The sequence below is a fragment of the Dromiciops gliroides genome, chromosome 3 (genome assembly GCF_019393635.1).
Source record: "Dromiciops gliroides isolate mDroGli1 chromosome 3, mDroGli1.pri, whole genome shotgun sequence".
Lineage (NCBI taxonomy): Eukaryota > Metazoa > Chordata > Mammalia > Microbiotheria > Microbiotheriidae > Dromiciops > Dromiciops gliroides.
Genome location: NC_057863.1, coordinates 240,861,458 through 240,922,405, shown reverse-complemented (window position 1 = coordinate 240,922,405; position 60,948 = coordinate 240,861,458). Strand labels below are relative to the sequence as shown.

Genomic DNA, 60,948 nt, shown 5'->3' with positions numbered 1-60,948 from the left:
CAATAGTGGCCTCATACAAAGGTTTTGCAATTAGGCCAAAACTTGGAATCCAAATTCTACAAAAACCAGCCATGCCTAAAAAAGTTCTAAGTTGTTTTTTTTGTAGCTGGGACAGGAATGGATAAAATACCCTGCTTTCGCTCCTGTGTGAGCAGCGAGAACCTTTTGAAGGGATATCTGAGCCTTTTTAAAAGAAGTTTTGTACCCCCTTTTCCCAAGAAAATTAAAAGTCTCAGCTGTATCCTTGTAAGAGGAGGCCAAGTTAGGACTGCAGATGAGAATAACATCTACATACTGTATGACCACACTCCTCTTCAAATGCAAATCTCTCAAATCCTTACTAAGAGGGGCAGAGCCAAGATGGCAGAGGAAAGGCAGTGAGCTCCTGAACTCATGACACGATCGCTCCAAAAAACAAATAACGCCATAGGAAAATGCCCAGAGCAGCAGAACTAACAGAAGAATGTGCTGAAATCATCTTCTAACCAAGAATGGCTTGGAAGGTCAGAAGGAGGGAGCTGCTGTGCTAATACAGGAGTCGAGCCCAACCCCACAGTCACCCTGACACAGATCCAGTCCCAGGAAGGCCACACCAGAGAAGGAGACCCCCCAGAGCCTCTGAATCAGCTGAAGTGCCAGTGTTGTCTGGAACTAAGCTCATAGTCTGGTGAGTGGGCTGAGCCCTGGGCAGGGGGGAGACTACAGGGGTCTATGCTGGTGCTGAGGCAGAACTTGGGTTTTACACCCCTGCTGAGAACAAGGAGGTAGGCTTGAGTAGCAGTGGCCCAGGTGGGGGAGGGGCACAGGCTCATCAGAGCCTGTTGATTAGCAGGTTGGTCTGGGGTCATCTAAGGACCAGGGAACAGGCCAGGCAAGTGAAGAACCTGATTCTCCTTAAATCATACCACCTGGGACTTCTTTTTATTATTATTATTTTTTTTTTAGTGAGGGAATTGGGGTTAAGTGACTTGCCCAGGGTCACACAGCTAGTAAGTGTTAAATGTCTGAGGCCGGATTTGAACTCAGGTACTCCTGACTCCAGGGCCGGTACTCTATCCACTGCACCACCTAGCTGCCTCGCACCTGGGACTTCTGAAGCTTGGGATACTGCAGCCTGGAAACAGTGCCCCACTTTAAGGAGCTAAAAGTCAAGTAAAAGAAAGGCAAGATGAGAAGACAGAGAAAGGTGAGGACCATAGAAAGTTTCTTCAGTAACAAGGAAGACCGAGGGGCACCCTCAGAGGAAGATGTCAACATCAGGGCTCCTATATCTAAAGCTTCCAAGAAAAATATGAATTGGTCTCAGGCCATAGAGGTGCTCAAAAAGGACTTTGAAGATAAAGTTAGAGAGGTAGAGGAAAAATGCTTACTAAGAGCATTTCCAAATAAATGAGGGCTGTCCCAAAATCCCTGAGGCAGAACAGTCCAGTGATATTGTCTAGGTAATGGGTCTGATGGTGAAGCCCATTCAAAAGCAAAAATGTATTGGGAATTGTTATCCAAAGGAATGCAAAAGAAAGCATCTTTAAGATCCAAAGCAGAAAACCAAAGTGTATCTGGAGGGACCTGAGCTAGGATTGTATATGGATTTGGGACAATAGGATGGATGGGAATCACTGCCTCATTTACAGCCCGGAGGCCCTGAACCATCCTCCATTCACCATTTGGCTTCCTAACCAGCAAAATAGGAGTGTTGCAAGGTGACTGACACCGGGTAAGTAAGCCATATTTCCTTTTTTTTTTTTTTTTTTAACAAATATTTATTTTATTTTCCATTTACATGTAAGGGTAGTTTTCAACATTCATTTTTATAAGATTTAGCGTTCCAAATTTTTCTCCCTCCCTCTCTCCCTTTCCTCCCCCCTCCACAAGATCGCAATCAGGTTATTTATGTACAATCCACAAGTGTTCTTTTTATCAGTTCTTTCTATAGGGGTGCATAGTAAGCTTCCTCATTAGTTCCTTGGGATTGTCTTGGATCATTGCACTGCTGAGAGTAGTTAAGCCATTCACAATTACTCATTGAACAATACTGCTGTCACTATGTACAATGTCCTCCCAGCTCTGCTCACTTCACTATACATCAATGTTCATTAGTCTTTCAAGGTTTTTCGGGGATAATCCTGTTTGTCATTTCCTGTAGCACAAGTCCATTCCACTATGATCATATAACACAGCTTTTCCCATCATTCCTCAGTTGATGGACATTCCCTTGATTCTCAATTCTTAGCCTCCACCAAGAGTTGCTATAAATATTTTTTGTACAACGTTTCCCACTTTTCTCTTTTTCATGATTACTATTGTTAACTGTTTCCCTTCCATCCTATTCCCTTCCCCATGATATTTATTCTATTATCCATCTTCTTTCATCCTATCACTCTTCAAAAAGGATTTGCTTCTGTCTGTCCCCTCCCCCACTCTGCTCTTCCTTCTTTTGCCCCTCTCTCTTTATCCCTTTTCCCTCCTGTTTTCCTGCAGGGTTAGAGAGATTACTCCACCCACTTGAGTGTGTACATTATTCCCTCCTTGAGCCAATTCTAATGAGATTGAGGTCTTTGAGCCAATTCTGCTGAGTGTTAGGCTCATTTACTGCCCAGATTAAATAGATTACTCCATCCAGGTGGGTGTGTCTATTAGTCCCTCCTTGAGGCAGCTCTGATGAGTTTAAGATCTTTGAGCCTTTTCTGATGAGTATAAAATTCATTTACTGCCCTGCTCCTCTTCCATCTCTTCCCCCACTCCATAAGCCTTTTCCTATTACTTTCATGTAGGATTCCACTTCTGCCCTTCCCCCTCCCCCAATGAATTCCCTTCACCCTTCAATTTAACCCTAAAGATGTTATCATCTAGGGAAATGACACAGTCCCTGGACCCAGGGGCCTCCCAGCCAAAACCTGGCCTCAGACACAAGACAGTCATCTACTGTACGACCCCAGGTATGTCCCCCAGCTCTAATGTTTTTTTTTTATGGTTCTCTAGGGTCCTGTATTTGAAAGTCAAATTTGCCATTCAGTTCAGGTCTTTTCATCACAAATATCTGAAAGTCTTCTTTTTCATTAAAGTCCCATTTTTTTCTGCTGAAAGATAATGCTGAGTTTTGCTGGGTAGGTGATTCTTGGTTGTAATCCCATTTCCTTTGCCCTTTGGAATATCATATTCCATGCTCTCTGGTCCTTTAATGTAGAAGCTGCTAGATCTTGTGCTATCCTGACTGGGGCTCCACAGTACTTGAATTCTTTCTTTTTGGCAGCTTGCAATATTTTCTCCTTGACCTGAGAGCTCTGGAATTTGGCTATAATATTCCTGGGAGTTTTCCTTTTGGGATCTCTTTCTGGAGGTGATTGGTGGATTCTTTCAATTTCTATTTTAGCTTCTTCTTCTAGAATTTCAGGGCAATTTTCCCTGAGAATATCTTGGAAGATGGTGTCTAAGCTCTTTCCTTGATCATGGTTTTCATGTAGACCAATAATTTTCAAATGATCTCTCCTGGACCTATTTTCCAGGTCAGCAGTTTTTCCCAGAAGATATTTCACATTGCCCTCTATTTTTTTATTCATTTGGATTTGCTTTATTGTGTCTTGGTTTCTCATAAAGTCACTGGCTTCCACTTGTTCAATCCTAATTCTTAGGCAATTATTTTCATCAGAGAGCTTTTGTACCTCCTTTTCCATTTGACTTTTCAAGCTGTTGACTTTTTTCTCATGTCTTTCCTGCATCACCCTCATTTCTCTTTCCATTTTTTCCTCTACCTCTCTAAATTTTTCTTCAAAGTCCTTTTTGAGCACCTCTATGGCCTGAGACCAATTCATATTTTTCTTGGAAGCTTTAGATATAGGGGCCCTGATGTTGACATCTTCCTCTGAGGGTGCCCCTTGGTCTTCCTTGTTACTGAAGAAACTTTCTATGGTCCTCACCTTTCTCTGTCTGCTCATCTTGCCTTTGTTTTACTAGACTTTTAGCTCCTTAAAGTGGGGCACTGTTTCCAGGCTGCAGTATCCCAAGCTTAAGATGTCCCAGGTAGTATGATTTAAGGAGAATCAGGTTCTTCCCTCTCCCAGCCTGTTTCGTGGTCCTAGATGACCCCAGACCAACTTGCCAATCAACCAGCTTTGTGTGTTGTGGTTGTTAGCTCTGATGAGTTTGTGCCCCTCCCCCACCTGGGCCACTTCTATTTGAGCCTTCTACCTGGTTCTCAGTAGGGGTATAAAATCCAAGTTCTGCCTTAGCACCAGTATAGACCCCTGTAGTCTCCCCCCTGCCCAGGGCTCAGCCCACTCACCAGACTGTGAGCTTAGTTCCAGACAACACTGGCGCTTCAGCTGATTCAGAGGCTCTGGGCGTCTGCTTCTCTGGTGAGGACTTCCTGAGACTGGATCTGTGTCAGGGTGACTGTGGGGTTGGGCCTGACTCCTGTATCAGCACAGCAGCTCCTTCCTTCTGATCTTCCAAGCCGTTCTTCGCTTGTCGTTTCTTATAGCACAATAATATTTTATCACCATCACATACCACAGCTTGTTTAGCCATTCCCCAATTGATGGGCATTCCTTTGACTTCCAATTCTTAGCCACCACAAAAAAGCTGCTGTAAATATTTTTGTACAAATAGGTCTTTTTCCCTTTTTGGGATGTCTTTGGGATATAAACCTTGCAGTGGTACTGCTGGATCAAAGGGTATGCACAGTTCTATAGACCTTTGAGCAAAGAGGAATACCATCTTGTAAATGACATGGGGGCATCCATGGAGTTGAAGTCAGGCAAGGCAGCAGATTCAAAGCTGAGTGAAAAAAAAGTGGAAACACAAAGAAACCCTTGGGAAAATGTTGAACAGAGTTAAATCCTTAGTAGGATCGCTTTATTTAGGATTCCATTCCATAATACTTAATGACCACATGACAGATGAATAAAAACCATTTCCCCACATATTTGCATCTATTTTGTTTGTTTGTAAATAATGGACTTGATTATCTCATAGATGTACCCTTTATAAGCTCTGGAGATTCTTATGCCAACTTTAGCTTGCACTATACCTGAAAGGGAGGCTGACTATTAATCCCCTTAGGGTTCTAGAGGCAAGTCTAAGGAATTATCTGGTGACCATTGTCATATCTCTGATATCATCCATACCCTCCAGTGATTAGCATCTAAGTTTCATGAAACCATTTAATATCAATTAGCTTTTGGAAAGGAATATTCACTGGTAATATATAGTAATAATTTGTCTACAAACCATTTTCCCCAACACCTGGGGACAGATTCACCCCATACCACACCTTATTGTCTAGGGAGAGTAGTCTCCTCCTTTTTATTTTTTTTGGTGAGGCAATTGGGGTTAAGTGACTTGCCCAGGATCACACAGCTAGTAAGTGTCAAGTGTCTGAGGCCAGATTTGAACTCAGGTTCTTCTTCTTCTTTTTTTTTTTGGGTGAGGCAGTTGGGGTTAAGTGACTTGCCCAAGGTCACACAGTTAGTAAGTGTTAAGTGTCTGATGTCTGATTTGAATTCAGGTCCTCCTGACTCCAGGGTTTGTGCTCTATCCACTGTGCCACCTAGCTGCCCTCTCAGGTTCTTCTGAATCCAGGCCTTGTGCTCTATCCACTGCACCACCTAGCTGCCCCAGGAGAGTAGTCTCAAACTTAAAAATAGTTGCTACAGACATTTGCCCCACCAAATTTCATTTCCTTTTTTTTTTTTTAAAGGCAATCTGGGTTAAGTGATTTGCTCAGGGTCACACAGCAAGTAAGTGTCTGGATTTGAACTCAGGTTCTCCTGACTTCAGGGCTGGTGCTCTAACCACAGCATCACCTAGCTGCCCCCAAATTTGCTTCCAAATGAGGTTTAGTGGATGGACAAAGTTGCTCCAGAAAATGGAATCTTGTCTATTCGTTTAATTTGCTGCTTGAGTTGATTCCTTCAGGGCCTCATTAACACTGTCACCAGACCTCTGATTCTCTGGTCTTTTGAACCTTACAAAGGTTTCCTTTGGTTTGTTTTGTCTCCAATGCTCTTCACTTAAGAGTAGGAAAGAATAGACACAAAACAGACAAAGAAATTGCAAGGTCATGTATTTTTGTTTTTGTTTTTGTTTTTTGTGGGGCAATGGGGGTTACAGGGTCACACAGCTAGTAAGTGTCACGTGTCAAGTGTCTGAGACTGGATTTGAACTCAGGTATTCCTGAATCCAGGGCCGGTGCTTCATCCACTGCACCACCTAGCTGCCCCCAAGGTCATGTTTTAACTGTGATGTCTGGGCAAATTGGGGAGATAGTTGAAGGCTCTCTCTCCACCTAGAGGCTTACAGCATTCCTTGTTTGTGGACTAGAAGGCAGTCAGGAAACAGAAGGACTGAGTCATCCAGTTAGTGCAGCACAGAAACAATATCCATATATGCTCTGAAGTATATATGGGGATTACTGGGTTTATTAGCCCATAGTCTTCTCTTTTTCCCCTTACATAATTAAATACATGTGAGATTAAGTACATTAGGATTTTGTTTCTTTGTTTTTTGTTAAGGGGAAGCATTTGTTAGATGGACTTGGATATTTCTGGCACTTTTCATCCTCCAAAAACACCCCAGGAGGTAAAGGTAGGTCTCCTGAGGATTTTGTCATATTATTTGAGGTCTTATTTTATTTTATTTTTTTTAGTGAGGCAATTGGGGTTAAGTGCCTTGCCCAGGGTCACGCAGCTAGTAAGTGTTAAGTGTCTGAGGCCGGATTTGAACTCAGGTAGTCCTGAATCCAGGGCCGGTGCTCTATCCACTGTGCCATCTAGCTTCCACGAGGTCTTATTTTATTAACTGTGTTATGCTTTGATGAATAGTAGAATTAGGTGTCATGATTGTGTTTTCTCTGTAGTTGGATTTACTATCCTTCTCTCTCTCCCCTCCTTTGTTTCCCTCCAATTCAAGACATAAAAGCTGGAGAATCTGGTGGAGGGCACACTATTCTTGACTGTGTTGCAGACTTTAGGACAGAAAACCAGATGCCTTTTTGATCTCTAATTTGGATTTTCTGTCCAGGAGTTTGGAAGGAAGGGGAAAGGGCACTCTGAGATTGCGAGAGCTATATATCTTCTCTTCCTTTTCTCTCCCTCCATCCTCCTTCCAAGAGATGGGAAGTTATGAATCTAGAGTAAGTAGGAAGAGGCCAAGTAGAGGCAGAGCCGGAATTGGGGGAGGGTGGACACACTGTACCATGAAACAGCCACAGATGAGATAGAGCCCAATTGACCTCAGTACTCTCCCTTCCCTTATCCTCCAAGTGCTTAGGGAGGAAATCTCTAACAATTCTAAAAGCTTGTCATGGCTTCTTTTTCGTCTTCCTCTTTAGTCACTGGGAGGAAAGTCAGAGGGAAAAGGTAGTCAATCCAGGCTATGATGATTCCTGCAGTTTTGCAGTTTGGTAAATGAAAGGCTGTTACAATTGGTGTTCTCTGCTACCTAATTATTTCAGTAAATCAAATCACACAGCCATTACAAGAGACATATTAAATCTTATGAATAGGGATTCTGGAAGAAGGAATGAAACCTCAGGATGAGGACTTGAACAACAATTAGAAGATTTCATAACATTTTTGGAATTTGGGGGGCCTATTCAAAATCCCATGTCTAAACCCCTCTAAAGCCTGGGTCTCAGCTATGGCTTCATGAAATTACATTGTCAGCTAAGGAAAGAGATCCATAGCCAGAGATGGTTATCATAGGTTGTCTGAGCACCATCTGGTGGCCAAATATTATACTACACTCTTAGCTGGTTAATGAATTCCTCACAGGACCACACTGCTCTCAATAGCAAGAAGCTGGGGAAGGAGCCAGGTGTGGGTGGATATAACTTTGGCAGCATGGATACTTGCATTTCAAGCACCTACCATCTACACTAGCTAATCATTTCTTCCTTCCTTCCTTCCTTCCTTCCTTCCTTCCTTCCTTCCTTCCTTCCTTCCTTCCTTCCTTCCTTCCTTCCTTCCTTCCTTCCTTCCTTCCTTCCTTCCTTCCTTCCTTCCTTCCTTCCTTCCTTCCTTCCTTCCTTCCTGTACCCTGGGATACATCAAAGAACCTTCTCCTTGAGAAACTAAACCAAAGGACAGACACACCTAAAGAGATAAGTGGCACTGGGATGGGGACTGAGCTAGCCCTAGGACCACCACCCTTCATTCCAGTCTTTTCCACGCCTTGGGAGATAAGATCAGGTGTGGCTGCTGCCTTTGTGGAGGGAGGAGGAGAGAGATGACTTGAGAGATCTGCAGCCACCCCTCACCCAACTCCCCCAGCCACCACCAGTCGGAAATGGTCCTCCCTCAATAAGGGAACTTCCTACAGTCAGATGATCACCCCCATCAGTCCTCTATAAAAGTACCTGCCTGTCTCCTGTTTGAGGAGTTAGGTACCTCAGAGCCACACCTCTGTACTATGCCTTCTCCCCATGAGAAGTCCAAGGATTTCTCTCTTGGTTTACTTTCCCCAGCCTCTAAATAAACTATTATTTTATTCTATTGGATTTGTGTGCAAGAGGGTGTAATTCTTTAAAGAAGAATTACTAAGAACCCCTATCCCAAACCTGCCCAACGTGGGGCGCCAATTATGTTATGGGGAAATAGGTGGGGGGCAAGGGTGGACACACTGGACCATGAAACAGTCACAAATGAGATAGAACTTTTAATTTGGGGGGGCATCTAGATAGCACAGTGGATAAAGCACTGACCCTGGATTCAGGAGGACCTGAGTTCAAATTCGGCTTCAGACACTTGACACTTACAAGCTGTGTGACCCAGGACAAGTCACTTAACCCTCATTGCTTTGCCCCCAAAACAAACAAACAAAAAAGGCTTTTGGGGCGGCTAGGTGGCGCAGTGGATAAAGCACTGGCCCTGGATTCAGGAGTTCCTGAGTTCAAATCCGGCCTCAGACACTTGACACTTACTAGCTGTGTGACCCTGGGCAAGTCACTTAACCCCATTGCCCCGTTTAAAAAAAAAAAGGCTTTTAAGTTGTATAGATAAATTTAACCCAGAGTAATTCACCCTGCCCCCCCATAAAATGTCAAAATTTTGCATAATATTGAAATGAGAAAGATCTAACCCACTGTAGAGCTTTGAAAACTCTGAAGGTAAGTGAAAATACCATTCTTGGTTCTCTACAAATTTTTTTGGGCAAAATCTCTTCCAATTTTTTTAAAATTAAATTTTAAACAATCTTTTCCAAATTTAATAGAGTTTTATCAGGATAGAATTTCTACAGCCTAGAGTATCCTCTGAGCCTGAAAATGTGTATTCAAACATTTAAGGACTAATAGATAAGGAGCAGGATGGTAATACCCATTCTGAGATTCAGATCTTACCCTTGATGACACATACTGGCTATGTTACCCTGGGCAAGTCACTTCTTTGGTGCCCCAGTTAAATCTTTAAGTTCATATGTATATATGAACATATATACATATACGCATACCTGTATATATATATACACACACAATAGTACATACAAACATCAAAATGATATATGCATACATGTATATGTGTACACACACAAATTATACACACACACACACATATATATACACATACATATGTATACACAAATATATAGATTCAGATAATATGCTGTTCAGTATTGGTAGAGGGTATATCTTCACCTGAAAGTTTCCTATACCCTTGAAATCACAGGTCCTATCCCTATCTTCTTTCTTATCCTAATCTCTTATGACTGGCATGTATGTAGTAGCATAAAACTAGACTTTTTCATTATGTTGGTTAATTTTACTAAACTATTTTGTAGCCTCTTTTATTTCTGTGTTACAAAGGATCATTTTATGGGAGATGAAGGGTAGAGAGATACATTAGGATATGTAGGTAATGTAAAAAAAGATAATGATTTATTGAAAAATTTAAAAAGAAAGAGAATTTTTAGAGATGATGAAGCAGGCAGAAGGGAAAGAGAAACTTGTGTCTACCGCTGAAGCTAAGCATATTTTTACATTATATCTAGAAAAGGAAATAGAATGCACACATTTTCATAAAGGTAACATTTAACCATTTAGAGACAAAAGTTGCTACTATTTGTTATGTTTGGGCTACAGAAAGTCCAAAGGGCAGAACCATAACATACAGGAGTGTGTGTGTATATGTGTGTGTGTGTGTGTGTGTGTGTGTGTGTGTTTGTTTATAGCACGTTGCTTCTGGACCCATCATTCCCACACCTTAGGGACTGCACCACCTGACTTATTTACCTAGATCCAGCCTCAGGGTCCCCTGGCCATGGCACCCCTCTCCTGGAGCCTGCCTTATCTCTTATTTCTTGCAGAGGCACAGGAAAGATTCTCTGGGTGGCAGGCTACACCCTCTCCCAGGTGAATGAACCAACACTTGATAGTCCCATGCACTTGTTCTAGCAACCTCATCCTCTACTGTTTTTGTTCTAGGTTAAAGGATTCCTAATTATAGTTTGGCCAAAGGGTTGCAAAAATCTCCAGTATATCATATTTCCTGGTTCTTTCTATTTTTTTCCTATTTTTAATTTTTTTTTTTTGCAGGGCAATGAGGGTTAAGTGACTTGCCCAAGGTCACACAGCTAGTAAGTGTCAAGCATCTGAGGCTGGATTTGAACTCAGATGCTCCAGGAATCCAGGGCCTTATCCACTTTATCCAGTGCTTTATCCACTGTGCCACCTAGCTGCCCCTGTCCTGGTTCTTTCTAAGTCTATTCACAAGGAAGTCTCAAAACAGTTATATACCTTATGTATATGGGCTAATGATCTCCATCTCCCTCACTTCCCCCATCCTCCATCCCCCAGGGTGGGGCAGTTAGGTGGTGCAGTGGATAGAGCACTGGCCCTGAAGTTTGGAGAGTCTGAATTCAAATTTCACCTCAGACACCTACTAGCTATGTGACCCTGAGCAAGTCACTTAACTCCAATTGCCATCTCCAGTTGTTCTGATATATATCTTGCTACTGGACCCAGATGGTTCTGGAGGAGAGAGTGAGGTTGGTGACCTTGCACAGTTCTCCCTCACTTAAATCCAATGTCAGTGTAAGTCATGATATCACCCTGATGTTATCGTCCTCTTCAGGAATGAAGGACAAAAACCAACCCTCTCCCCCGGGATTTAGAACAATTCCTACAAAGCTAAAAAAAACCCCAAATTTGCAATGTTGGACCATTCTAAAGATTAATATTTTCTCACCATTTCTGTCCCTGAATAATGGAGTATTTGATCTTATTTTCTGAGGTTAATTTTTGAGGGTAAATGAAATATGATTATAGCAGTGTAGGAACTTGGAAGCTTAGTCATAGAGTCAGAACTGGATGGAACCTAAGATATCATATCGCTCAACCCCCTCATTTTAAACCTAGGGAACTGATACTCAGAGAAGGGACTTGCCCAAGATCACATAGGTGTTAAACAACAGATGTGGAATTCCAGCCTATGTCTTCTGACTCTAAATTTAGTGCCATTCAGCAGCTAAGTGACTCAGTGCACAGAGCACAGGACCTGAAATCAGGAAAGCCTGAGTTCAAATGTGACCTCAGACACTTACTAGCTGTGTGATCCTGGTTAAGTCACTTCACCTTTGTCTGCCTTCATTTCCTCAACTGTAAAATGGGGATAATAATAGCATCTACCTCCCAAGATTGTTTTGAGGATCAAACAAGATAATCTTGGCAAAGTGCCTGGCACACAGTAAGTGCTTAATAAATACATTTTTGTTTTCTTTCTCTTTCCCTGCTATCACACTGAATGTCTAATTTCACATATTTCTTCTTAGTCTCATTTATTCATTGGAAAATTGAATAATGTAATCTTATTTATTTTAATAATCTTGAAGATTAACTAATGAAAATGGCAGCAAACACCTTGGAAATACATAGAAAGCCTGATTTTTTCTGTGGTCAAGATCTTTCCGTGGATAGTAACTTATCACAAGGGATTGAAATAATGTAATTTTAGAATTGGGAAGAGAATTTAAAGAGGATGTTGTGTAATCTCTTTATCATGTGAGGGACATGAGGCTCAGGGAGGTTAAATAATTTGTCCAAGGCCACAGAGCAAATTAACACTTTAATAGACTATTGGGTTACCATCAAATAGATTCCTGTAGCACTTCAGCACTAGTGATTTTCTAAAACTCTTTAATAATAAACGTAACAATATACAAATATTCCAATATACAAAGTACAAAAATATGTTTGCATATGAAATCAGGAACATGTTACATAGTTTATTTTTTTAAGTATGTTAAATTGAGTAAGATAACCATGGTGAGAGGAAAGGATGACAGGTGAATGGTCAGATTGCTCTACTGATACTCTAGCTCTGTCAAAAGAAAGCAAACAGGGGTCAGCTAGGTGGTGCAGTGGATAAAGCACCGGCCCTGGATTCAGGAGGACCTGAGTTCAAATCCAGACTTAGTCACTTAATACTAATACATCCCTGGGGATGTCACTTAACCCCAACTGCCTTACCCCTCCCCCCAAAATACTAGTTTTTATTTATAAAATAATACTTGTAAATTTGTAAATTTTCAGTTGACAGCATTGCTGTTATTGTGGGAAGGCAGATTAAAAATGGGAAAATATTTTGAATATAGGATAAGGGCTTGCAAAATAATAATAAAAAAAAAACTTCTGTGAATTCTAGAATCAACATAGAACCCATGGTGCCTTTGGAGGTCTAGAAATGCAGGTTTGTAGCTTATGAAGCTAGCCATCCACCACACAAATTTATATAGAGATTCTGTTTTTTAACTGAGAAATAAGAGCTTTCAGGGTCTTCCAGTTCTTGTCATAGTACCACCACACAAACGGTCATGATTTGCTCTTTCATACAGGCTGAGATTTAGACTGGGCACAGTGTTGCAAAGTGATAAAGAAAAGGCAGAATATTTTCCTCTGGCAAAGGTTTCTATAACTTCACCATGGAAGCATATTGTTGACAGAAATTTTCAAAAGTTCTATATTCTTATGGGGCAGCTAGGTGGCGCAGTGTATAAAGCACCGGCCCTGGATTCAGGAGGACCTGAGTTCCAATGCAGCCTCAGACACTTGACACTTTCTAGCTGTGTGACCCTCATTTCTCTACCCCCCAAAAATAAAAATAAAAATAAAAAATTCTAAATTCTAATGATTAAACAAATATGATATTATTTGAAGAAAAGAAAGTAAGTAAGTAAAAAAGAAGCTGGACTCTGTGAGGGCAGAAACTGTTCAGTTTTGGTCATTGTTTTCTTGGTTCTTTAGAGCACCTTCAACCACAGAGTAGAGGCTTAATAAATTTCTATTAAATGAATTGCCTTGAATTTATATAGAGCATCCTGTCTTATAAAGTACTTCATCTCATTCAACCCCCACAGCTCTGTGAGGTAGGCAGAGCAGGCATCATCTCCATTTTCCAGATGAGGATGCCATAATCATCTAAAGTCACAAGGGTAGAAGGCAAGTCTCATTTCATCCTGGTTCTTTTTCTACTACATCAAAGGAAAAGGCTACAGTTATTTTTCAGTTGATTCTGCACTGGCTTCTTTAAAGTGAGATATAGAATGTGTATATTCCATATACAGAGAATATCTATATATGCATAGAGATCTACATATCTACATCTATACAGATGTCTACATATCTATACATGTCCACATGTCTATATACATCAAATAGACCAATATAGTCAGATTTATATCTATACAGATTTAGATATATCAATATCAAATAGAGATCTGTACCCGATATATGTGTCTACATAGATCTATCTTTTTATTTATTTATCTATCTCCTGCATTGGGGTGGTAGATATACTGTACATTGTTAAAAGTAGAGCATGCAGAACACCAGTATTTCTCAACCACCTAGGTCCCTTTTAATATCAATGAACTCTGGACTCTTTTAAGGAATAGGACTCCCATTCAACCAAATGACCTGATGCAAGTATTTTCCTCACGGGTCAATTCTGGCCAAACAAACAAACCTTCCACAGCTGGCTAACCATGAGAGTGCGTCTGGACATACCCAATCTCTCCGCAGCAATTCCCTCCCTCCACCCCTTCCCCCCCTCCCCTTTTACCACTCTCCCTCCCCTCGGTGGTTCTAAAGTTATTTAAACTTGTCTTTTTGTTCCCTACACTAGACTTTCAGCATGAACACCCAAAGCAAACAGAAAGAATGCCAGCTATAGACAATAACATCCAGTCAACATTAGCATTTCAAATAAAGGAACAGGATGCAAAGTGGAAGGCCTCTTGTCTGGCCCCAGAGCCACCCTACAGCATCTGATTGTAGCAAGTTCTGTCCTATTGTATTTTCCGCATTGCAGAACAGGTGATATCTATTTTACACATTTTTCTGTTGGTTGAGTGGATAGGCTTCTCTTTCCCCCTCACCAATCTCTCCCCCAAGCACATACACACACCTGGCATGCTTTTTATTAGCAGGGTCCACCACAGCATCATGCTATTTCTCTTGTGTGACTTGCAAATTAGGTGAAGGATTCTTTTGTTTAGACATTCCGTAAGATTCTATCTTGCTAAGCAAAACCATCTATATTGTATCTTGGATAACAAAACGATATTGCATTTTGCTCTCCTCTCATCCTCAAAGGTATAAACTGGGAATTTCAGCAGCAGGGACAGGTTCATCGTTCCTGATCTTGATTGCCTTGCTGATCTTAGACAACCCACTGATATTTGGCAGTGTGACACAGGGTGATTCACTCTGGTCAGTCCCAACTTCAGCCCATTCTCTCCGGCTATTTCATGGTGGCTAATCAGAGAGATGCCTAGCTCTATTTTCACTTTTCTCTCTCTTCTACTCTTACTGCAGAACAATCCCTGGATTAGGGGAAGGTCTGTGAGTTTGCTCACTAAGAATTCTATATGCAAATGAAATCACAGGTTTAATCCCTCCCCCTCTCCATCATTTTTCCTTTCCTCTTTATGCCCTTTAGTTTGTGACACCATTTAGTAGAGCTGGTTCTTGTACCTAGTATATCCCTAACTCTAGGGCTTTGCAAGTAGAGAGTGGAGAGATCCCTTTGCCTCACTTAGCTATAGGCTATCATCCTTTTTTCCCCCCTTTTCATTGCCCACATTAACTTTCGGTGAGGTCAGCTTGGCTCATCTCTGTATTATTATTTAGCTAAATGTCATAGGTTGGCAACTCTCAGAAAGAGGAAGACTTGGGTATAGAAAGACATGTGTCAGGAAACATAAACCACATCAAAGGGCCTAGTAGCACACAAAGGATCTGATTTTAACATTGGGTGTATGAGGCTAAAAATTGTCAGGTCTAGTGATAGGAGACTGTTCTAAGTTAATGCTGATCCAATGTAGTCAGAATGATGCCTGCCCCTGATACCGGTACCTGGTACTCGGAGATACTACTTGGCATGTATATTTCTCTGTTTTTCTCATAAAGGATGTGTCATACACAAAACAAGGAACTCTCAAACCACGGTCAAACCATGGCCGCTGAAATTAACCATGGCACAATCTATTCCTGTGGGTCATCTTGTCAGCTGTTGGTGAACGGCTGATGTTGAATGCTCCTGACTTGGAACACAGGACTGCTTGTACGGTGGTTTGGTCTTTAGAGAAGACCAGGCCTGGCTAATGCCTTTGCCACTCAGAAAAATCCCCACTCACCCATATCCCCTATGCCATGGTGTCCTGGTTAGTCATTTTTATCAGAAAACAGTTCCAAGTGACAAATGGCAAGAAAAGAACTAGTTACATGAACATATAAAGTCATATGATCATAGCTTTGGAGGTCATCTAGTCCATTCCCCTCGTGCCTGGGCCAGGGCCAGCAGGGGAGGGTCTGTCTGGAGTGCCAAGGGCTGTGAGCAGTTCTGCCAAAGGAGAGAATCTGTAGTTGAGACAGTGGTCGGAGAGTAGCCGAGTCTATGTGAATGGCTGTCGGGAAGGAAGAAGAATTCTTCCCTCCCTCCCCAGGTTAAGAAGCATCAGATCTCTGACTTCCTACCCAGCCAGACTGATTCTTTCACACTGTTTTGCTTTTACTCTTTTTCCTTTCGGGAAGCCATCCCTTTGAAGCCCACAGGGCTTTCTGTGCCTGATGTAACTAGGAACATTCCCACTTTAGCTCGAGTTTTAGCAGCCTTCTCAAGGAAGAAGCACTATGGCCTCCCACATGATAGGCGGCCTCAAACCTTTTTCAGACCTGAAAAAGATGAGTTTTTGACCTTAATTCCTTTGCACTCACCTCTCATGGGCACCAGCGTTGCCTTTTTGGCTCACATGGCTCCCTTAAAACAAGCTTTCCTGCCTTTTCAAACAGGCCCGGCTGCCTGCAGATGACCCTTCCCCCTGTCCGCTTGACATTGATCTGCCTGACAGTGTCCGGGCAGAGAACAGACTTTCCCTTCTGGCCTCTGAGCTATCGCTGAAGAGTGAATTTTTTCCTAGGAACTTCCTTAATTTCTGATGAAACTCTTTGGAGGCAAAGTAGTAAATGAAGGGGTCCAAGCAGTTGTTGAGACAGCTGAGACAGAGGGTGAGTTTATAGATGTGGTAGTAGCTCTTGTTGAAATACAAGCGGCTGACCATGTGCACTAAGAGTATGAAGTTGTTAGGAGCAAAACAGGTGACAAAGGCAAGGAGGACAATGCCAGCGAGACAGATGGATCGACTCTTCTGCCCATTCCCATACCTTCCAGAAGTCCGGATCAGCTTCAGGATGGTGGCGATGTAGCAGGCTACAGTTACGATGAAGGGAATAAGGAAGAGAAAAATGAACAGTGTGAAGAGGAAGATGGCCCAGACCGCAAGGCTAGGCAGCATATTCCACTTGAGGACGTCGAAGCAGGTGATGATCCCCAGGGCTTTCACTTCATAGGTCAGGTCTGTGATAGCCATTGGAGACAGGGCGAGTAGCAAAAGGAACCATATGCCTACACAAGCCAACACCGCATATCTCTTCCTTCTCCACCTGGTAGAAGTCAAGGGGTACACAACCCCCAGGAACCGCTCTACACTGATGCAGGTCATGGTCAGTATGGAGGAGTACATGTTGGTATAGAAGACAACTGTCACCAGGTTACAGAGGAACTTCCCAAAGGGCCAGTTGTTACTGTTCAGGTGATAGAAGATCTGAAAAGGGAGGGCTACAGCCAGCATGAGGTCGGTAATGCAAAGGTTGATCATAAAGATGACCGAAGGTGATTTGGGTTTGGTGTGGCAGGACAGCACCCAGAGGGAAAAGAGATTCCCAGGGATGCTGATTAAGGCTACCAGCGAGTACACGATTGGGAGGGCCACAGCAATGATTGGGTTCTCAAGCATCAGTATTGTTTCATTATCCAGCTGGGATACGTTGCTATTCATAATTCACAAGATTGTTGGTCTCTCAACACCAGAGGGACCATATCCTGAGTGTTCAGTTGAAAGTCTGAAAAGAAAAAAAAACCCCAGAAATAAACAGAAACACATCAAAAAGGCATAGTGAATCTGATGCTGAATTATTATTATTATTTTTTTATTAGCATTGGATGTAGCACTTTAAAGTTTGCAGAGATCTTTAGGGGTATTATCTCATTTATCTGTGGTACAGTGGGTAGAGCACCAGGCCTGGAGTAACGAAGACTCATCTTTGTGAGTTCAAATCTGGCCTCAGACACTTACTGGCCGTGTGACTGTGGGCAAGTCCTTTAACTCTGTCTCATTGCCCCATCTGTAAAATGGGCTGGAGAAGGAAATGACAAACCACTCCAGTATTTTTGCCGAGAAAATTCCAAATGGGGTCATGAAGAGTCGAACATGACTGAAAAAATGCCAGCACTGTCCAATTCCCCCATCCTCACAGCAATCCTAGGAAGCAGGTTCTATTATTATCTTCATTTTACAGATGAAGAAACTGAGGTAGACAGAGGTTGGATTTGAATTCAAGTTTTTCTAGCTTCAGTTACAGATCTCTATCCATTATTTTCCTAGCTATGGATTCAGGATTATCTTTGTTAATGTTTTTGTGTGGATAAAATAAAATAGATAAAGATTACTATGGAAAATAATTATATTGAAATGTTTTCAAAATATTAAAAAAACATGGACTCTTATACGGGGTAAGTACCTCTGCTCTAAAATTATATACTGTAGAATGGGTGCTGATCTACATCGATAAAGGGAGTTTCTTATACCAGTAATATAATATCTCTTATTTTGTGGGAGAAAAAAAGTAATCAGCACCATTACGAGGCCTGTAATTGGCCTAAGCCTTTCACAAAACTGTGAAGTACTCTCTTACTGTCCTGTATCTATTTCCCATTTATATGTAATTCCTGTTGCCCAACCCACAAGTTCCCAGACAATCCCACTGCTGTCCTCAGGGATGACCACCCTCCTTGGTAATACCCCATGCACCAGATATGATTCATGTTCCTAAGGAGCTTGCAATCTGTTTAGAGAGAACTATACACATGAAAAGCTTAACTGACAATATTAGACAATATTCAGAAACAGACAGAAACTTGAGCTAGTCCTTGAAGTAAGGTTTAGTTAAATGGAGAAGAGAGAGACATTCCATATAGGAGGGTGGAGAATACATTGGGATGGAAGACAGAAAAAGGTGAGGCGTGACAAGGGTACCAATCTGGTTAGAGCAGAAGTTTCATACAGACAAAGAGAGGGAAGTTACTCTTGAAAAGTCTGAGTTGGAGCCCAAACAGATGAGATATTGGCCGGCCTGATCAACAGGCAGCCAAGAGATTCTTCTTCCCAGGAGTTGAGTCCCTGTTCTCACTGACCTCTGATGGAAAGCCAGGACACAGGAAACCGGGAATACATCACCTCCTATCTGTGGGCCTTTCAGACTGGTATAAAGGAGAGTTAGTGAAAATAGATAGTTTAATTGTATCAGAATTACCTATAGAAAAAAAAATCTCAACAATATTTATAGCTAGAACCTATAAATAATTCCCATCTCTTAACTGAGGCCTTTCCTGTTTCCCTGTTAGTTCTCCTCCACTCCCCCACTACTTAATATTCATTTTTTCTGATATTTCTCCTGATAGAACATAAACTCCATGAAAGTAGGTAATATTTAATTTTGGTCTTCATATCCCCAGTGTCAAGTATAGTTTCCAACACTTGTTGTTCAGTCATTTCAGTTGTGTCCATAAGACTGATTTGGGGTTTTCTTGGCGTGATTTGCTAGATTTGCTAGATTTACTGGAGTGATTTGCCATTTCCTTTTCCAGCTCATCTTATAGATCAGGAAACTGAGGCAAACCGAGTGAAGTTGATTTGCCCAGGTTCATATAGCTAGCAAGTGTTGGAGGCTGGATTTAAACTCGGGTCTCCTTGACTTCAGGTCTAGTGCTCTATCCACTGAGCCACTTACCACTCAGTACGTACTTAATAAATATTTCTCGATTGGTTGAAGTGATCAAAATAGACTGCATTTAAAGTTAAAAGCCAGAATGAAAAAATTTTCTATATTGATGTTAATGGGTTAGGCTCAATCTTGCTACTTAGAAGGGGGGAAATTACTTCTAGAAGGAGTGAGAACTCTCAGAATACACAGATCCGTTTAAGAAATTCTCTTTTCTTAAAAATTTTAAGCTGATGCAAGTACAAACATATGCACACAAATGCATGCAAAAATATATGCACTGGGCAGATAAGTCAAGGTTGGAAGAACAGAGTTCAGAAATGATAGGATATTTAGGATAAGTTAGCTCCAGCTCCAGGGTCGTAATAAATTGTTCAGATGATTAAACCACATCAGTGAAGTGGAACGTCTAGACACAAGAGGACAGTGCAAAAGACCACAATTTGAATGCTGGTTTTGAGCACAAACCATTTGCAAAAGTGAAGAACTGTACTACAGGTTATAGTCAAGGGTGGTAAGTGGTTAACAACCAGCACTATGGGGAAATAAATGTATGCATGACACACTTTTAAGTTTAATTAAAAAAATTTTTTTTGACACTTTTAAGTTTAATCTGTATGATTAATATTTCTCTATCATTTAACTCTGGACAATCAACAAAACAATAAATCGAGTCCTGATGTGTAGCAATTGCTCATTTCTGAGGTATAAATGCTCACAGTAAAAAATTTAATAATTGGCTCCTGGTCTGAGCACACTCCAGCACACCCCTGAGTAATAGATCATATTTGGAGGTAGAAGGGACATTAGGGACCAGGTAGTCTTACCCTCCCATTTGCCAGATAAGTAAACTGAGGCCCTGAAAAGCTAAGTTTATAGCCCATGATCACAGTTGACTACCAAGGCAGGGTTTGAATCTAAATGTATTCCTACTCCAAACCCAAGGCTACATCCATCACATACTAGTCTACATCTCTTTTACTATATACTTCTTATTTTCAAATACTTACTAACTCCATGACCCTGGACAAGTCATTTAACTCCTCTTTGCTTCAGTTTCCTCGGCTGTAAAATGGGGGTAATATTAGCACCTACCAAACAAGGTTGTTGTGAGGATCAAATACAATAATCTATGAAGTGCTTTACAGACCTTAAATATAAAAGACAGCTTCTTGCTGCTATTATTATCACTTTTCTCTCTTTTCCTTTGTGGCCCTGCTTCCAAGTCAGACTTTTCTCCACAGATTAATTCACTTCCTGACTTCAATAAATCCTTGTTGATTTTACTGGACTTGGCTCTTCTAAAATCCATACAAAACCCAATCATGGTTATCCCTTGAATTAAGGATTGTCCAGCGTCCCTCTACTCTTCCCCACCCTCCCAACATATTTATCCAAGTGACATGTCACACAGAATCATTGCTCTCAGGACTTGGAGGGGAAAGGAATTTCAAAGATCATCAAAGTGAACCTTGACCAACAGAAATTTCCTTTATAATATACCTAAGAGGTGATCTAGCCTCCACTTGAAACCTTCTAGTGATTTGGAACTCATAAAGTAGTCCATTTCACTTTTTTTTTTTCAGGACAATGAGGGTTAAGTGACTTGCCCAGGGTCACACAGCTAGTAAGTATCAAGTGTCTGAGGCCAGCTTTGAACTCAGGTCCTCCTGAATCCAGGGCCAGTGCTTTATTCACTGCGCCACCTAGCTGCCCCCTCCATTTAACTTTTATGTAGTTCAGGTTGTTATGAAGTTCTTTCTTATATAAAATTTGCCTCTTTACAAACTTTCACCCATTGTACCTAGTTCTGCCCTCTGGGGCCAAACAGAGCAGGCCTAATGGTTCATCTATGAGATTGGCCTTCAAATAATTTCGTATGATCTACACTTAGAAGACTTCAGAAGTCATCCAGTACAACCTTTTTTATTTTACAGATGAGTAAATTGAGGCCCAGAGAGGTGGTGTGATTCCCTTGAGGCCACATAAGTCATTAGAGACTGAGTCACAATTCAAATCAGGTCTTCTGACTCTAAATATAATGTTTTTCTCCCTACATGTAACAGCTATCATGTCTCCTAAATATTCTCTTCTCCAGCCTAATTATCCCTAATTACTTCAACTGATCCTTGTACATCATGGTTTTCAGTCCTTTGGTTAGCCTTAAGGAGGGAACAAGACCCCAGAAGACTATCATATACTCGTAATAGCTTTTATCCATAATTTCCTTAGTGTAATGGTGGGCCTGAGGAGTTTACAGATTGGTTGTATGAGTAAGAAACTCAGGTCTTTCTCATTTTCTTTCTCTTTCTTCCTTTCTTCCTTTCTTCCTTTCTTCCTTTCTTTCTTTCTTTCTTTCTTTCTTTCTTTCTTTCTTTCTTTCTTTCTTTCTTTCTTTCTTTCTTTCTTTCTTTCTTTCTTTCTTTCTTTCTTTCTTTCTTTCTCTTTCTTTCTTTCTTTCTTTCTTTCTTTCTTTCTTTCTTTCTTTCTTTCTTTCTTTCTTTCTTCCTTCCTTCCTTCCTTCCTTCCTTCCTTCCTTCCTTCCTTCCTTCCTTCCTTCCTTCCTTCCTTCCTTCCTTCCTTCCTTCCTTCCTTCCTTCCTTCCTTCCTTCCTTCCTTTCTTTCTTTCTTTCTTTCTTTCTTTCTTTCTTTCTTTCTTTCTTTCTTTCTTTCTTTCTTTCTTTCTCTTTCTTTCTTTCATTGCATTCACTGGCAGTGTTGAGGTGTTTCTTTGCTACCCCATGGCCAGTCACTGTAATAGCTCAAGACCTAGGGCCATAACCTCAGTTTGCCATGCCCAAGGGAAAGTTCTGGCCACCAAAACACTCATTTGTTCAAACATGAGAATATGACACCCTTCTCTTAGACCGCCACTTGACACAGTAATGGTTACATTTCATGTAATCAAATTTGGCAGGTCACTAGCTTTTTACATACCTATAAACATTTAAAAGTTTTTTAGCAGGCACAGGGAAACATTTAATTAATATTGTCCTTCCTTAAAACCTTTGGACACTTGTATAGAAATTCAAGAAATAACAATAGATGTTAATAGGATATCAGAAGAATAGAATACAATAGTAAAAATAGCTAACATTTATATGTTGTTGTTGCTATATAATATTTATATAGTACTTACTAAGTGCCGGGCTCAGGGCTAAGTACTTTACAATATGATATCATTTGACAAGAAATAGAAAGACTAAGAGGTGGCAAAATGAGATAGAGAATTGACCTCAGAGCCAGAAAGAGCAGGGTTCAAATCTTGCCCCTGTCACACACTAGTTGTTTGACTCCAACACTTAAAATTTCAGGGACCCAGGAAACATACTCTAAGTTGCAGAACGGGCTGATTGGCATTGGCAGAAGGAGTTTCCTAATTAGGAATCTCCAATTAAATCACAGGTATGAATTAAAGAAAGAGAGAAAGAAATCAGAAAAAGTATAGGTAGGCCAAACAATTCTTGATAAATACTGATAGATTGATACACTAATTTTGATTTGAAAACCTTAGTGGCATATTTTCACATTTCTCCCCTTAATCTTCTTAACTAGTCATGGAGTTTGTCCCAAACATATTTCCAGTAGTTCCCAGATCTCATACAATACAAATACAAATTTTTTTAACCCTCTTGCTATTGTGGTTATGGAATTCATTCATTCATTCATTCAACAAACACTTATTAAGGACTGAAATTATTTCATGCACTCTGCCAGAGAGTGGAGATAAAAATGCAAAATTCCTACTGTCCCTATCCTCAAGGTGCTTACATTCTCCTGTTTGAGAATTAATACATCTAGAGAATAAATCCTAAGTAATTTCAGTGCACTAACAGCTTGGAGAGGCCTTGTGTAAAAAAAGGTGGCATCTGATCTGAGCCTTTAAAGGAACTAGACTGGGTAAAAGCACAAAAAGAGGGGATGAGATGCCAGGTTTAGGGAAGAGCAAGGCATTTTAAGGCTTATGAAAGCTTGCTCTGAATATTTTCCTTGCTACTACATGACATACAAGCTCTTAGCTGGTCACATAGCATTTTTAGCTAAAGAAAAGTCAAGTCTTACCTTTTTTCAGTCTTTCTTTTGAGCCAGTGGTATGTGTTAGAGACACCTGTCTGTTATTTGGTTTGGCAAAGCATGACTTTTCATGCAAGAATGCAAATGCAAAAGAGACAGCTCGCAAATCTTCTGAACCAATGGGCAGAGAAAGGATGAATTTGTGGTTTACTGTCCTGAATTCACATCTTCAGCAAATGAGTGAAAAGATAGTTTTGTTCCAACAAGCTTACGGGTTGTTGTTTTTTTTTTTTCTTCTGATTAATTTAAGACTGACAGAGAGACCCCAGGAGAGGCAGATAAGAACATTATTTGCACCAGATTAGCATTCACAACATAAAGAAAACTAAACTGGTTGTTCCCTAGGGACCTAGTATTTCACAGGGTGGTGTTCCAAGTCTGACCTTTAGGACTTTGACAAACTTTAATCAAAATGTAATTCAAAGCCAGGGGGGCTGGAAATTGACATGATGTGCATTATTAGAGCATGGGAACATTTATGATACTTTAAAAAAATTAATGATAATTTTTCCCCCTCTCATATTCCTCAACCTGAAAAAAAAGAAAGATGAAATCCTTGTGACATTTATGAGCAAACTAAACAAACACTATGATAACATTTTGAAGTGTTGTATGACACTGATAATATTAACATTTATAAAAGGACAACATCACTTTACTTTTGCATATTTTGCTCTTTTTTGGGGGGGGGCAGGGCAATGAGGGTTAAGTGACTTACCCAAGGCCACACAGCTAGTAAGTGTCAAGTGTCTGAGGCTAGATTTGAACTCAGGTCCTCCTGAATCCAGGGTCAGTTCTTTATCCACTGTGCCACCTAGCTGCCCCTACTTTTGAATATTTTGTAAATTTTTTTTTTTGCAATTATTGTGACTTGGCCAATATTTTTCATAGACTCTGCTCTCTAGTTTTGATCTTTGAATGTAGAGTTAACTGCACAGCTGTAAGAAAAGACAACTGGAGCTTTGTCCTGAGGCAGGAAATGTAGAGGGTGTCAATTTCACCACTGGACTTAAAGTGAAAGAGGTGATAGTCATTCCAGAAGGTCTTTTCTCATCTGCTTTTCCCTTCCCCAGTGGTGGCAGATTTGTCCTGGGCTATCCTTCCTTCCTCCATCACCAACAGTATAGAAACCTCCTGGAGGTTTCCTGGGAGAAGGAAGTGCAGCTCAGATGAGCCTCTCTTCCCTAGACTTGTCTTAAGCACAAAAAATTACCAGGTTACTATTCTATTTAGTTGTATTAACAATTAAGTTGATTTTGATGGGTTGGTGGGGGGAGAGTCTGGACCCTTGAGTTCATCAGTGAGCTCTACAAGTTGAAAATTCCTTCCACCAGTGCAGATCACAACTCCCCTGTAACAGATATTCATTTATTATTTATTTATTCACCCCCCCCATTTTAATTATTCATTTATTCATTTATTCATTTATTTATTTATTTTTTAGACTTTTTTTTTTTTTTAGTGAGGCAATTGGGGTTAAGTGACTTGCCCAGGGTCACACAGCTAGTGTTAAGTGTCTGAGGCTGGATTTGAACTCAGGCACTCCTGACTCCAGGGCCGGTGCTTTATCCACTGCGCCACCTAGCTGCCCCTATTATTTATTTTTAAACATTTATTTTATTTTTTATAATTTTTTATTTTTAATTTTTCTCAATTACATGTAAAGATATTTTTTGAGTTCCAATTTTTTCTCCCACCCTCCCTTCCCTTCCCTCTCTGAGGACAGCAAGCAATTTGATATAAGTTATACATTACTATCATGTTAAACATATTTCCACATTAATCAGCACAAAAGGAAAAAAACACAAGAAAGAATAAAGAAGAACAATAACAAAAAAGCAACAACAAAAGTGAAAATAGTATGCTTCATTCTGCATTCAGATTCTGTAGTTCTTTTTCTGAATGTGGAGAGCATTTTCTATCATAAGTCTTTTGGCATTGTGTAACAGACATTCTTAGAAGATTGGGTGAGACCCCAAGTGGTTAAGCAATTTTCCCATGGTCACATGACTAGAATGTGTCCAAACAGGACTTGAATCCATGTGTTCTTGATTCCAAAGCCAGTTCTCTGTCCACCATGTCCTGTTACCTCTCAATTAGCCTTGAATAAGCTATGTGAAACAATTAGGTTGTATCTACAATTACTCATCATTTCTTTCCCCATACTTTCTTTTGCTCACCCTATTTCTCAGAACATTGGCAACCATTCCTCCCAGATTTTCAAGGACACCATATTCAGTAAAGAAAGTATACATATCTTTTTTCTTTTTAAAAATCAAATTAACCTATTTTATTGTGTTTTTTTCATAAAACCAGCTCTTAGTTTTATTGATTAATTCTATAATTTTCTTGCTTTCAGTTTTATTAATTTCTCCTTTGATTTTCAGGATTTCTAATTTAGTATTTAATTGGGGATTTTTAATTTGTTCTTTTTCTAGCTTTTTTAGTTGTGTGCCCAATTAATTGATTTCTTCTTTCTCTTTTTTATTCATGTAAGCATTTAGAGATATAAAATTTCCCCTAAGCACTGCTTTGGCTGCATCCCATAGGTTTTGGTATGTTGTCTCATTATTGTCATTCTCTTGGATGAAGTTATTGATTTTTTCTATGATTTGTTGTTTGATCCACTCATTCTTTAGGATAAGATTATTTAGTTTCCAATTAATTTTCCGTCTAACTTTCCATGGCTCTTTATTACATGTAATTTTTATTGCATCATGATCTAAGAAGGATGCATTTACTATTTCTGCCTAAGAAAGTATACTTTTAATGAGACACTGGGTGTATCAGGCACTTCATATATCATTGTTTATAGGATCATAGAAACATAGATTTAGATCTGGAAGGGATCTTAGAAGCCATTTAGTCCACCCTCCATATTTTATAGATGAAGAAACTGAGGTTCAATTTGAATGCAGCTCCTTTGAGTCTAAATCCAGTTCTCAGATTTCTGCTGTTTCAAGAATGCTGAATAAATTTATGACTAGAGCCTTCAGAAATCTGCCACCCAGCACCTTTGATTAACAATCTAAGGACACATAGAAGGCAAGCACCAATGAAGGTCCAGTATAAAGGGTTATTTGCTCCTCTTTCTGTCCTCTTTTAGAAATATTAAGAAAGTATCTAAAATATCCTAAATCTAAAGCCTTCATACTAATCTTAAAGAAAAAGCATGCCTGTCTCTTTAACTATCCTTTCCAAAACAATATCCTGATCTCCTCTCTCTGATAAACCCAAGAAAGATTCTTCTCTCGAAATAATTAGGGCAGAGATTAGACAAGGACAAGGGGCATTTTATTTAATCCACCTAAGAACAGTAGCCTCTTTCTTCATGCCCTGAAGGATTAAAGTAATCTCCAACTAAAACAGGGGTTCTTTACCTAGTATCCACGGATCTCCAATAGGTCCACATGTAGATTTCAGGGGATCTGTGACCTTGGAGGAGAACAATTTATTTTCACTAACCTCCAACTGAAAATTGGTATTTCCTCCAATAAGGAATTTTTTAAAAAAGAAAATGGTGTCCTTGGCTTCATCAGCCTGCCAAAGAAGTCCATGAAACACACACACACACACACACACACACACACACACACACGCACGCACGCGCTCTCTCTCTCTTTTTTTGGGGGGTAGCAATGAGGGTTAAGTGCCTTGCCCAGGGTCACACAGCTAGTAAGTGTCACGTGTCTGAGGCTGGATTTGAACTCAGGTCCTCCTGAATCCAGAATCAGTGCTTTATCCACTGCACCACCTAGCTGCCCCACTCTCTCTCTTTCTTAAGAACTTCCAACCTAAGAGAAGGAAGAAGTCTTTTTAATTACTTTGGTTAATGGTGGTATTGACCAGTTGGAGAGTGAAATTTTTGAAGGGAGGAATCAAAGAGGGATATTTAATGGTTTTAGGAAAAATAAAATGGGAAATAAAACAAATGAAGAAAATAATTCTTCAAGGGTGACTATTTGATGGAAAAAAATAGCTGAACTTTTACCCTGAACTCTGTTAAGATGTTTTATAGTATTGTCAAAATTTGTCTGTTGTCCAGGAATGCTATAATTGGAACTCTGAATTTGTATGGGAAAAAGAGAAATTTTAGAGTTATGTGGTAGCTCTGCCCATCTTTGGTTCTGTGTCTAAGCAGAAACAAATGCTTATATTAGAATAACCTAAAATTAATTTAGAAAACGTTTCTGGCAGGTACGTGTCTATGGAATGTCTTATTATATATAGGACACCTTATACCTATTAGGCTTGATTATTATTATTATTTTGAGAGGATTATAGGATGTAAGAGCTATAGATATCTTCCAGGTTATCTACTGACCAATCCCTTCATTTTGCACATACTTTGATAATGTCAGTGGATCTTAAGGAAAAAATAGGTTGGGTTTTGGCCTGAATTTTTTTTTTTTGCTTCCATTTTTAACTTTGCAGTGATAGTATAGATGTTACTGAAATTATACGTTTTCATCTTTATTTTGATGTTAGAAATAGGGACCTTGAAATCTCATATGCCCAAAATAGGGTAAATATTTTTCATAACACTCAGAGAAGTTATACAAATTTGGCTCAGTCACGTGGTCCTAAAAATGGAAGGGAAAAACCGAGTACAAAGAAAACTTTTATTCACTTAAGAAATAGGCTCTGTATCTTCAAAGTGATTTGAAAAGTTCCATTCAGCTTGGTATCTATCAACTATGGCATATTAGTTCATCAGATGTTTTTCATCTTCAGGCATAATATGAGAAAACATATAAAGCTTGATTTTCCTTTCCTAACTGAGAATTAGGGGTGGAAAGAGGAATTATGAAAGTAGCAATCTTATAGTAAATGTTTGCTACAATGAGTGAATAGCATCAGTCAACTATTAATCAATGGGCATTTATTAAATACCTCCTATGTTTTGGGCAAAGTAATAGACTGCCCTTGTTTTCAAGGATCCTACAAAAGTGATGGAACTAGGAATTGTTTAATAATGTTTGTCCTTTATTCTCAAAGAGTATCATGACATCAGGGAGATGTCATGACTTGCACTAAATTGGATGTAAGTGAGGGAGGGTTGTGCAAACTCACCAACCTCACTCTCCTCTCCAGAGCCATCTGGGTACAGTGACAAGATAGATATCAGGACAATTGGAGATGGCCCTGGATGTTTAAGGCAATTGGGGTTAAATGACTTGCCCAAGGTCACACAGCTAGCAAGTGTCTGAGGTGAGATATGAGCTAGACATTTTAAAAGAGAACCATGAAAATCTGATTTCAGATCTCACTCCTGCCACTTACAAGTTTGTGTAACTATGAGGAAGACACTTAAATTTTCATTTCCTCATCTATAAAATAAAACCAACTAATTACTAATATGACATATATGGTATATAATAGATTATTAATATTAATAATTATAATAACTTTAGCATTTCCCTCATAAGGTTGTTGTGAGTGTTAGGTAAGAAAACATACATAAGCATATATCTCCTGGAATACCAAGTTAATGTCATTTCTTACGGTTGAAATAAAAATTAGCTTTTCTGAGAATTGAATTATAGTAGGTGTTGATATTACATTGGTAGAGGGCATTTCTTTGCTGGGAGTTCCTGGTGCCAATAAATTCTCAAATCAGGTGTAAAAAAATCATTAGAAATAGCAAAGGGGGGTCAGCTGGGTGGCGCAGTGGATAGAGCCCCGGCCCTGGAGTCAGGAGGACCTGAGTTCAAATCTGACCTCAGACACTGGACACTTACTAGTTGTGTGACCATGGGCAAGTCACTTAACCCCAATTGCCTCACCAAAAAACCCAACAAACAAACAAACAAAAAAACCCCACAAAGAAATAGCAAAGGGTTATCTACAAGTTGGAAAGGATCTAAGGTAAAATCTAGTTCCATTACAGCCAGGAAAAGGATCCCCATTACAGCACAACCAGTGGTGTGCTGGTCAGTGCTTAATAACCAGTTCTCTAAAAATTCAACACACTTTTAAGTTTAATCTTCATCACTGACATTTTTTCCCCCATCATTTTAAATTTAGACAATGAACAAAGCAACACACTGAGCCCTAATTTGTAGTGTATGCTAATTTCCCAGGTATAAATGCTTACACTGAAATTTTAACAGTTGGTTCTGCTATGAGCTTGCTCTAGTACACATGTGTCTATTAGTATTAAACTTTCAGGTCAGGTTTAAAAAGATATTACAGAATTATAATAAGACCATGGGGAAGGAGTCAATAGAGAAAGCTAAAGGTTATTGTAAGCTTGGAAAGGGCCTAAAATGACACCTAGAAAGATGGGGAAAAGAATCCTGGCTACCATGTACTTGGGCTAGTGGTTATCTAGCCTCTGCTTGAAGACCTCACCTCCAATGAAGAGGAACCCATTACCTTCCTGAGAGAACCTATTCTACTTATGAAGAGCTCTAGCCAGTAGGAGGGGCAGCTGCCCCTTGTTAGTCTTCTTGAGTTTTTTTTTTTTAAGTGAGGCAATTGGGGTTAAGTGACTTGCCCAGGGTCACACAGCTAGTAAGTGTGTGTTAAGTGTCTGAGGCCGGATTTGAACTCAGGTACTCCTGACTCCAGGGCTGGTGCTCTATCCACTGCAACACCTAACTGCCCCTCTTCTTGAGTTTCTAAATCTGCTTTGTATGATTTTTTGGTTTTTTCCTTTGCAGGCTGTCAGCTGCCATTGAAAAAACACATTTTGTCTCCCTATAAATTGTTTTCCTTATTAGAATCATAAAATCTCAGAGTTCAAAGGGACTTAGAAGCTATCTAGTGTAGCTCTTATCCAAGCAATCATCTTTTCTCTAACATTCCCCAAACTGGTTACCTGGCCTCCACTTGAAGCTCTAGTTGGTGGGAACTAATTACCTGTAAAGGCAGCCAATTCTACTTTTTGGATAGCTGAACATTGTTAAGATAGTTTTCCTGGTATCAAACCTTTCTCTAAAACTTCCATACACTGCTCCTGGCTTTGTCTTCTGAGATGGAAAAACAAGCAAACAAATGAACAAAAAACCTAAATCATGTCTAATTTATCTTTCATTTGACAGTCTTTCAGGTACTTGTGACAGGAGTAGGAACGAATAGAAGAAACCTCTAGGGTCTGTGGCCATTCCACGCTTCTCAAGGGGATGCCTTCCTATTAGGCTGTATTATCCCCTTCCCCACCCTCCCCCCTACTGCATTGATTGTTCTAGGGACAGAGTCAGATTGTGGTGGGGCTGGCATTGGCGACAAAGTTTAGTCACCCCACTTCCCTAATTAAAGGGACTATGCCTCACAGTTTCCCTTGGTCTCTCATAATAAAATAGAGCTCCTTGAACTCAGTGAGCATTCAGTAATAAGCTTTTATTAATGATTGTGATTATTTTTCTTTTTTTCTTTTGGTGGGGCAATGAGGGTTAAGTGACTTGCCCATGGTCACACAGCTAGTAAGTGTCAAATGTCTGAGGTCGGATTTGAACTCAGGTCCTCCTGACTCCAGGGCCGATGCTTTATCCACTGTGCCACCTAGCTGCCCCAATGATTGTGATTATAATAGAAATGTTTCCTATCAAATAAACCTTTTCCCAACTATAATCAACTGAGGTGGCGGCATCTCAGAGTTAGAATGTGTGGGGCCTATTGGCTATCATCTCAGTCGGAACTTTGAAGTCAATTTAGTTTATGAATGCTTTGTAACTATTTTCCCCCCTCCCCATCTTTTTTTTTTTTTTTTTTTTTTGGTGAGGCAATTGGAGTTAAGTGACTTGCCCAGTTTCACACAGCTAGTAAGTGTCAAGTGTCTGAGGCTGGATTTGAACTCAGGTCCTCCTGAATCCAGGGCCGGTGCTCTTTATCCACTATGCCACCTAGCTGCGCCCCCTCCCCATCTTAATTGTATTTTATTTTTTTCCAATTACACGTTATAGTTTCCAACATCCATATTTGTAAGCTTTTGAGTTCCAAATTTTTTCTCCCTCTTTCCCTTCTCTAAGACAGCAAGTATTGGTTGATCAATGATCTGATTTGCTTTGCCTCTTCAACTCTACCTACTAACTTCCCTGGCTTCCTGTCTCAACTGAAATCTCATCTTTTACAGGAAGCCTTCCCCAACCCTTCTTCATTATAGCCCCTTCCCTCTGTTAATTATTTCCCATTTATCCTGAACTTAGCTTGCTTTGTATATATTTGTTTGCATGTTGTCTCCCCTATTAGATTGTGATCTGCTCGAGGACAGAGACTGTCTTTAGTCTCTCTTTCCCCAGAGCTTACTTAGTATGGTGCCAGACACATAGTAGGTGCTTAATAAATGTTTATTGATTGGTTTCAATTCCCCACTCACTATAGCCAGCAGATTTTGACTTCCTGCTCCTCTAATCTCTGAGATTTTAGGGCTACTTTCTCCCTAATTGAAAACCCCTTTTCCTTGTTACCTCTCCCCATATTCTTACCTCTATTCAACTAATCACTAATGCTTCCCAGTCCTTATTCTCTTCTTCCTCCCTTTCCACTCTGCCTTCTTCTGTTAAAACAAACAACGCTCCCTCATCTTCCATCTATTTCTCTCACATTCCTTCTAATATATTTTTTTTGCTCCCCCCCTTTTTTTTTGGGGGGGGGCGGGGGGATTCCTTCTGATTTCTGACACCTACTAAGATCTGGCTTTTTCTAGGAATCACTTCTCTCTCCAAAGGTGGCTTCTACCCTCGCACACTCCCTTACACAGAGCCAGGAGGCTTATTTGGCACATCCTTTACAATCCTTACTTCCAGACCCTCCTTCTGCCACTATCTCTCAGCAACTACCTCTCCACCTTTAAAGTTCATTCCTGGATCTTTGCTGCTGCCATTGATGGACCTTCGAACCATTCTCCCTCTGCCACAATAAGTTTAGTACTGGCTTACTCCTGGTTTAACTCCTCCTCCTTTGAATACCCCGACCTCCCTATTTCTCAGCCTCTTCACTTACCATGCACGCCCTTTGTTTCCAGTCTATATCAACCACAGGAGTGGCTATGCAGCTATTCTCCATGCTTATCTGAATTTTTCCTGGGTGCTGGAATTGATAATTACTGCTCCAAGTTAAAGAGGTGCTATGATATAGTGGGTAGAATACCAAATCTAGAACTAGGAGGATCTGATTTCAAATTCCACTACTGAGACTTACTAGCTGTGTGACCACGGGGAAGACGCTTAAGTTTTCATTTCCTCATCTATAAAATGCTTAAAAATGAAATCAATTATTAATATGTTTTATATATAGCATATGGTAGATTATTAATAATAATTATTATTATAATACCTTTAGCATTTCCCTCATAATGTTGTTGTGAGTATTAGGTAAGAGAACATACATAAAGGACTTTACAAACTTTACAATGCTATATAAATTCCCATTTAGTATTTTCTTCTCCAGTGGTGCAGTTGATAAAGCATTGGTCCTGGAATCAGGAGGATCTGAGTTCAAATCTGACCTCAGACACTTACTAGCTTTGTGACCCTGGGCAAGTCACTTAACCCCAATTGCCTTAAACATCCGGGGCCATCTCCAATCTTGATACTGGACCCAGATGGCTCTGGAGGAGAGAGTGAGTTTGGTGACCTTGCACAGCCCTCCCTCAGTTAAATCCAATTCAGTACAAGTCATGGCATCACCCCCATGTCATGGTCATCTTTGAGAATGAAGGACAAACATTATTAAACAGTTCCTAGTTCCTTTGACCAATTGTCATGTGACATAGTTTTCAGTTACCTCACCATTGTGTTAGTTTTCAGGGCAAGCTCTAATTTGTCCGTGTTCTTTTTGATCATAGCACTCAGAAATGAACACTTTACTCCAGAGGCAGCATAATACTATGTGGAAAGTTTTGGATTTATAGTCAGAAGCTCTGGGTTGAAATCCTATTTCTGATACTATCTACCTGTGTGACCTTGGAAGATCACATAATCTCCCTAGATCTTAGTTTCCTTTTCTGTAAAATGAGAGAATTAGCCTAGAGGATTTCCAAAGTCCCATTTAGCTCCAAATCTATGAAACTCTGAAAGACGTGGCCTAGCCATAGAATAGCATGGATGGACTAAAAGAACCTTCCTCGTTCTTGCATCATGTTTCTGTCAACCCTGCCTAAGATCTCCTTAGTATTTTTAGCTCTCATATCATGTTAGTAATTCATATTGAGCTTACAGTGCATGAAAAACCCCAGGTCTTTAAAAAAAATGTTTTGTTGATATTCTTTATTAAGACCACAGCTACTCCCCAGAGATTTTCCACCCATCTTCCACCTTCACTTAGTCCTCTGGTTCCACAGCGAATAAAACTTTTTTGTAAAGAACAAGTACAGTAGAGCAAAACATATCATGCTTGACAATCAATTAATTAACAAATATTTATTAAACTGTGTTAATGCATGCCTGATTCCAAATGAAATCTATCAGGGGACGGCTAGGTGGCACAGTGGATAAAACACTGGCCCTGGATTCAGGAGGACCTGAGTGAAAATCTGGCCTCAGACACTTGACACTTACTAGTTGTGTGTCCCTGGGCAAGTCACTTAACCCTCATTGCCCTGTGGCCCGCCCCCTCACCCCCATCTTACCAAATGAAATCTATCACCTCTTTCCCTTATATTCTCCTAAACTGTACTTGGGTAGTTGGTTTTTGTTTTTTTAAATTGGCATGTAATACTTTACATTTATTTCTATTAAATTTCACCTTAGATCTTATTCTTATTGGATCTGGGCTCATCACTTTTTTAAAAAAATCTTTTGTTTATCCTGATTTTAATTTGCTCCTGTAGGCTTGAAAACTAAGAATTGCCAGAATTATGGGTAGAATAGAGGTAACCAGGGTCTGAATAAGAGCCTGAAGGTCTCTTAAAGGTTCAGCTTCAGGGGTTGAAGGCCGTACTAATCTACATCACCTTCCCGGAAATTTCAGATCCTTCCCTTTAGTCCCTGATCCTGTTGAGATACCTGGGTTTAGGGACACTGGCCTCCTTCTTCTTCCAGACATGCCATCTTTTGGCTCTGAGCATTTTCTCTGGCTGTCCCCCATGCCTGAAATACTCTACATCCTCTGCACCCATTACTTCCCTCCCTGGCTTCCTTTAAGTCCCAACTAAAACCCCACCTTCAACAGGAAGCCTGGGACAGCTGGGTGGCACAATGGATAGAGTGCTGGGCTTGAAATCAGAAAGACTCATTTTCCTGAGTTCAAATCCAGCCTCTGACGTTAGCTGTGTGACCCTGGGTAAGTCACTTAACACTATTTGCCTCAGTTCCTCATCTGTAAAATGAGCTGGAGAAGGAAATGCCAAACCACTCCACTATCTTTGCCAAGACCCAAATGGGTTTACAGAGATTAGAACATTACCGAAAAGACTAAACAATATCACCGTCAACAACAAAAACAAAAAGGGAGCCTTCCATAGACCCCTCCATTCCATTGCCTTCCTACTGTTAATTATTTCTTATTTTTCCTGCATGTACCTTGTTTGTAAATATTTGTTTGCTTGCTGTCTTCCCATTAATTTGTGAGCTCCTTGAGGGCAGGGACTGTCTTTTACCTGTCTTTGTATCTTCAGAGCTCAGCATAGTATCTGGTACACAGCATGTACTTAATGTCCCCTTTCTTTTCCCATTGCTGGTATTATTAGTTGCTCAAAATTTGCATCCAGCCTTCCCCACTGTCCTGATTTTCTTACTTTATCATATGATGCTGCAGAGCATAAAAAATCATTTTCTTATGATTTATTACAAGAAGTTTCGGCTAGGGCATTTACCAGAATCATGGAGGATCTTTTTTTTTTTTTTTGAGGCAATTGGGGTCAAGTGACTTGCCCAGGGTCACACAGCTAGTAAGTGTTAAGTGTCTGAGGCCGGATTTGAACTCAGGTCCTCCTGAATCCAGGGCTGGTGCTTTATCCATTGTGCCACTTAGCTGCTCCCGACCTTAGAATTGAATAGGAGATCAGCATGAATTACTTTTGGGAGTCTCTTAACCTCTGTTTGCCTCAGTTTCCTCATCTGTAAAATGGGGATAATAATAGCACCTATCTCCCAGGGTTGTTGTGAGATCAAATGAGTTAATTATTTTAAAAAACACTTATCACAGTGTCTTGGGCACATAGTAAGCACTATATATGTAAGCTATTATTATTGTTGTCATTTAATTATTTTTAAAAGGAAAATTGTTCAAGGTTTTCACCTATTCAAGCTGCTTGATGCTGGAAAAGCCTATCTTTTTAATACTATGTTTCAGACAAATAGCTGTTATCACCAATATTTTCCCAAGGAGTAGATGGCTAAAAATCACAACTCACCACAGTGTCAGAAGTATAAAAAATGCAAGTCATTCAAAGGGCAGTGACAGATTCAGTGTGGGTGAAAGTAGACCATAAATTTCCTCAGAATTTGCATACATAAGGTCGATTTTCAATTTTGATGATAATTCAACTTTTGATAATGCTGGACCCCAAACTCCCAGAGTATACACTCGCACTGTGTTACTATACTCCATTCTTTGTAGCCATTGTGAGCCAGATGCTGACATGCTTCTTGATATATTTTAAAATTTTGCCTTCCCTGGCCAATCAAAAGGCAGAATATTTATTTTCAAGAACTAAAGTAACATCATGGAAGGTCAAGAATAACTAAATCTAAAAGAAGTACTTCTAAAAAAAAAAAAGGGCAGCTAGGTGGTGCAGTGGATAAAGCACAGGCCCTGGATTCAGGAGGACCTGAGTTCAAATACAGCCTTAGACACTTGACACTTACTGGCTGTGTGACCCTGGGCAAGTCACTTAACCCTCATTGCCCTGCAAAACAAAACAAAACAAAATAAACCAAAACCAACCAAACAAACAAGAAGTACCTCTTCTGGCCCTGAAAAAGTCAAATTTCCAGTGATGACTTGCACATTAATGTACATTGAAGAATATCGCTGATGATAGGTATTATCAGAAAGGTAGATGGGCTACTTATATAGCAATGGTAGGACAACCCAACTACTATACTGGTATCTTTCAATATAAAAAGAACTAAGGAAAGATCTTTGGAGTTTTGAATAGATCTTCTCTGAAGAATTTAGATAAAGGAATGGACCAAAAATCCACATGTGATACAAAGATGACAAGAGACAAGATGTAACAGTGGATAGAGCACTGACAGATAGCCTGGGTCAAATCCTGGTTCTGCTATTTACTACATGTGTGACCTTAGTGAAGTCACCTAACCATCCTTGGCCTTGGTTTGCTCATCTGTAAAATGAAGGATTTGACCACATGACCTTTACGGTCCTTTCCAATTCTGTACCTACAATAATATACAGGGCTACAATCCATATCAGTAGAGGAATTATCATTCATCAAAATATTCACAAGAGAAAATGGAATATACAAATTCAGAAATAATAAAACAGGTAAGGTAATTAGAACTGTGGGTAAAAGAAAATTATAGTCCTTAGAACCCCTACCTTAGCTCCCATCAACCTCAGCTCAAACACCACCTCATTCATGAGGACTTTGTTTATTGTCATAGTTTTTCATATTCCCCAAACCTAAAATTACTTTGAATTTCTTTGTATGTGTTGGATATTTATTCATCTGGTTACATGTTGTTTCCTCCCAGTAGAATGTAAGATCTTTAAGGGTAGGCACTGTTTCATTTTTTGTCCTTATTTCCCCAGTGCCAGGTAGAGTACCTAGCACATCATCATTACTCAAGCACTGCTTGCTGATTTGGATTGAATTGAATTATAGACTAGATGGTGCTCAACTCCTAACTATTCTAGTTAGGTACAGTTTTCTGGGTTCAACTGACTACATATTTCCCTTTTTAAATTTTTTTAATTAAAATTTTTTTTTTTAATTTGCAGGGCAATGAGGGTTAAGTGACTTGCCCAGGGTCACACAGCTACTAAGTGTCAAGTGTCTGAGGCCGGATTTGAACTCAGGTCCTCCTGAATCCAGGACTGATGCTTTTTCCATTGTACCACTTAGCTGCCCCCTACATATTTCCTTTTGTCCATGGGCCTTCCAGCTTCTTTGTGACCCTCAGAAGAGAATGGCCTTTCCCTATGGAGGCACACCCCTACGCTAACTAGAAATTCGCCCATCTAAGGGTTCTGGATGTATCCATTCACTTATTCTATAATCCCTGCCTCCCTCTCAGCCAAGCAGAGAGCCTTCTATTGGCATACTGAGCTCAATTAATAATGACTTAACTTTCCCTTATTTCAGTCAAGGGAAAGAAATATAATGCATCACTTCAGAAATAAAATACCACTCTAAGCCATGCCCCAAAGGCAAGGCCATTTATCACAATGCCACTTTATGTGTCATAGGTGTGAAATTTAGCAATGAACTTTGTCATATCTATTTGGACTTCCCAGAAGTCATCGCATCACTCCCTCCCCCCAACCCCCAACCCCGTGCCTCCCACCCCAGGTTTTCAGCTCTGCTCTGGTAAGCTGAGAAGGCAACAGAATTCAGGTTCTAGACATTTTGTTCATTGAAATCATCAAACATGTGGATTTCAGGAGATGGTAGGGCTATAAGATCCCTTGTAGAAAACTCATGAATCTTAGCAAGTCACACTCTTCATTCTGGATCTTTTCATAAAATAGACCATACTTCATTCTTTCCCTTTCCTGTAAGATGACAATTACCCACAGGGCTTCCTTGATTCTGTAATGCATCTCTCCATAAGGCAGTAGTATTAGACTTTGGCTTTTGCTTTAATGTGAGATAAGACTCACAAAGGTTTCCTCCAGTGGAAAATGGATGGGCACATTAAAAATAGGTCAACACATAAGATTAAGGCTTACCTCTGGAATGTGAGCCATCTTTCATCAGAGAGTGCTGAATTTCTGCATCTTTCTCCGTAACTGACCTACTATCTGTTATAACTCTGACATTGTTTTAAGGAACCTATGAGGAAGGTTCCTCAAACTAATTTTAAAATGCTCAAGGTTTCACTTTGAGTATGAGTTTTCTGTTCAACAAGTTAACACCCAGGTGTAAAATCTACAGTAACTGATAACTTGGATCAACGTCCTCAGGTTAACTTGGTTGTTTTTAGAGCACATAGCTCATAACCAGCATGCCTGGATATGGATACTTTGTTCAAGGACTGGAAATCTTTTTTTCCCCCCTCTTTCCATTTTTTTTCCCATTTCATTTTATTCCAGGAATTTAAACATTAAACTAGAGGCTTCAGTATATTTTGAATCAATTGCTAAATCCTTCCAGTTTTGCCTCTGTGGGTGTTTTTGTTTGTTTGTTTGTTTGTTTTGTTTTGTTTTGTTTTGTTTTGCATCCATCCCCCTCTATTCCATTTATTCTGCCACTACTCTGATTCAGGTATGACCCAAACCTTTCAAATGGGTTGTTATAATGGCTTCCACTATGTTCCCTCTCCTTCCAGTCTTCCCTCTCCAATCTATCTTTCCTATTGCTGCCAAAGCAGTCTTCCTAATCCACAGGTCTGATCAAGTCAGTCTTTTGCTCAGAAAGGTATGATGGCCGCTCATTCCCCCAAATTAAAAAGTGAAACTCTTTAACCTGGCATTCAAAGCCCTCTAGAATGTCTCCAGATTTATTTCCTGCAGCTTCTCTTCATATCTTTAACCTCCCAGCCAAACTCACCATTCCCAATCTTATCCTTTCTTTCCCACTATTGCACATCTTTTCCTCCCTCCCCCCACCCATTCCTGAAACAAATACTTTCAGGGTCTTGTTTTTATAGATTATTAGAACCAAAAAGTCCCTTAGAGATCAACCCCTTTATTTACACAGATAAGGAAAGAGGCCCCCAAAGTTCAAGTGACTTGTCCAGGGTCCTAGTAGAAAAGCACATTTCCAGCTCAGGTCTCCTCACTTGTGGCTAGGCGTTTATACCACTGCAACACATGGACCTATTCCACTTCACATAGGAAGTGATAGCAGCCTATAGTACCAATAGCTCTTTCTATAGGGCTTTCAAGTTTACAAAGTGTTTTTTTGTACAAAGACCCAGTGAAATGGAAAAAAATGCAAATATTAGGACCTCTTCCTGAAGGCAGCTCAAGAGTTGAGTTCAAATCCAGCCTCAGACACTTCCTAGCTGTACGAGTCTGAGAAAGTCATTTAACTCTGTTTGCCTCAGTTTCCTTATCTGTAAAATAAGCTAGAGAAAGAAATGGCAAACTACTGCAGAATCTTTGCCAAGAAAACCCCAAATGGGGTCACGAAGAGGTAGACACAGCTGAACAACAACAATTGCTCTACTTTCTTCTACTGTAAAATGGGGATAATAATAGCACCTACCTCCCTGGTGTGTTGAGGAGATCAAATGAAATAATATCTCTAAAGTTTTCTTTGCAGGCAGCTAGATGGTGCAATGAATAAAGCACCAGCCCTGGATTCAGGAGGACCTAAGTTCAAATCTGGTCTCAGACACTTGACACTTAGTAGCTGTGTGACCCCGGTCAAGTCACTTAACCCTTATTGCCCCGCCAAAAAAAAAAAAAGTTTTCTTTGTAAACCTTAAAGCATGATGTAAATGCTAGCTATTATTAGTGTTAGAATTTCCCAAAGAAAGTTCTGGTCTCAGATTTAGTGACTTGCCAGAGGTAAGTCTGCAGAAAACCAAAGACTTCAACTCAGATCCACTGACTCTAAAGCCCTCTTTCCACTAGAACACAGTTACTTCCCTAGACTTGCCTTCATCAAAGGTCCAGCTCAGGTGCCATAATCTTTGTGATACCCAAATTCAGAAGTGATCTCTTTCACCCTAAATATCTCCTAATCCTCTGACTCTTCATATACCTTTATTACACTTTTAAGGGAGAGAGAACAAGCATCTATTAAATACCATAGCACATTTAAAATATTATTTTATTGGATCCTTTCAATAACCCTGGGAGACAGGTGCTATCATTATTCCCATGTTAAAGTTATAGGAAACTGAGGCACATTGAGGTTAAGTGACTTGCTCAGGGTCACATAGCTAGTAAATGTCTGAGGCTAGATTTGAATTCAGGTATTAATTTGCTGTATAGTTATTTGTGTACACATCTTATAAATAAATAAACACTTATGGGGCATATGAGGTGTTCAGGGAGGACTAGCATTTCTGGTGTGAGGGACTGCCAAGACTTTTTCAGGGCTGCTCATTCACCTTTGGTGTCCACCCATCACCCAACTCTCACGTGTGGCTCCAAGAAGCTGTGGCATGCATAGTGGTCACACCACGGTAAATCAGATGGGCTAAACCAGATTGAGAATAATGGACAGGCCTCACACCCATCAGTGAGTTAGGGGGACATCTACCCCATAGCATGTGAAGAATTCCCTGGTGGAATGGCTGAATGAGAACAATTTGTTCCAACAGCCATGAAGGCAGCTGAAGCAAGTGCTGTGGAGCACTTAGAGCTTGGTCAGACATCAAAGATGCCAAGGTCATCCATTGTATCCTGGGCCAGCACCAGGCTTGTTTGGCTTGCTTTGCCACTGGACTTTGATGACTCTGGAAGAGAGAGTGAGGCAACTCTGACTCACTTAAATCCAATTCACGTACAAGTCAAGATATCACTCCATGATTACTCCATTGGTCCTCTTCAAAAACAAAGGACAAACAACAAAAATCTACAGTCTAGTAAGGGGGATATGGCAGATATAGAAATATGCTAGAACAATACCAGAACTTCACGATAACAACAATAGAGTAGAAGAGACCATGACAAGTATCGAAAAGGTACAGAATACTATGCAAAATCTAAACAAGGAAAGATATTTCTTAACTGTGGGAGGATTTCCTAACATGAAGTTGGTCTTCTAAGAGGAAATAATTATGTGTTTTCTGCATTTCAATTTTACTTTAACAAAAGATAGGGTCTAGACTTGTGATTATATTAGTAATGTCATTGGTCCTCTTTGAAAGCAAAGAAAGAACAAAAACATTAGGTGCTTCTTATGTGCTGGGCATTGTGCTAAGTGCTGCTAAGCATTATCCCTTTAACAAGCTGTAAACTTTTTTTTTCTTCTTCTTTTTTTGGGGGGGGGGGTTAAGTGACTTGCCCAGAGTCACACAGCTAGTAAGTGTCAAGTGTCTGAGGCCGGATTTGAACTCAGGTCCTCCTGAATCCAGGGCCAGTGCTCTATCCACTGTGCCACCTAGCTGCCCCTCAGGCTGTAAACTTCTCGAGGACAACAATTAGTTGTAATAATTTGTAACTGGCCTTTCCTGTCTCACACAAGCCTTCATCTCTGTGCCTTTGCACTGGTTATTTTCCATGCCTAAAACTTCACCTCGTAGGGTCTCTCACTTCCTTCAAGACTCATCTCAAGTATTACTTTCTATGTGAAGCCTTTCCTGATGCCGGCCACTGCTAGTGCATTCCCTTCCTGATTAACTTCTATTTAACTGTCTTGTATTTCTTCTGTATATCCTTACACATATATGCACACATTTCTCTCCTAAAGCTCCTTGGTAACAGGGATTGGTTCATGTTTTATCTTTGGCATCCCCTGTGCCTAGAACAATGCTTGAGACACAATAGATGTTGACTAAATGCTTGTTGGTTATTTGATTGATATCCATAGCACTTAGTACAGTATCTTGCACATAGCAGGTCTTGGTGAATATTTGTGAAAATGAAAAGGCTGCATGGTATAGTAGATAGAAAGCTGGCTTTGAAGCCAGCAATACCTGGAAAAAAGTGTCACCTCTGACAAACACTGGTTATGTGACCCTGGGCCTCTTGGTGTCCTTAGCAATTCTCTAAATTTAGACATTGCAGAAATGGTGCATTGGTAGAAGGATGAGTTTCCTATACTAATATAATCACAAGTCTAGACCCTATCTTTTTTTTTTTTTTGGTGAGGCAATTGGGGTTAAGTGACTTGCCTAGGGTCACACAGCTAGTAAGTGTTAAGTGTCTGAGGCCAGATTTGAACTCAGGTAGTCCTGAATCCAGGGCAGGTGCTCTATCCACTGCGCCACCTAGCTGCCCTGACCCTATCTTTTATTAAAGTGAAATTGAAATACAGAAAGCATATAATTATTTCCTCTTAGAAGACCAACTTCATGTTAGGAAACCCTCCCACAGTTAAAAATTGTCCTTTCTGGGGGCAGCTAGGTGTTGAGGTGGATAAGGCACCAGCCCTGGATTCAGGAGGACCTGAGTTCAAGTCCAGCCTCAGACACTTGACACTTACTAGCTGTGTGACCCTGGGCAAATCACTTAACCCTTATTGCCTTGCCAAAAAATAAAAAAAGAATTATTATTCCTTCTTTAGATTTTGCATAGCATTCTGTACCTTTTATTTTTATTTATTTTTGCAGGGTAATGAGGGTTAAATGACTTGCCCAGGGTCACACAGCTAGTAAATGTCAAGTGTCTGAGGCTGGATTTGAACTCAGGTCCTCCTGAATTCAGGTCCAGTGTTTTATCCACTGTACCAGCGAGCTGCCCTATTCTGTACCTTTTGAATGCTTGTCACAGTCTGTTCTATTCTATTATTGTTATCGTGAAGTTATGGTATTGTTCTAGCATATTTGTATATCTGTCATATCCCCCTTACTATACTGTAAATTGTTGTTGTTGTTTGTCTTTTGTTTTTGAAGAGGACCAATGACATCATGGGGTGATATCTTGAATTGTACATGAACTGGATTTAAGTGAGGCAGGGCTGCACAGAGTCATCAGCCTCACTCTCTCTTCCAGAGTCATCAAAGTCCAGTGGCAAAGCAAAAGTTAAGACAACTGGTGCTGGCCCGGGATGCGGTGGATGACCTTGGCATCTTTAATGTCTGACCAAGCTCTAAGTGCTCCACGGTGCCTGCTTTAGCCATCTTCATTGCCATTGGAATAAAATGTTGTCATCCATCCATTCCACTAGGGAATTATTCACATGCTTGGGGTAGACACCCCCTTAATACACTGATGGATTTGAGGCCTGTAAGTTACTCTCAACCTGGTTTATCCCATCTGTGGAGATGGTTCTACATGGTGTGACCACTATGCATGCTACAGCTTCTTGGAGCCACAGGTAAGAGTTGGGTGACAGGTGGACACCAAAGGTGGGTGAGCAGCCTTGAAAAGGTCCCAGCAGTCCCTTACACCAGAAATGCTAGTCTTCCCTGAACACCCCATATACCCCAGACTGTAAATTATTTGAAGACAGATGACATTTTAGCTGTTTTTGTATTATCCTCGTATTCCTCCCTTCCTCTTCCACCCACATATATGCATAACTACCATGGTGCTGTGCTTGTAGTAGTGTGGTAAAAATTATTTGTGGTAAAGATTAATATTCCCGTTTTTAGATAACTCATTTGGGAGGGGCCACACCTGGCCCACCCCGAGGTTACGTATGCTACTGAACTGAGAAGGAGAAATCTCCATAGGTAGTTTTTGAAGGACCTCCCCTTTTGTGGAAGGAAAGATTGAATGCTCCCTGAAGGGAGGGGGAGGGCTGCTTCCAGAACACTAGGCTTCTTCCAGAAGGCGAGCTCGCTCTCAGATCTCTCTGTCTGGCGACTCCCCTTGTGGTAGCGCATGTTCATTCTGTATCAGCATGGTGTTAGCTATTCTTTTTTTTTTTTTTTTGGTGAGGCAATTGGGGTTAAGTGACTTGCCCAGGGTCACACAGCTGGTAAGTGTGTAAAGTGTCTGAGGCCAGATTTGAACTCAGGTCCTCCTTAATCCAGGACCAATGCTCTATCCACGGTGCCACCTAGCTGCCCCTGGTGTTAGCTATTCTGGCAGCACAAGCAACTGTAGACTTTCAGGTTCGGTGAGTTAATTACGGAAAACCCTAAACTCCTTTGAACTAGCTTAATTGGAAACGTCTGAGGATTAAATAGGTTAAGCTTAGAATTAAGAGCATTTATCTGTATTTCTATTTTCCTATTTCCTTATCTTTGATTTTTATTAGTTTCACCTTTGTTGTTTAATTAATTCCCAAGTAATAAAATCTGATCCTTTTGTGAACTAAAGCTTAGAGGCTCCTTTCTTATTGGCCTGGGAGAAATATCTAAAAAGGGCAGTTCAAAGGAGAGGGAGAACCTAAAATGTCCCTCATATTTCTGGGACCCCAATATTAAGCCGAGTCACCCAAATAATGTGCTGTATATCAAATTTTGGCCCTCACAGTAGGCATTTAATAAATGGCCATTACAGTCGTAAATGAATGATGAATGGGTTGAATGAGGGACACTGTAATGAATTACTGTCTAACTTCTTTTATCCCACAAATCACAGTGATTTTAGAAGGATTTTCAGAAGTAGATTGTGTTACAGAAAGCAGGTCATATACCACCCACATGCCCCCAAACACATTTTCACAAATGACTAATATTATCTTAAATTTCTCCAGATGTGGTGGTACTGTAAAGCACTTTCCACTATATGGCACTATGCACATTAATTGAGAGAACCACAATTGTTAATGAGTCCATTTGGGTAGAGTTCACTGGGTTAGGTAGTGATCTTTTAAGTCAGTATGAAATACTCACTTCTGCAAATGCATTTTCTCTTTTACCAGTTAGTATTACTTTTCTAAATCAGGGATTCCTTTTTTTTTTTTTTTTTTTGGTGGGGCAATGAAGGTTAAGTGACTTGCCCAGGGTCACACAGCTAGTAAGTATTAAGTGTCTGAGGCTGGATTCAAACTCAGGTCCTCCTGAGTCCAGGACCAGTGCTTTATCCACTGTGCCACCTAGCTGCCCCTGTTAGTACTACTTTTCATTGACCAAGAGGATAAAATGCATCCTGGGAAGCATCTAGCTTATACCTAGCTAGTACATACTCTAGACGAGTCTTATTAATTACTACTATTTTCCTTAGCTGCTTATTTGATGTATTGTGTCTACTATGTGCCAAGCACTATGGTGCCCGAGAGAACAAAGATAAAAGTGAAACATTCTTTACCCTCATGGAACTTACATTCTAATGATAGAGACAACAGATAGATAGGTAGGTAGATAGATGAATAGATAAATAGGTAGATGGATTGACAGGTAGATAAATAGATAGGTGAATGGATGGATGCACGAATGGATGCATGGATTGATGGATGGATAGATGGGAAGGTAAATAGCTAAAATAAGCTACAAGATGGGTTTTGAGAGCAGAAGGCAATACCAGCTGGGAGGTGGGGGGTCAGGAAAGGCTTCATGTAGAAAAGGTAGCCCTTGAGCTGAGCCTTGATGGAAATTAGGCATTCTAAGAGGTGGTTAGTGAGGAGAGAGAACATTCTAGGTATATGGGGAAGCCAATGCAAAGCAGGAATATCACAATATAATTTTCCATTAATATTGTGCTTTTTTACTTTTTCTAAGTACTATCACACAGGACAAAACTATCAATTTAAGGTTTATCAGACTTAAATTTTTTTAAAAATTAAATTTTTTTTTTTTAGACAGGCTAGGGAGAGTAACTATAGATTTTTTTTATTGGGCTAGGGAGAGTAAATATAGATTTTCTAACATTAGGGTTAGGGACTGGATCTATAATTTTATTGATGTAGGGAGTTCCTAGTAAGGAACTTTTTCAATCAAAGCAGATCAGCATCTCTTTTGTAATTTATAATCTTAGAAAGTGACCTAAAGCATTGAAAGGATAAGGGATTTGTCCACATGGCTAGTTTATCAGAAATAGAATTTGTACCCTGGTCATCCTGGCTCCAGCTACACCTGGCTGCCTCATCATGTAAAGTTACATTTAGGTTTTGTTTTGTTTTGTTGTTGTTGTTGTTGTTTTGCTGGGCAATGAAGGTTAAAGGACTTGCCCAGGGTCACACAGCTAGTAAGTGTGAAGTGTCTGAATCCGGATCTGAACTCAGGTCCTCCTGAATCTAGGGCTGGTGCTTTATCCACTGCACCACCTAGCTTCCCCCTAAAGTAACATTTAGTGAAGTTATTGAATTTATTTATAGTGGTGCCTTAGTTTTAGGATATTTTGATTTGATTCAACAAGCATATATTAAGCACCTGTAACATGTATAGGGCACTATCATGAGCCTGGGGATTTACAGACAAAAGGAAAAGTGGCTCCTGCTCTTAAAGAATTTACATTGTCCTGGGATGTGTTAATTAACCTGTTTTAAAGGCTGTCCCCAAAATCTTAGTGCAGTTTTAAGCTTTCATAGCTTTAAGCTTCCCAAAAAAAAAAAATTTTTTTAAGCTGCACTAAGACTTTTGGGACACTGTATGCAGAAAGACATTATTTTATTCCATTGAACCAAAGAATAATAAAAATGTTTTCTTGCTGAGAAACACGGATGATTAATAAAGAAAATTGGGTTGGTAACTGTCACTAACTCCCCCAGCCCATGCAGCCCTTGTGGTCAAAAACTCTGTCTGACGGAAATTGCATAATGAGATGATTGATTTCTGTTTCCAGCTGTTTCAGCAGACAGCATGGATTGCAACAGAGTTGATCATAAGCACTGTGTAACTTAAGGTGATCAATTCAAATGAACCAACTGAAAAATAGTCAATTTACTTATCCTGTATACACAGGGCCTGTCTTAGCAATTCATGGTCACAAGAGTAACCTGAGGCCTGTTGTGTTATTCTAGCATTGTTTCTCACTCTATCACCCCTCATCCCTCCAAAGCCACCCCCCCCCCCCCGCTGCCCCCAGTGGCTACATTTATCTTTTATCAGTCACTTCAGAAAACCTCAGCCAAGAGCAGAGGGATAGTAAATCAAATGGTAAAAGATTTCTTTAGATGTAAAATCAGGAGGGAATCATAGAGATAAATTGGCCAATCCTCTCATTTTATAGTTGAGGAAATTAAAATTTAGGAAAAATAAGAGTTAGAATGTCATAATATCTTCTTTCATTGATATTGTGTTTTTAATTTTTTCTAAGTACTATTATACATGATAAAGCCACCAATTTAAGGCTTATCAGTAGATTATAAGAGAGGGCAGCTAAGTGGATGGTAGATAGAGTGCCAGGCCTTGGAGTCAGGAAGACACATCTTCCTCAGTTCAAATCTGGCCTCAGACACTTCTTAGCTGTGTGACCCTGGGCAAATCACTTACCCCTGTTTACCTCAGTTTCCTCATTTGTAAAATGGGCTGGAGAAGGAAATGGCAAGTCACTTTAGTATCTTTACTGAGAAAACCACAATAGGGGTAACAAAGAGTTGAACACAACTTAAAAATGACTAAACAACTAAACAAGTAAATAAGAGTCAGAATTTGAGCTCAGGGTCTCCGATGCAATGTGCTTTACAATCCTACAGTTATGATAAGCACATAGAATTTTAGAATTGAAAGGGACTACCGTGGTCACTTAGACTAAACTCAAATCTAAATGGGAATACCCTCTCCAATGATGAGGAGTCATCAGGCCTCCCTTGATGATGGGGAGCTCATCATTTTCTTTCTTTTTTTTTTTAGTGAGGCAATTGGGGTTAAGTGACTTGCCCAGGGTCACACAGCTAGTAAGTGTTAAGTGTCTGAGGCCGGATTTGAACTCAGATACTCCTGACTCCAGGGCCAGTGCTCTATCCACTGGGCCACCTAGCTTCCCCTAGCTCATCATTTTCAAGGCAAGCCTTTACATTATACTTTTGGGCAGCTCTGTGTATGAGGAAACTATGAGGATATCTAACTGCCTATTTTGAACATCCCCCCCCTCCCCCGTTTCTAGTTATACCCTCTGAGGTCAATCCCTCTTCCCTATAATACCCCTTTTATTGTATGTTGCTATTTAATGTAGGAGGTCTTTGTAAGGGAGTAAAGACAGGATCCTAATCCTTTCTGTCATTTGTCCTTCAGGGCCTCAATAATACATATCCCTTAGTTTGATTCTTCTCTTCTAACATGAAGGGCTTCCAATCCATGTTCAGTTGGCTTTACTGCACTCTAGGCCCGGGTCCACAGATGAGAGCCCTGGCCTCTCTCTCTCAGCCAGCACCAGCTCTACCTTTCCTTTCACTCTTCTTTTCTTTCTTTCTTTTTTTTTTTTTTGTGTGTGAGGCAATTGGGGTTAAGTGACTTGCCCTGGGGTCACACAGCTAGTAAGTGTCTAGTGTTTGAGGTCATATTTGAATTCAGGTCCTCCTGAATCTAGGGTCAGTGCTTTATCCATTGTGCCACCTAGCTGCCCCTCCTTTTACTCTTACTAGTGTGGTACCTGAGGAGAGCAGCTGGAGAGTCCTAGCACCTGCTACCAGGGGTGGTGATCCCCAATTACAGTTGCCTGGGAGCTTGCTTTGGATCATTGTGGGCTCAGGAGGCAGCCTTGCATGTGTAGTGATGGAAGGAAAGTGAGTGCTTAAGTGGGATCACAGTGCCCACAGCTGGAGAAGGTGAACTCACACACATAAAACTTGGCAAAGGTGTCTTTCCCATTCCTTTCTGTCCAGCACTACTCAGTGAACATTTTTTTTTTCGTGGTAAAGAAGTAGCCATTATTAGTTTTTATTCGTGGAGATAATGCCAATACTGTTTGTGAATAGGTGGCACGTGAGTTTACTAGTCTCATTAAGCGTTATGAGGGTCAGATAAATGGCACAGTTGATAGAATATTTAACTTGGATTTAGGAAGATCTAAGTCAGATCCTGCCACAGATATTTGCTAGCTGGCAGCTAGCTGGCGCAGTGGATAAAGCACCGACCCTGGATTCGGGAGGACCTGAGTTCAAATCCGACCTCAGACACTTGACATGTAGTAGAGGTGTGATCCTGGGTAAGTCACTTAACCCTCATTGCCCTGCAACCCCCCCCACCCCAGAAATTTGCTGGCTGTGTGACCCTGGGGAAGTCACTTAACCTCTATCATCCTCAGTTTCCTTTTTTTTTTTTTTTTGAGACAATATGAGTTAAGTGACTGTGACTTGTCCAGGGTCACAAAGATAGTGTCTGAGGTTGGAGTTGAATTCAGGTCCTCCTGGCTACAGAGACCATGTTCTATACATTGTACCACCTGGCTGTCCCTCAGTTTCCTTTCCCCCAAAATGGGGGTAATGATAGCACCTACCTCACATAGTTGTTTTGAGGATCAAATGATATGCTTAAAGTCATTTGTAAATCTTAAAGTACTATATAAAGGGGCAGCTAGGTGACACAGTGGATAAAGCACTGGCCTTGGATTCAGGAGGACCTAAGTTCAAATCCAGCCTCAGACACCTGACTAGCTGTGTGACCCTGGGCAAGTCACTTAACCCTCATTGCCCTGCAAAAAAAAAAAAAAGTACTATCTAAATACTAGCTCAGTCATGTCCAACTTTTCATGATCCCATTTGGGATTTTATTGGCAGAGATACTGAAGTGACTTGCCCAGGGTCACACAGCTGGTAATTATTTGAGACTGGATTTGAAATTAGGAAGATGAATCTTCCTGATTCCAGGCCTGGCACTCTATTTACTGCATCACATAACTACCCAAAATGTCAGCTATCTCTGAGTTCTTCTCTAAGAGACTCGCTGACATTCCACTTGGCTTTGAACAGCACACCGAACCCCAGATGGTTCTTGATTCCTCAGTTTCTTCAGCTAAAAAAGGGGATATATACTGCAGGCCTATTTTAAAGGAAGGGCCAATAAAACTGACCTTGGAGTCAGGAAGGCAGAATTTGAATCCTGTTTCTGTCACTTAATTAGCTATATGATTTTGGACAAGTCACTTAATCTGTCCCATCCTCAGAGTCCTCATGGGTAGAATAGGGATAACCTTCCTCACAGAATTGTTATAAGGGTCAACTGAGACAGTATAAATAAAGTGCTTTGTAAACATTAAAGCGCTGTACACATACTAGCTATTATTATTTGTTGTTATGATTATTAGCTGAAGAATATGAATGTTACTCATTCATTTCCTCCTCCTTTGGGCCAACATCACTGCTGGACATCACTTATTCTTTTTTATGTACTTGTCATCCCCAGCAATACATTAGGCACATGTGGACTCAATCATCCCCAGCAATATCTATTTAGTGTCAATAAGGTCTATTTTCCTAGCAGCCCCACACCAAACTACTGATGGGGTAAGACATTTGCCTGGTACCTTGTGTGAAAAGCTGCCCTTTTTGTTTTCCTATTTTTAAATTTTTTTTTGGCAGGGCAAAGAGGGTTAAGTGACTTGCCCAGGCTCACACAGCTAGTAAGTGTCAAGTGTCTGAGGCTGGATTTGAATTCAGGTACTCCTGAATCCAGAGCCGGTGCTTTATCCATTGCACTACCTAGATGTACCCCCTCCTTTTTGTTTTTGTTTTTTGCTTTTGTATTTCTTTAATTAAATTAAAAAAAAATTTAAAAGGAAACAATTTAGAAGCCACTTGAATTACTGATGTTTAGGACACAACAGGTCTGGGCAGTACCTGGGGGAAGTGGAAACTGGACAGCAGATGGCCATGGAGGCTGGGTTAGTATAACTATGGCAGGTTAGGGCCAGGAGCTGGTTCTGGGTAACATACATGGAAGCTCATTTTTAGCTGGCACTTGATTGACTTCTTTTTTTGGGGGGGGGTGAGGCAATTGGGGTTAAGTGACTTGCCCAGGGTCACACAGCTAGTACATGTTAAGTGTCTGAGGCTGGATTTGAACTCAGGTCCTCCTGAATCCAGGGCCGGTGCTCTATCCACTGTGCCACCTAGCTTCCCCGACTCGATTGACTTCTATCTCAGAGGGGACTACTGTATGGCACTGATGCCCTGTGAAATGTAAGTTTGTGGAGGGCAGAGACTGTTTCGTTTTGTTTTGATTTTTTTCTTCTCTTGAACATGAGGCATTTGCTATATAGTTATTTAAATCCCATAGGAAAGATGGTACCCGATAGAGTAAAATGATCACAGACCTGAAGTTAGGAGATCTGGATTCAGGGATTCCAACTCTGCCACTTTCTGACTATATGACCATGGGCAAATCACTTAACTTCTCTGGGCCTCAGTTTTCTCATCTGTGAAATAGGAACAATGATATTTTCAATTACCTCATAAAGTTAGTGTTACGATCCAATGAGAGAAACTATGCAAAGGTTGTTATTCTTCATCAACCTTAAGTCTTGTCATTTCTGAGGTTGCAGTCAAATTGACATTCAGTGTAACATATAGCCTTGTTTATACCAGCCATATAAGTTATAGATTTTTTTTTTTTAGCAGGTGCTGATTCCGCTTTCTGTCTTGCATCTCTTTGGCATGCTCTGTTCATAATGACTGCAAAGGAAATTTAGAGCATGAAAGAGATGAGCAGATTGCAAAGGAAAATGAGAAACTATCCGTCTGAGGCCCTGTATAAACTTGAGATCACATGCCAAACGCCCTTCTCAGATAGATGGAGCAGAGGCATATGAAAAATGTCCTTATCTTTTTCTCTTGTCATTTTCTCACTTATTGCAGAAGCAAAGCTTACAGTAAGTTCAAGCTGATTTGCATATAATTGTGTATTTTTGTACTTTTGATCTTCTCAAGTGAGAAAGTATTGAGGGCTGCTTTTTTTGTTTTAAATCTCTTTCCTTTTTTTAGAGTCACACAAGTCAGCACAGTTTTAAGACAGATTTCATGCATCTCAGTTTCCATACTGGCCATGTAGCAGTCTCTGGTAGAAATTATACAGCATAATTTTTCCATTACAGTCCTGCAAGACATGACATCTTTTGAGCAACACCCACACACTGTTAGAAAAGTTTTTTCTTTATGTATCTGTGAAAGATGAAGACTTGGTTAATAAGCTAAGAACAATTGGTAAATTTATTCATTATTGCTCCATTCCCAGGCCCTTTGGGAAGAATGACTCCTTGTTAACTGTGCATCAGGCAATAAAAAGATTTCTGGCCTTGAAGCTATAAGATCGGGATTTGGGATATGAAACAGACTTTTTCTTTACTTTCTTTGTTTTTCTTGTTGGTTTTTTGTTTGTTTGTGTTTTCTTGCACAGTATAATTTACATGGAAATGTGTTTTGTATGATTACACATATATAACATATCAGATTACTTGCCTTCTCAATGAGGGGGGAAAAGAGGGAGAAATCTTGGAACTCAAAACTTGAAAAGAAGAATAATAAAATTGTTTTTACATGTAATTGGGAAAATAAAATATTAAATTAAAATTTAAAATTAATTCCTAAAAAATCATTCAATCAATCAATTAATTAATTAATTAAATTTAAAAAGATGAAACAAACAAAAAGAAGATCAGAATTTGAGTCCTGGTTCTCATATTGATTACCTGAGTATGCTTTAATTTCCTTGAAATTTAGCTTCCTCATTTGCAAAATGGAGATAATAGTACTTGCATTTGCTAACTTACTGGGATGTTGTGAGGAAGTTGCTTGTTGGTAAGCCCTGCAAGCACTCTATTGGTAGGGGCTACTGCTAACTTTTTTCATAAAGGGAAGGTCTTACTATTCCATTGTTCTGTTCAGTAAACTCCAACAACTCCCTCTTGCTTTTTTTTTTGCGGGGGGGCAGGGCAATGAGGGTTAAGTGACTTGCCCAGGGTCATACAGCTAGTAAGAGTCAAGTGTCTGAGGCCAGATTTGAACTCAGGTACTCCTAAATCCAGGGCTGGTACTTTATCCACTGCACCACCTAGCTGCCCCCTAAGCACTTACTATTTGCCAGGCACTGTTCTAGGTGTTGGGATACAAATACAAGGAAAAAGAAAAGACAATCCTTGCCATCAAGGAACTTACACTCTAATGGGGGAAGTTTGTTGTTGTGCTTGTTGAGTCATGTACAACTCATGATCCCTTGGTGTTGTTTTCTTTCTTTCTTTCTTATTTTTTTGTAGGGCAATGGGGGTTAAGTGACTTGCCCAGTGTCACACAGCTAGTACATGTCAAAGTGTCTGAAGCCACATTTGAACTCAGGTCCTCCTGAATCCAGGGCTGGTACTTTATCCACTGCGCCACCTAGCTGCCTTGCATTGGTGTGGTTTTCTTGGTAAAGATATTGGAATGGTTTACCACTTCCTTCTCTAGCTCATTTTACAGAGGCGGAACCTGAGGCAAATAGGGTTAAGTGACTTGCCCAGAGTCAAATAGCTAAGTAAGTGTTTGAGGCCAGATTGGAACTCAGGAAGATGAGTCTTGTTGACTGCAGGCCATCTGACACTGTATCCATTGGGCCACCAAGCTGACCAGTGGGGGAAGACAACACACCAAAGGGAGTTGAAAAGGGGGAGAGTACCTTCAAGGGCCTGATGTTCAAAATAGGAAAGTGACAAGCAAAGCCTGGAGGGGAATGAATGATTCCTGGGGCTGGTCTGGGCCCTTCCTCACAATGGAGATCTTGGAAGGAATTCAAGGTAGAGTGATGGTCCAGGATGAGGAGGCCCCCGTTGCTGAGGCAGCTGAAGCTTGGTGTCTAAGTCAGGAAAGTCAGAAGCAAAGCTGGGAGGAGAGAGAAGGATGGTCAGCCTGGACTCCTCCTTAAAATGGAGAAATAATACCCTTAGAAAGAAGTTTAGAGGTTGTTAGGAGCATTAAGTGAAATAATATATGTAAAGTGCTATTATTATCCAGGTTTATACCATCCTACCTTCCATGCCTTGGAGCTAAACAAGGGGAACATTTAAAAACACATTAAGTACTACTTATTTTTAGGAATTTCACATTTATCAGATTTCAAAGAAGATTATTTCTAAGGTTCTATGGAATTGAAGTAGGCAGATCTTCTCCTTACTGATGGAAAACTTGAAAGTGCAAAAAGAGGAATCCAACAGTTTACCCCATTGCTTCTCATAGGGTTCACAGACTCCTGGGGATCCCTTAGACCCTTTCAGGGTATCCACAAGGTCAAAATTATTTTCATAAAAAGATGTTATTTGTCTACTAAAATAATTCTCCCCTTTCCAACTACCTATCTGTAGGAGACTTGATTTTCTTCATATACTTTAACCAAAACAACAGACCGAAACAGACTGAGTGCAGAAGCAGATATGAGAATCCAGCTATCTTCTGTTTGACCAGACATTAAAAAGAATTGCACAATTATGTAAAATATTTCCACTTTTCTCAATAATTTTTTTTTATTTGGAAAATATTTTTTTGGTTGTAATACCAATTCCTTTGTCCTCTGGAATATCATATTCCATGCCCTCCGGTCCTTTAATGTAGAAGCTGCTAGATCTTGTGTTATCTTGACTGTGGCTCCACAGTACTTGAATTGTTTCTTTCTGGATGCTTGCAATATTTTCTCCTTGACCTGGGAGCTCTGGAATTTGGCTATAATATCCCTGGAAGTTTTCATTTTGGGATTTCTTTCAGGAGGTGATTGGTGGATTCTTTCAATTTCTATTTTACCTTCTGCTTCTAGAATATCAAGGCAATTTTCCCTGATAATCTCTTGGAAGATGACGTCTAAACTCTTTCCTTGATCATGGTTTTCAGGTAGACCAATAATTTTCAAATTATCTCTCCTGGACCTATTTTCCAGGTCAGCAGTTTTTCCCAGAAGATATTTCAGATTGTCCTCTATTTTTCCATTCATTTGGATTTGCTTTATTGTGTCTTGATTTCTCATAAAGTCACTGGCTTCCATTTGTTGAATCCTAATTCTTAAGCAATTATTTTCTTCAGAGAGCTTTTCCATTTGTTTTTTCAAACTGTTGACTTTTTTTCATGACTTTCCTCCATCACTCTCATTTCTCTTTCCATTTCCTCCTCTACCTCTCTTTATCTTCAAAGTTCTTTTTGAGCACTTTTATGGCCTGATACCAATTCATATTTTTCTTGGAAGCTTTGGATATAGGAGTTTTGACTTTGTTATCTTCTTCTGAGGGTATATTTTGATCTTCCTTGTCACCAAAGAAACTTTCTATGGTCTGGATTTTTTCTGACTGTTTATGTTCCTAGCTTATTTCTTGACTTGTAAGTCCTTCTTAAAGTGGGGTACTATTTCCAGGATGCACTATCCCAAGCTTCAGGGGTCCCAGGTGCTATGATTTAAGGAGAGGCAGGTTCTCTACAAGCCTGGCCTGTGCTCTGGTCTATAAATAGCCCCAGGCTTGCTTGCTCTTTAACCCAGAAACAAAATTCTGTTTCACTGTGGTTGCAAGCTCCAGGAGAGCTTCTGTCCTTCCCCCACCTAAGCCCGCCAGCATGGGCAAAACAACTGAGTACTGTCTCAGCACCAGCAGAGACCCCTGTAATCTCCCCTGGCCAACTGCTCAACCTTCTCACCAGACCGTGAAGTGAATTCCAGAAATAGACACTGCTGCCACCTGTTCAGAGGCTCCAGAGGTCTCTTTCTCTGGTGCAGCCTTCCTGGGGATGGATCTGTGGGATGGGTGTGGGCTCCACTCTCACCTCGGTACAACAGACCTTTCTTGTCGACCTTCTAAGCCATCTTTGGTTGGAAAATTATCTCACCCTGTCCTTTTGTGGATTCTGCTGCTCCAGGAATTGTCTTATGGCATTATTTAGAGGTTTTTGGCATGATCATGTGGGTGGCTCTGAGAGGTAGTACTACCTTTCCTCTGCCATCTTGATTCCACCCCTATGGCCTGGTTTGAAAAATGTTTATTTTTCTTAAAAATATATTGTTTATGTTAACATATAATTGGTTTATTTTTATTTTTAAAATCTTTATTTTTTTTTACTTAATAGTATTTTATTTTCCCCTAATTAAATGTAAAGCTAATTTTCAATGTTCATTTTTATAAGATTTTGAGTTCCAAATTTTTCTCCCTCCTTCCCCAAGACAGCAACCAATCTGATATAGATTATATAGTATAATCACGTTAAACATATTTCCACATTAGTCATGTTGTGAAAAAAAGAATCAGAACAAAGGGGAAAAACCACAAGAAAGAAAAAAACAAACAAAGTGAAAATAGTATGCTTTGATCTTCATTCAGTCTCCATGGTTCTTTTTCCAGATCTGGAGAGCATTTTCCATCATGAGTCTTTTGGAATTGTCTTAGATCATTGCATTGCTGAGAAAAGCTAAGCCTATCACAGTTGCTCATCATGCAATGTTGCTGTCACTGTGTGCAATATTTTCCTGCTTCTACTCACTTTATTTATCATCAGTCCATTTAGTCTTTCAAAGTTTTTCTGAAATCTGCCTGCTCATCATTTCTTATAGCACAATAGTATTCTATTGCATTCATATGCCACAACTTGTTCAGTCATTCCCTAATTGATGGGCATCCCCTCAATTTCCAATTCTTTGTCACCACAAAAAGAGATGCTAAATATATTTTTGAGTGTGGGTCCTTTATGATATCTTTGGGATAAAGACCTAATGGTGTTATTGCTGGGTAAAAGGGTATGCACAGCTTTGTAGCCCTTTGGACATAGTTCCAAATTGCTCTCCAGAATGGTTGGTTCACTTCACAACTCCTACAACAAGAATTAGTGTTTCAATTTTCCTGCATCTCCAACAATGATCATTTTCCTTTTTTTGTTATATTAGCCAATCAGAGTTGTTTTAATTTGCATTTCTCTTATCAACTAGTATTGAGAACACTTTTTCATATCATAGATAGCTTTAATTTCATCTGAAAACTGCCTGTTAATATCCTTTGACCATTTCTCAATCAGGGTTATTTTTATTATTAAAAAAATAAATATTTAAAAATTTATCAGTTATAATTTTAATATGGTAAATAACAATTGATAATGATAACCAATAATTCATTTCCTCCTAATTCTCAGTTTAGCAACACAATGGGGTTGATAACAACAACAACAGTAATAATATCTAATATTTATATGGCCCTTTTTAGGGTCATGGTAGCTTAGTTTAGTAGTTTACATTACTGGGCCAGTAGATAAGGGAAAATTGTAGACATAGTGGACATTTCACTGAGACATTCAATAAAAGTTTCCCAAGGTAGAGAAATAGGGCTGATGATAGTACGGATGGGTTAATTAATAATAATAATAATAGTAATAACAAAATAGTTGGCATTTATATAGTGGTTTCATTCATTCAACCATGAGGCAGCTAGGCATAATGGTTAGAGCACTGGGTATGACATCAGGAAGACCAGAGTTCAAATTTGACCTGAGACACTTAAAAGCTGTGTGACCTGGGGCAAGCCAGTTACCTTCTATCTGCCTCAATTTTGGAACTAGAAAATAGGGATAATAATAGCACCTATCTCCTAGGATTATTGAGAAGATCAAATGAGAGATTTGTAAGCACTTAGTATTGTGCCTTGCACATAGTATGTGTTTAACAATGCTTTCTACCTCCTCTTTTCATTCAGTCAGCATTTATTCAACCACTTCTTATAGTTGGGCTAACACAACTCCATAAGAACAGGTTTGAGGAAATCTGGTGATGATATGGAAAGCATCAGGGAGATCTTTCTCCTTCCTTTGAGGGCTGTCCTCTGCCTATGCTGTTGCCACCTTTGCCACGGGCTCAGGAGCCACGTCAGCCTACTTTGTCATAGAGGACTGCCAGTTGGCTACACTTCAACTCCATCTGTGCCACCACTGTGTCAGGTTCAGGCAGCCTTGCCCCACTGTAGCACCAAGTAGAAGTATACCAGAAGGGATGTGAATCTTTTGGGTGGAATGTAATCATGTTGGATGGACATGGTGTGGAGGAAGCGACCTGGGATATATTTTTTTCTGAACATGGTCAATGAAGAAATTTGTTTTGCCTGACTTTGCAAATTTATTATTTATTACAAAGGTCTTTTATTTTTTTTCAAGGAATAAATGTTTATTTTCTCTTGGAAAAAAAAGACAAACAAAACATTTGCAAGGAATAAACACAGTCAAGCAAAACAAATTTCCACAGTGGTCATATCAAATTGTATGTCTCCTTTTGTGTCATGAGTTCTTCACTTCTCTGTGAGGAAGTGAGCAACATGCTTCATAGTCAGTCTTTGGCTGGTGCATTGATCAGAGTTCTTAAGTATTTCAAAGATTTTGGCATATATATATACACATGAGATAAATCATAAAAGTATGTTGCCAGTCATTTGTCCTCATTGCGACTTCATTTAACTACACAGGTCAAACACAGACATATCACATTAATACAGTAGAATGATGACATGGTCCTCAAAGAAATGGCTTTCTTTTAACACAGTTGGGAAAACCGAGAGCCAGTATACTGTCTTATCCCACAAAGAGAGTCATTTCTCCCTAGAGTCTGGGTTCTTGACCTACAGTTTTTGAACTTTTAAATATACACACACACACGCATATATATATATATATATATATATATGTATTTTACATATTATACATGTATATATATATATATAAATATATTTATATATAGCTGTATTTCAGCATTACTGGTTTTGAAAGGCTTCCTTTCTATGGAAGGTGGAATTTGAACTGAATCTTAAAGGAAGGCAGGGAAACTAGGAAGCAGAGGGGAGTCAGGAGAGAACTCCAGGTATAAGGGACAGCCAGAGAAAAGGCATAGAGTTGGAAGATGGAATATGTGAAGTATGTGAAGATTATCAAGAAGAAGGTCTTCTATTTTTGTTTCTTTTTTTAATTTTGGGAGATGGGAGGGGAAAATCTATTTCTGCTTATTAAAAATACAATTTATTTAAAAATAGTAAAGTGAATTAAGCATTATTTATTTATTTATTAGCATTATTTAAATGTATATATACATATATACAAATAAGTTTCTGTATATATAAAAGTATATTTGTAACTATATAACTCTACATGTACATACATATGTGTGTGTATGTATATGTGTGTGTATACAACATTCATCAATCTGACCAAGGCCTTGCCTAAAGAAGTTCATCAGTATTGTATGCCAGGGAAACAGGGTTTAAATTGAACAGAATTTCATATTAATTTAGATCTTGTATATTTCTTTTTTTCTTTCTACATCAGGTTCAAAGGATACATATACAGACACTTACATTTCCCTGGGAAGCACAAGGTTGGCCCCTAAATATATGTATGGGTGAGGGGAGAAGGAAAATGGTATCAAATGCTGTTTAAAAGGTTTTTTTTAAACATTAGGAAATGAAATCTGGGTGAACTAGTATATTTAATAATCAATCCCAAGGCAGCTGTTCAGAGTTGTGGCTCTAGATTTAAAAAAAATTTTTTTTCAACCTCATTTGGACAACAAATAAAATGAAAGAGGAACATGTGAATTTGGCATTTCACAGTTCTGGTTTTGTGATACCCTAGGGTGTTACCAGTTTTTCTAGGAGAGTCACAGATATACCAAAAAATGAGTTTAATTCATTTGGCTATTATAAATGGATTCTATATAATATTATATCATACTGATGGGGAAAGTAGGCATGTCCTGAAATCAGTAATAGAACATCACTGTTCCAAAGAAGCTGGGAATTACTGGATCATTAATATGTGGGACCAGACTTTAACTTTTTGTTTTGTTTTGTTTTTATTTTTATTTATTTATTTTTTTTGAGGCAATTGAGGTTAAGTGACTTGCCTAGGGTCACACAGCTAGTAAGTGTTAAGTGTCTGAGGCTGGGTTTGAACTCAGGTCCTCCTGACCCCAGGGCTGGTGCTCTATCCACTGTGCCACCTAGTTGCCCCAAGACTTTGCCTTTTTTTTTTTTTTTTTTTTTTAGTGAGGCAACCGGGGTCAAGTGACTTGCCCAGGGTCACACAGCTAGCAAGAGTGTGTTAAGTGTCTGAGGCCGGATCTGAACTCAGGTACTCCTGACTCCAGGGCCGGTGCTCCATCCACTGCGCCACCTAGCTGCCCCGACTTTGCCTTTTTTAAAAGAGTAGGCATGGCTAGGTGTGGTGGTACTTGCCTGTCATTCCTGTTGCTGGGGAGGCTGGGGTGGCTGAGGCTAGTGGATTCTTTAGTTTTGTAGTTCTGAGCTACAGTAGGATTAAAGCAATCTGGTGTCACGTTGCACTAAGTCCTACAACAGTGAGCCCTCCCCCTTCATATCCCCTAGCAGGGAAGGGCACTAGCCTTCTTAAGGAGGGTCAAACCAGGGTAGTTTGGCAAAATGGAGCAGGTTAAAGCTTCTGGGCCACACAGTATTGGGATCTGATCTGTGAGTGGCCAATTAATTTCTATCCCAGGTGAGGTAGAAGGATGAGACACACACACACACACACACACACACACACACACACACAAAGGGAGTGAGAGACAGAGTAAGAGAGAGAAAGAAAGTAAGAAAGAAGAAAGGAAGGAAGGAAGGAAAGAAAAAAGAAAGAAAGAAAAGAAAGGTTTGGATTAACTTTTTTTTTTTGGATTAACTCTTAAGACTAAATGGTCGGGGCAGCTAGGGGGCACAGTGGATAGAGCACCGGCCCTGGAGTCAGGAGTACTTGAGTTCAAATCCGGCCTCAGACACTTAACACACACTTACTAGCTGTGTGACCCTGGGCAAGTCACTTAACCCCAATTGCCTCACTTAAAAAAAAAAAAGACTAAATGGTCATTTGGTCTACCCTACATCAGTAAATCATTTCTGAGTCACTAAGTCAGAATTAACTTTGTGATGCATAATTTTATTATTTTTTTTTTGTGAGGCAAGAAGGGTAAAGTGACTTGCCTGGGGTCACACAGCTAGTGTCAAGTGTCTGAGGCTGGATTTGAACTAAGGTCCTCCTGAATCCAGGGCCAGTGCTTTATCCACTGTGCCACCTAGCTGCCCCCTGTATAATTTTATTCTAAATATGTTAT

At 40.0% G+C, this 60,948-nt stretch overlaps 1 protein-coding gene across 1 annotated transcript; it reads right to left on the bottom strand.

Moving 5' to 3' along the window:
• Positions 1-16,143: 16,143 nt before the first annotated feature.
• Positions 16,144-53,596, bottom strand: P2RY8 (P2Y receptor family member 8). Its single transcript, XM_043997531.1, has 2 exons — positions 53,509-53,596; positions 16,144-17,389 (listed from the first exon to the last, which is right to left on the bottom strand). The coding sequence occupies exon 2, from the start codon at positions 17,323-17,325 to the stop codon at positions 16,249-16,251; it is 1,077 nt and encodes a 358-aa protein (XP_043853466.1). The 5' UTR covers positions 17,326-17,389; positions 53,509-53,596; the 3' UTR covers positions 16,144-16,248.
• Between the last annotated feature and the right edge of the window lie 7,352 nt (positions 53,597-60,948).

Bases quoted from the DNA above. Each gene is read 5' to 3' on its own strand.
- P2RY8 (XM_043997531.1), bottom strand. From the start codon at position 17,325: ATGAATAGCAACGTATCCCAGCTGGATAATGAAACAATACTGATGCTT.